Source organism: Gossypium hirsutum, chromosome D03 (genome assembly GCF_007990345.1).
Source record: "Gossypium hirsutum isolate 1008001.06 chromosome D03, Gossypium_hirsutum_v2.1, whole genome shotgun sequence".
Taxonomy (NCBI): Eukaryota; Viridiplantae; Streptophyta; class Magnoliopsida; order Malvales; family Malvaceae; genus Gossypium; species Gossypium hirsutum.
The window spans coordinates 40,113,679-40,185,767 of NC_053439.1; the positions used below are offsets into that span (position 1 = coordinate 40,113,679).

Consider the following 72,089-nt stretch of genomic DNA (forward strand, 5'->3'; position numbering starts at 1 on the left):
TGACTCTGGTGAAGATTCTTAAAGCTTTGGGCATTTTTAGGAGTGTAATAGTCTTAGCATCATTTTTCAATTCCAAGGCCTTTTAAGGAACAAATCATGTGTAAGATAAGTCCTTTTCACATGTTGAAATAATAAAAATTTGGATTCCCTGCATTTTTAATCTTGCCAAACTAATCCTGCTCAATTATCTTCTATAACAATATTTTATTATAAAATCAATTTGTCAGGTTTTATTTTTATCTTTTTAACAACTTTTTATTTATAATATTAACAATTATAAAATATAAAATACAATTTTTACTAAATTAGTTCCTTATAAAAATTTATTGTTTCAAATTTTAATAAAATTAATTCTATTCTTAATGCAATAAAAATAATAAATTTTAATTAATATGTTATTTTAATAAAATATATAAATTTTATGTAAAAGATATATTAATTATATTTTATTAAATGAAAATAAATTTTAATACATGAAATTAGATTTTTAAATTTTATTAAAGTTACAATCTAAATCTCATTAATTAATAACATTATTAATACATTATAATTTTTTAAGTTGAATTTTTTTAAAAAATCAAATATGACCTGAATCTCAAATATTGTTATAAATATATAATTACTTGTATATAATATATAAAATTTTGATAGATAAATAAGAAAGTTGTATATTATATTTTTATTCAATACAATGTATTTGCAAAGGTTGTATTGAATTTTTTTATATATTTGAGAATTATACCTACCCTACTTATATATTGAATATAAATATTTTCAAATAATACCGGCAATGTAACTTAGGATAACTTATTTAAGTTAGTCGCAATGGAGTGATATAGTGTCAGACAAGCGAATAATTGAATCTAGCAAACATGGAATATTGCATCAATGCACCTTGAGCTTGTTGGAAGTGGATTCTTCCCATGGTTAAGGAAGTGAACTAAATAATTTTTATGTGGTCCAGAGCTCTATTGAGAATAAATTTATTATGATGTGTGATATAAGAGTTATTCAATTTATTTTTTAATTATGTGATCGAGGGTTCAATTTTTTCTTATGTCAATTGACTACATCTCATCATTATTTGTTTAATTTTTCGGAGAACACCTGAAGTGAGAAAATTAATCACAACTATCTATTGAGGATATCTTGATTTTGGAAAAAGAGAGAGTAAAGAATAAGCTTATCATGTAGATTATGCTAGCGTCATGGTCTAGTGGAGAGTCATAAGAATATATTAAAATTGAACATATTTGTATCGAGCACATGCTTATGTTTGATATTCCATCGCAAATTCAAATAATGGATAATATCACCGATTATGTTCGTCCCACTCACTACACTAAAATAAACTTTTAGCGGCGTTTTTAGTGGCGTTTGGACAAAAAACGCCGCTAAAAATCAAGTATTAGCAGCGCTTTAACTAAAAGCCCATTCAACCTTTTGGGGCTTTTAGCGGCGTTTTTGAAAAAGCACCACTAATACTCAGAGCTTTAGCGGCATTTTTGAGAAAGCGCCGCTAATGCTCAGGCTTTTAGCGGCGTTTTTGAGAAAGCGCCGCTAATGCTCAGGCTTTTAGCGGTGTTTTTGAGAAAGCGCCGCTAATGCTCAGGCTTTTAGCGGCGTTTTTGAAAAAGCGCCGCTAATGCTCGAGGCTTTAGTGGCGTTTTTGAAAAAGCGCCGCAAAAACATTTTATCTGTCTATTTACTATTTAATTTGTTTATTTATATTAATTAAAATTTAATTTATTTTTAACAGAATATTTTTAAAAATGGTTAAATTTGAAATAGTGACACGTAGAAATAATTTCAAATAAAAAACATAGAAAACTATTTGTTAAAAATGGAAAAATTAAAATACTATTATTTAAAATAAATTAAAAATTTTTAGGGTACATGACTGATTGATTTTTAATTTATATATTAAATAATTTCATATATAATTGTAAAATATACGATAGTATTAATTTTAAAATATTTAATTAATTATCATTATAGTTTAGGGTTTAATATATATTGTTTAGGGTATATGGTTAATTTAGGATTTAAGGTCGGTTTAAGATTTACAATTTTAAGGTTTATAGATTATGGAATTAGGGATTCTGGTTTAAGGGTTGTGATTTAGGAGTTAAGGGTTAAGTGTTAGGGGTTAGGGATTCGGGTTAGGGGTTAAGGTTTAGATTAATCAGTATTTTTTAATTTATATATTAAATAAGATTTAGGGGTTAGTAGTTAGGGGTTTGGAGTTAGAGGGTTAGGGGTTAAGAGTTAGTGATTTAAGGTTTAGAGATTCGAGGTCTTGTTAGGGTTTAAGGTTTAGATTAATTAGTATTTTTTAATTTATATATTAATTAAGTTCTTATATAATTGTAAGAAGAGAGGTTAGGGGTTAGGGGTTTAGGGTTTATGTTTTATGATTTAGAATTTAGGAGATAGGGGTTTAGGAGATAGTTTAAATTATTTAAGAGATAATAGATCAATTTTATATATATTAAATGGTTTAGGATTTAAGGTTTACTTTAGATTTATTAAATGATGAAAATTTATACAATTAATTAATTTTTTTTATATTTAAAAATATTTAATCTAAATTTAGATTAAATGGTTTAAACCATTTGATATATTTAAATATTAGATTTAAAAAAATTGATAAATAAATATATTGAGTTTTAAATTTGAACTATGAAATTATAATTATCTTTTATTTAATAATAATTTTCTATTTAAATTCAAATATGAAAATTTTTAGTAATCCTTTTCAAGAGTCGACTTTAGACATAAAAAATGATCTCGACTCAATTTGGGTCAATCCAAAGTATTAATTAAGATTTAAGATGCTTTTAAGTCAACAAATTAAAGCTTACATGTTGAAATTAATTAAGGGAATGTAAACAAGAAAATTAATTAAGGGAATGTAAACAAGAAAAAAGAATGCTTCATGTGCATATTTGATAATTTAATTATCTAAGCTTTAGCTTATACCATAAAAAGAAAGTTTGATGGGTGTATTTGTTTAACAACATACAATATTATTGGTCTCCTAGATTTTGTTTTTTTTCTTTTATTATTATTATTATTTTGTTTTTTAAATGTAAATTTAAATTTAAATTTTTATCCAAATATTTACATATTTATATTTCAATTTATCTCATTTTTTATATAATTTATAAAAAAAGTAGTTTAATTTGAATTTTACTTTCCCTCAAAAAAATTTCAAATTTGCTTACTTAAAATATTTAAATATTAAAATAGTTATGATTTAATATACAAAATAAAAAAAATTTAACAGAGTAAAAGGTTGACATTTTGTTCAAAATAACATAATTTTTAGCGGCGTTTTTATAAAAACGCTACAAAAGATAAGCAATAGCGGCGCCGCAAAAATCATTTTAAAAAAAAAGGGCCCGTTTTATTTCCAAATTTCTCCGCCTAAAATCTCCAAATTAAAGGAGCTCCGCTACTAAAGCAGATAAGGTTTTTGAAATTCCTTTTGTGCTTTCTCTCTGTCAAAAAAGAACAAAATCCCTAAACATAAGAGTTTCTCCTCAACCGTGTAGATAGCTAAAACCCCTTTCTTTTCAGTTCCAATTTAAACCCTAAATTCCTAACAGCAAAATCAAAGTAATGGCAGAGGGGGTAGGAGAAGAAAAGAAGAAATTTTCAATCTGGGATTTGCCAGATGTGCCAATGGGTCAACTTCCACCGCATCTTGAACTCCAACGAAGTCGTGTTTCATGCAATAAGGACGCCCCTATCCATGTATTTCTCTCTTACCCCTTTTTTTTTATCACCTAAAGCACACATCTTCAGTTGAAATTTTTTCATGAACACCCTTTTATTCATATATGAAGTGTTAAGAAACAGTGGTTTCTTGGGGTTGTTTAATTGGGTAATTAAAAAAAATGGAGCCTTTTTCCTTATTTGGGGTTTGGGTTAGTTTCTTTGTATCATCTGTCTTGTTCTGTTCTTAAGGTTCTGAAATTTGTGGGTCTCTTTTTTTGTATTATAATTAAACGTCTTATGTTTTGGGTGCTTTTGTTGCTTGTAGACTGAGAGTATTCAATATTCTGGCGCTTATGCATCGATGGGAATTGATAATAGTTCACGACTTGACCGATTCTCTAACAACTTTAGAGTTGAAGTGGTTCGACTCAATGAAGATGACATGGAGTTTGATATGATCGGTACTGATGCAGCTATTGCCAATTCATTCAGTGGGATCCTTATAGCTGAGGTCTGTGACTTTTTGGTCTACCTCTTTTCAGTGCTAACATATGCTATGTTCATGACAATATTGCCAATTTATGGAGTTTACCCTTAGGGCACTTGGTAATTCTTTACTTTTTGTCTCTTTCAATTGTAGAAAATGATCAGCCAAATGAAAAGAACACCATTGTTTTCAAACTCCATGTTCAGTGTAAAAGAGGTAGTCCACGTATTAAAGGTACGGTTTTGGGCTTTATCAGTGAAACATGAAACCTTTTTACTTAAATGAAATTAATAGGTCTTCCCTTTATAGCTTTGCCTTGTTTCTAATGATGTATAATAATGCAGTTAAATCGGATGCATTAAAGTGGTTGCCTAATGGGAGTGAACTGGTTAAGGAAACAAGAAATGTAGCTTCAGATTCATCATCAAAGCCTGAAACATACACTTACTTCGGTTGCAGTCAAGAGACCATTCCAGAATTTGTCAAGAACCCCATTATCCCTAAGTATCCAGATATTATTATTGCTAAACTTGGCCCTGGCCAGGTATATTTTACATGCTTTTGTTTGTTTCAAAAATTGCTCATAAAGCATGTCAAGATGGCAGATCATGCCTTAGGTTTAGAAAAAATCTCTTCGCGAGCTAAATGTAGTGCTAGTAGATTAAGAAGGTTTTGTGTATTGCTCTCATTAGTTCAGGATCCGTTTTGAAGTTGTTAGAAGTTAATCTAATCCTTATGAAGTTTTTCGAGTGTACTAAAAGTTCCAACTTTTTTGTTAGGAAATTGAACTGGAAGCACATGCTGTTAAAGGCATTGGGAAAACACATGCAAAGTGGTCCCCAGTGGCCACTGCTTGGTATCGGATGCTTCCTGAGTTAAGGATAGACTGTAACTGTAGATTTCTTCTTTTCTAAACCTTTTTCATTTCTTACGTTTATTCTATCTCATTTTGACTCTATATTATTACAATATTATGATAGATTTATATATTTAGGTTGTATTATTGGAAGATATCGAAGATGACCTTGCTGAAGAACTCAAAAGCAAATGCCCTGTTAATGTGTTTGATATAGAAGATCTTGGAAAAGGTACTTCTGTTCATTATGGTTTGTTGTCTGTATGGTGTAAATTTTGGTAATTATGTTTTTTTCCTCTATAAAAGGGTTTTCCAGTATTCCGTTACTAAATGTGGATTATATCCCTCTAATAGTGGGGTCAGTAGCTATGTGATAGTGCTGACCGGTTCTGCTTGATATGCTTTAGCATGTGAAGTTAGGAGATATTGTTTTAGGTACATTTCCTAATGAAGACTTTGGCTGCCAAGTAGGTAGGAGAAGGGCAACTGTAGCAAGGCCACGTACGTGCACACTTTGCAGAGAATGCATAAGAGGTGACGATTGGGAGAAACGTGTGGCACTGCGCCGTGTTAAAGATAATTTCATACGTAAGTAATGTGGGGCTACTCTATGTCTTCTACATGTGTTGTCAAAACTAGTTCTAGATTTCTTTAATGCCATTGCTTGATTAATATATTTTCATCAATTTCAAACCAACTTAAGGTTAGGCACAACTTGAGATTAATATGTTTTTCTCCCCTTTCTACTCACCATTGAATCTGCTGGAGCATTACCTCCTGAAATTCTATTTACTGAAGTAGTGAAGATTTTAGAAGACAAGTGTGAACGCGTGATAACGGAGCTCTCATGATGCTTTTAATATGGTTAGTAAGGATGAGAGAAGCAATGGATTCTTTATTAATCCAAGGAGATTTTCTTGCCTCTTAGCAAATCTTTTTTATTTCTCATCTTTTGGTTCATGGATGGGATTTGGAGGGGCAGATGGTATGATTCACATATATATATAAAAAGAGTGGATTTTTGTGAGTTAATGTGTAATGAGAGGGATAGATTATTGGTGATGGGCTTTTTACATTTTTGGTCTTGAATTAATATATAGTTGTAATACAAGGATCCATGGTTTAACCTTATGAAGTAGCCAATTCATCAGCTTTGCTTTTAGTGGCATAAAAACAGTAAAATTGCATCAGTTCTCTGATGAATGATTGATTGGTTATTAGTACAGTGATTAGATCAGTGGATTTTTTAGGGCAGAAAGAATATATTTATATTGTCTGTGTAACTTGCAGCAAAAACCTACATTTGAGCTATCTTTCCATTGCTTATTTTAGTTTTGATTCTAAATTTTTATTTTTACTTTAATATTTATGACAATTTGAGTTCTAACTTTTGGATTTTAATTGTGTTATTAATTTATTATTTTAAATTCTAAAACTAAATTCATTAATTTTTATATTTAGTTTTAAAGTTAAAATTTTCTTAGAAAATTTAATTTAAATAATATTTTTTATTTATCCTTAAAAAGTATATTTAAAGTTTAAATTTAAAAAATAAGACATAATATAATATTTATCATAAAAATAAATATTATTGGATTAAAATAATTTTTTTTGAAGATTATGTTTTTAGCGGCGTTTTTGGAAAAAGCACCGCTAAAGGTCGTGGTCTTTAGCGGTGTTTGTGGGAAAAGCGCCGTTAAAGGTTGTGGTCTTTAGCGGCGTTTGTGTAAAAAGCGTCGCTAAATGTCGTGGTCTTTAGCGGTATTTGTGAAAAAGCATCGCTAAAGATCGTTGGTTTTAGCGGTGATTGTGGAAAAAGTGTCGTTAAAGGTCAGGGTCTTCAGTGGCGCTTTTTCAAAAATGCTGCTAAAGACCTTGATTTTTAGCGGCGTTTATTTCAAAAAAATGCCGCTAAAGTTAGTGACGCTGTCATTAGCGGCGTTTTTTGCGGCGCTTCTATAAGCGTCGCTAATGCTTATAGCGGCGCTAAAAAGCGCCACTTAAGACCTAAAAAAGCACCGCTAAAAGCCTGTTTTGGTGTAGTGACTACGCTACTTCAGAGTTAGAGTTTTAAATTCTAAGGCGAACACGAAAAATTGAATATCAAAACAAATATTCATATAATCATATTTAATTGAAACCTTCATTCGTTCCACATTTCCTCTCTTGCTGTTTATCTTTTTGGTTTCCTTATATTTTTTTCTCAAGTTTGGTTGATGGAGTAGATAATAATATTTTTTTGCAGAATTTGGTAGGAACTAAGGGTTTGTTTGATTGATGGAATTGATTTTCCGGAAAATCATTTCCAACTTTTCCAGCGTTTGATTGGCGGAAAACATTTTCTATTTGGAAAATGAACTCCAAAACAAGGGAAAATGGGTTACATTTTAGGGAAAATGTCTTAACCTTTTCAATTTTCGTAAGACATTTTTCGTGCTCTCCTCTCTATCGCCTCCTTCATTCCTTCCTTCATTTCCGGTAGAAAACTGCTTCTATTTATCGATTTTCCAGTAACTTGTTTTTTTAATTATTCAATACTTATTTTTTAACACAATTACAAATAATTTATTTGATAGTAGTTTTTTTTCAATTTATAACGATTAATATTGTAGCTTAATAATTGAGTATTATTATAAATAAATCATTGCAATATATGTAAAAATAATTTAAAATATAAAAATTTATTAATATATGTAAAAAAAACTTTTCCAGAAAATATTTTCAGGAAATCTGTCAAACAGCAGAAAATATTTTACACAGATTCAATCAAACACCAAAAAATATTTTCCAGTAAATCATTTTACAGAAAAGTAAAACATTTTTCAAAAATTATTTTATGGAAAACATTTTACTGGCAATCAAACAGATCCTAAGTTATTCATATTTGAATATGACCATTTGATACGAGTATGAGACCGGTCCTTGTATTAATGCCCAAATACACATTATAGCAATATTTGTTCAATTACTTTGATACAAGGTTGGGCTGGGTATGAATAAGGGCCTGTAAAACAAATAGTAAATTATGGAGTGTTAGGACTTGCGCTCCGAGACTTTCCCATGCTTTAGTAAAAAAGTTCATCAAATCTGTTGTATAAAGCCAATAGAGATGGTGATAAGCCTTCTATCTCACCCTATACCTTTGGAGTAGTGGTCTAGGCTTTGGTGAGGACCAAGACTAGTGCATCAAACTACTTAGGCCATTAGATACCTCTTTGTTAACTTTCTTGTCTGCCCTTCGTCAGATTTGATAAGCAAATATTTGTTATGCATTTTATTCTCTTATTCTGCATTGTTTTAAACTGATTTTTAGTTAGTTTTGAGTTTTTTAGTTGATTTTATAAATAGTTATAGAATGAGTATTTTAGAATTTTTATTTTTATTTTTTACTTTTTAGATACTTCTTATTTAATAAACTTTTGCAATGTATTTTGTAGGCAAAGAAACAAGTTTGAGGAAGGAAGAACGAATTTGGAGGCGACGAAAAAAAAAAAGCTAGAAAAAGGCGAAAGTGTATTTTACCTCTTGAAGCTGCGGCTTGGCCTCGACTTTTGCATTGTATTTTCTTATCTCATTTTAAACAATGAAATGTGATCTTTCCACCTCAGTTCGTGATGTTGCCATAAAATCCTTGCATGAAGTGGTTTTTAGCATTCAGAAGAGAGAGAGAGAAAGGCCATCTTAGGTTAAAATAGTTTTCTTTAGTTTATTTTCATAATTCTTAGGAAGGATTATTGAACTTTGGATTTGCTCGTGATTGTAATAACTTGATTGAGATTTATTTAATATTAAATTTAATTAGTTTCACTTTCAAGAAAGTAAGTTTTCTTAGTTTTCTTTTTTTTTCGTTAGGTACTATTTTTATATCTTTTACATTACTTGGAAATCTACAATGTGCTAAAAATATTTATGTGGTTGGGAGGTCCATAGGTCAATGGCTTAGTAACCGAAATAGGATTAAACATTTATTATAACACCCTAAATTCGGGCCTAGATGTTATGGTCAAACCTAGAGTGATTACGTAAAACGGTTGAAAATTTAGTTTTTTGGAAATGTTGAAAAACAACGCAATTTCTATTACTTAAAAACTCCAATTTAACAGAAATTATTTTTAATTTAGCTTTTTAAGTTGAAACGATGTACAATTTTATTTTCTAAAATCAGTTACCTTGTAGCAGAAATTCTTAGGTTGTTGTTCTTTTGGAAAATCCAATTCGTTGTTTCAAAATCGATTGATTTACAGAAAAATCGTTTAAACAACTGTCATGCGTAAACCGAAAATAAGTTCAAAAACCAAAACGATCCCAAATAGTCCAAAATTACGAAAACACTTTAACCCCGTCATAAAATAATAATGAAAATAAAAATAATTAAACAAACTAGTTTTATATCTGAGCCCCCGTCGCACATACCCGCCTAAGTCTGAGAATTACCTAAAAATATCAATCAAATAGAATATGAGTTTTTGAAACTCGGTGTATAGCGAATAACTTAAATAGTAGATGCATATCATACAAATTTTAGCAAAAATAGAATCATATTAGAGCAGTAAAGATACAAACATATAATCTTACCCTCATCCGCTACACACCAACTCCAACCCTCCCAACACACCATATGGGGTATAAAATACTCGTCCATCCCTACACACCACTTAGTGTCGGTATGACACTTAACAGAATAGTTGCAGCTGAGCTGCTAGATAAATGGTGAATTATCACCTTTTCCAAAAATACTTCCTCCACATAGCAAAACCCATCCCAGAAACAGTTACATAACAGTAATCAGACATACTCATCAAATATACGCATACCATAATTTCTATAAAGCATGTACAATATTTTTTGGTTGTTCCTATAGCCCATTGCACAATTTACTCATCATAAATCATTTCAGATACAAAACATAAATCAGAATTCATGCAAACAAATGACCAGATTTCATATCTTATAGTCTACTTAAGCACATACCGACCCCACGGAAGGCCCACGGTCGATCAAAACAACGTACACGGTCCTAGGGAAAACTTTTGAATTTTGGGCCTACACACCCCAAAATGGCCCAAACCATGTGTCATACACGGCCTACCACACTGTCGTGTAGCGTCAACAGACTATTGTTGCTTTCACCGATTACTATTTTTTTCGTATTTTTGGTACACACCTTGATTTTTTTCGATGCAAAATCACTCACAAGTATTCCAAAACCTAACCACGTCAATTACAAATCCATTAACACGATTTACCAAACCCGATTCATAAAAATTCAAGAACATTTTCGCTCAAAATTAACAAAATTAATACCTCGACTACTCGATTAATTACTTATCTTTAAGGAAACAACAACCAAAAAAAATCTAATTAGTCAATGGTGCGAACGAATCAGAATCTCCACCTACGAAACACACAACAATGCCTCAATATTCAAGAAACCCCAAAATCACCAAATTGATATCCCCAACCTAACATAATAGACAATGAAACAATACCAAACTTACCACAGTCTCTTGAACATGACACTACGAACAACACTCCCAAAATGACTCAATGGCCCCAACAAAAACAAGATTTGATTTGACAGAAACCAAGAAAAACTAAAGCAAGAGACAAAGAGATGGAAACGAAAACGGCATGAAGTGGGAAGAGAAGAAAAAAAGAAAAACGTTGGAGAAGTGTAGCAGATTTTTAGGGTCAAAAATAAATTAAAACTAAAAAAATAAAATCAACTACAAATCTCTGACCAACTCACTCCTCCCCTTTAACACTTATCCACCTACAAGAGTTAAATTCCAATCCAAACACTACTACCTGCTCACATACAAGCACTAGCAAAAACAATTTCCTTTTTCCCACACAAGAGAATCAAACCTTAGACCCCCACCACAATACCAAGACCCTCAACCACTCAAGCAAGCACTCAAATATTGACTAGATTTAAGAAAACAACAACTCATAATTTTGGGACGTTACATTTATTTAGAAAAGATGAATATGGCTTAATTTTCTTGATAAGTACCCAAAATCGGGTATTACACATAAATAAAATAAATATATTATTTTTAATAACATTAGATGTACTCAAATATTGTGGAGGGTGCAACAGTTGTGCTTCTGAGCATACCTTAGACGTACTCAAGTAACTTCATATCAATATTTCGTTGGTTGAAGCACTTGAACAAATGCCGAACTACATCAAATTCATGAAGGATATCCTATCAAAAAATGAAGACTTGGAGAATTTGAGACAGTAGCCCTGATAAAAGAATGCAGTGCATATCTTCAAAACAAACTACTAAAAAAGTTGAAGGAACCTGGATGTTTTACCATACCTTGCAACATTGGAGCAACATATTGTGGTAAGACACTATGTGATTTGGGTGTGAGTATCAACTTGATGCCCATGTCAATATTTAGAAAGTTAGGGATAGGTGAAGTTAGACCTACTATGGTTACACTTCAATTAGCATATCGACCCTTAGCACATCCAGAAGGAAAAATCGTGGACGTATTGGTACGTGTAAACAAATTTATTTTTCCTGCTGACTTTGTTAATCTAGACTTTGAACTAGAAAAAGAAGTGTCAATCATCCTAGGAAGGCCTTTCCTAGCAACCGGAAGGACCCTTATTGATGTGTAAAAGAGCGAGCTTACTATGCTTATTCAGGACAATCAGGTAACATTTAATGTTTTTAAGTCTATGCAATTTCCTAACGCAATTGATGATTGTTTTGTAGTGTCCAATTTAGAGAAATTAATCATGAAAAAGGAACTCAACTATGTTGAGGGCCCATTGGAACAAATTTTGACATCAGACCCTCCAATAATGAAGAGGAGGATGAATACTTAGCTTTGTTAGAAGCTAATCAAAAGGGATTTAACCCGCAATCCCGTTTTGATTCTTTGAAGTTAGAGAATAGGGATTATGCCAAACCAAAAACCTCAATCGAGGAGCCACCTAAATTAGAACTGGAGTTACTTTCCTCACATTGAAAATATGCTTATTTAGGTAATGCTTCTACTTTGCATGTGATTGTTTCAATAGAATTAACCGTGGAGCAAGAAGAGAAACTCATCCTAGTATTGAAACAAGTCAAGAAGGCTATCGGATGGACCATAGCTGATATTCGCGGCATTAGCCTGTCTGTATTCATGCACAAGACCATGCTAAAAGATGGTGAGAGAGGGATGATTGATGGACAATGAAGACTGAACCCTATCATGAAGGATGTGGTAAAGAAAGAAATAATCAAGTGGTTAGATGCGGGTATAATTTACCCCATCTTAGGCAGTTTATGGGTAAGTCTGGTCTAGTGCGTGCCAAAGAAATGAGGTATTACGGTCGTTGAAAATGAGAATAACAAGTTGATACCGAATAGAACGGTTACGGGATAGAGAATTTGTGTCGATTACCGGAAGCTGAACAAAGCGACTAGGAAAGATCACTTTCCTTTGTCGTTCTTGGACTAGATGCTGGATAGACTCGCAGGACGAGACTATTACTATTTTTTCAATGGATACTCAGGGTATAATCAGGTTATAGTTGCACTGGAAGATCAACACAAGACAACATTCACCTGTCCGTACGGTACACTTGCATTTCGACGCATGCCATTTTGTTTATGTAATGCACCTGCTACATTTCAAAGATGTATGATGTCTATTTTTACTGACATGGTTGAAAAATACTTGGAAGTATTTATGGATGATTTTTCAGTATTCGGAGATACATATGATGATTGCTTAGCCAATATAACCAAGGTACTAAAGCGATGTGAAGAAACAAACCTCATACTCAACTAGGAAAAGTGTCATTTCATGGTACGAGAAGGTATTGTTCTAGGGCATCGGATAACGAGACATAAAATTGAGGAAGATAAAGCAAAGGTAGATGTTATTGATAAACTTCCACCTCCAACATCTATAAAGAGTGTTAAGAGCTTTTTGGACCACGTTGGTTTCTATCGAAGATTAATCAAAGACTTTTCCAAAATTGTTAAACCCTTATGCAAATTATTGGAGAAGGACATGACATTCAAATTTGATGAGGAGTGCTTAAGAGCTTTCAAATATTTGAAGATTCGGTTAGTTTTGGTACCCATAATCGTCACACCAAACTGGGATTTTCCATTTGAATTGATGTGTGACGCAAGTGACTTCGCGATAGGAGCTGTCGTGGGCTAGCGAAGGAATAAAGTTTTTCATCACATCTACTAAGCAAGTCGGACTCTGATAGGAGCTCAACTGAATTATACGGTAACAGAGAAAGGGTTACTTGCTATTATGTTTACTTTTGATAAGTTTCAATCCTATCTTATACGTACCAAAGTAACTGTCTATACGAACCATTCGACAATTAAGTATTTACTTGCCAAGAAAGACGTTAAGTCGATACTAATCCAATGGGTACTTCTACTTCAAGAGTTTGATCTAGAAATTCCAGATCGAAAGGGAGTAGAAAACCAAGTAGCAGACCACTTTTCCAGATTGGAGACACAAGAAGGGAATTCTCCACTTATACCCATTTAGGAGACATTTCCAGATGAACACATACTAAAGGTAAATCATGTCCACAATACCCCCTTAGTTTGTTGATATTGCTAACTATTTAGCTTGTGGTTTGATGCCAATTGATAAGACGTATCATCAAAAGAAAAAGTTTTTCACGATGTGAAGTACTAGTTATGGGAAGAACCATACTTGTTTAAAAAAGTGTGCAGATCAAATCATCAGGAGATGTGTGGCAAGAGATGAAGTGCATAAGATTCTATATCATTGCCACTCAGCTCTGATTAGGGGACACTTTGGAGGTAGATGTACTGCGGTTAAAGTATTGCAAGCCGGATTCTTTTGGCCAACTCTATTTAGAGACACATATTCTTACGTAAAGGGTTGTGATCGATTCAAAAGGTTGGAAACATCACCAATAAAAATGAGATGCCCCGAACAAACATTATTGAGGAAGAATTATTTGATGTTTGGGGTATTAATTTTTTCGGACCTTTCCCTCCATCTTTTGGTCACAAGTACATATTGATAGTAGTAGACTACGTGTCTAAGTGGGTTGAAGCCGAGGCATATCCGACGAATGATGCTAAGGTTGTGATGAAGTTTTTGTAGAAGCATGTGTTCACAAGGTTTAGAACCCCGAGAGCTATCTCTAGTGATGAAGAGTCTCATTTTGTTAACAGATGGTTTAAATGATTACTCGACAAACATGGAGTGAAGCATGAATGGGCAAGTTGAACTGGCAAACAAAGAGACCAAAGGCATATCAGAAAGGTAGTTTGCCCGAACCGATGAGATTGGTCCAAAAGATTAGACGATGCTTTATGGGCTTACAGGACAGTATACAAGACACCTTCAGGGATGTTACCCTATAGGTTGGTATTTGGAAAAGCCTGTCATCTGCCCTTAGAGTTAGAGCACAAAGCTTACTGGGCTCTCCAACAACTCAACTTGGATCTTAAGCTCGCTAAAGAGAAATGGATGCTTCAACTCAACGAGTTAGAAGAATTCCAAATGTTCTCATATGAGAATGCCAAATTACTCAAGGAAAGACTTAAGAGATGGCATGACATGCACATTTGAGTTCGAGAATTTGAAGCAGGTCAGCAATTCTTGTTATTCAATTCCAGATTAAAGTTCTTTCCAGGTAAGTTAAAATCACGTTGGTCCGATCCATTTACGATTCACCAAGTTTATCCATACGGAGTTGTCGAACTTCAAAGTAAAGAAGGTAATTTTCAAGTCAATGCTCAGCGATTAAAAAATTACTGGGGAGATAAAATTGAACATGATCAAATCTCATTCATTTTATCAAATATTTAATTTTTCTCATTTTTCTTTTTAAATAAATGATTTAGGATATATTTTCGGGATTAGTATGTTTAAATAAATTCTGTCTAAGAGATTAGAACTTAAGCGGGACCGCTTGTGACCCCTCCAATCTTTCTTGGGAATTGATTTTAACATAATCCTCCTAGAAATTATTCCCTAAATGACAAAATAAATTTTTAGTCTTTCAAATAAAAGGGTCAATTTTGATCCAAGTTTTAAATTACAACTCCATTTCAAATTTTCTTTAAGTCTACGTACTTGATTGAATTATTTTCATAATTTGGTTGCTCTTTTTGTAAATATTAAAAATTAGATGTCTCTTTTTGTAAGTATTTTCAAAAGACATCTAGAAGAAATGTTTTTAAATTTAATTTAATAAATAAGATGATAATAACTAGTATATAATTATATTTATTATAATATATATTAATTATTATCAACTTTGTATAGAATTAGGATTAGTTTATATTTGATCATATTTTATTTAATAAGTTATTATTTTAATAAATTAATTGTAAATAATAATTTAATATCCATTATATTAATTATTAACTGTTGTTAACTCTATGTAGAATTAGAACTTAGAATATTTTAATTATTAATTTATTCTAAGAATTCTAATTAAACTCCTACTCCCTTCACTATAAATTTCACACACCTTTTCCACTTTTTCACATCACCTCAACTTAGCCACACCAACGCCCACCTTCGGCACCAACAACCCTAGCACACACCGTGCATGCCAACAGCCCAGCAGCCTGCTCTTTTTTGCTACACCTGCTCACACGTTCAGCTTCAGCAGCCTCCGCACTAGCTTGCGCGCCTAGTAGCTCACCAGGCTTGCTCGACGCAGCTGCCTCCATCGTACCAAGCCACACCTAGTTCACTGCTGCTCCCTAGCGTGCCGCTTCCGCCTTGCTACCCACTCTTGCCTATCGCACCACACCATCAAGACACCCTACAACCATCCCTAAACTGACCTGTTTTACTTTATTTTTATTTTCTTTGAGTTCTTAACTTCTATAAAATGGTGGTAAGACAAATTTTTCTCCTAAATTTCAAATTTTATTTAATTATTTAAAATTTAAAATTATTGAATTATTAATATTTTATATTGATTAATTTTTTTAGAAAATATTTGTTCTATCTTATGATTAGGTTAATCAAGCCTCGCAAAAGAACTCGTTCCTCTACTCAAATTGACGAATCACAAAACAAATTCCACTATGAAGAAGCCAAAGCGAGATACGAAAGTGTTTTCAAAAATCAACAGATGCACCCAGAAAAAGGGTTTACGTTGAACGAAAACAACTATATTGATTTTATGGTGCGCATTCGACAAGTTTCTGAAGCTCTCAATTGGAATTTGTTTTGTGAGAAAATACCTAGTGTAGATGAGGAGTTAGTTCGTGAATTTTATACGAATTTGATCTCAGGCGAATTGACAGTAGTTTTTGTTCGCAGAATCAAGGTACCAATAACCTCAAACGCTATTAATGAATTCTTTGAATTACTTGATTTTGAAGATGACAAATATTGTTCCTTGATGAGCAATATTGAGTCTTAAAATCTATAAGAAATTCTCGAGGAACTTATAGTTTCAGGTTCTAAGTGGACTGTATCAAAGCAAGGAGTTCACACTTGTTGCAGAGAATATTTGGCACCACTAGCGAAGGCATGGTTCTATTTCATTCGATTTAGCCTTATGCCTATTTCACATGGGGCTACAATTTCATTAGAGTGAATGGTCTTATTATACTCGATTTTAACTGGAAAGACCATTGTTGTAGGAAAAATCATCCTAAGAGAAATTCAGAATTGTGCTACTAGACATTCTGGCCCAGCTTACTTTCCTTTTACGATAACAATTTTGTGCTTGAAAGTTAAAATTCTTGCAAACGTAAAGAAGAAAGGTTATATCTAGGGTGTAATCATAGATTGGGACCTCTATCGAATAGCCAGAGACTCTTTTCTACAGCAACGTGTTAAAGAAAGTGAGGATCCTGAAGAAGAAGAAGAAGAAGAAGAAGAACATCCCATAGAGATCGAACCAATGTATTCAGCAGAACCAATGGAACCAGTAACTGAACTTGACGTCGCTACTTCAATGTTCAGGACTCAATCGCATCGCCCAGACCTTCGAGATGAGCTGTCAAAGTTTATGGACATAATGCAATATATGCAGTGGCAGCAACAAGCGTACTGAAGATATTCAAAAATATAGGACGACTCAATGAGAAGCGTTCTTACGAAATATGCAATGACCCGTTTATTTTTCTGCCTGAGTTTCCAAATTTCATATTTTAACCGTGGAGTCCACTATCAAAGAGGGAGCGAAGCGATTTATGCAAAAACAAAGACGATGGAGCAAAAGATGAGTCGAATTTGAAGGGATCTGCAAATAAATAAAAAGAAGGGATCTTAACTTTATTTTATTTCCATTCTTAGGTTATTTAATTTTTTAGGATAAGTTTTTTTAGGAGTTTTTATTTTCGCATAATAAAACAGGAGGTGAAAATCACAAAAAAAAAATTAAGAAGTTGCAAAGTACAAAGTGTGGCAATAGATATATACATGTATAGGATTGGATCTAGAGAGAGCTTGGTACTTAAATAGTCAAATTGACTCACCTCATCTTTTCTAGAATCTTACCTAGTGTATAGTATCTATTCACTTTTAACAATGAGGACATTGTTCATCTTAAGTAGGGGGACCGAAAAATTGAATTTATTTGCACTAAGAATAAAATTTTCTTTTAGTTATGATTAGGTTATATTTTGTTCAAAAATTTGAAATTTTTTTTAGTATGCTAAACTTTAGTATACATAAAGTTTGATTATTTCAATAGTTGTTATGTTAGATGAATTATGACATAAATGTATTTTTAATAAAGCATGCAAAATCATACCATAAAATTTTTAGTTCCTTAAGAAAGTTAGGTATGCATGAAAGTTTAAGTCTCTAGAATTAACTTAGTAGTTTCTTGAGGTGAAATCCTAGGAAGAATGGAATGTTGAAAATGATTAGGCAACTTTTGTTTGGACCGTTTAAGCCTTTCAAGCCAAACTTGATGAATTTATATCCTTTGAAACCCAAGTTTGAGACTATATGGCCTAATTTTATTTGAACCCTTGCAATATTTAACCATCACTATTCCCTTAATTATCTTTAAATTGTCCCAAACACTAGACTCAGTACTATTCAGAATGTTCTTTGAAAATAAGTTTAGGGGAGTTGAAAAGAAGTATCAAATGCTCAAAAAGAAAAAAAAATTGTAGTACAAATAGTAAAATGCTCGTGAAAAAAGAGAGAGAGCATATGTACTTGAAAGAAAATAGATGTACAAAAGAGCATGTGAAAGCAAAGTAAGTTGGTGTATTGAAGGTAATTATTCCGAAGGTCTGATTGAAGCTGATTCTAGGGTTTTTATCCTAAATTTTTCTATCTTTTACCTACTTCTAGCCTAGCCACGTTACAACCTTTTTAAAGACCTATTGATTCAAGTTTTTATGCTACCTACATTAGTGGAGAGAAATTGCTATGTTCAACATATGAAGGCATAAGTTAAACTTAATAGTTGCAACTTAATCTTGAATAAGGGCATAAAATCAAATTGGTAGGAATTTAGCATGTCTTTATTGAGAAAGCATTTAGTCTATTTTTGCTATCATAAGAATAACTGAGATTAATTTGAATGATATGTATACATAAGTAGCATAAATATTAAATTTCTTGTTTTTGAGCATAAGTATACTAAAATCATAATTTTGGGAAGAATGTTATTTTGAAGGAATTTTTGAAAGGTGTTTTCGAGAAATTCTTTTCAAATTTGTGCATTACTCGAGACGAGCAATAAATTAAGAAAAGGGGCCCAATTGAGTTGAACCGAGAAAATCGATCTAACCGAGCACTGGGAAACCCCAAACTATCCCACTTGCTGACCCAATCAGCTTGTTTGGCTGATTATTTGGCTTGCAAAATGGCCGTTGAAGACTCCTTCAAATTGTACTCAAACCCCTCTACTATTCATGCCTTTCAGGATTTGCCCTTAACTAAAAGTAGCATGTTTGAAATCTTCAAACATGCCACATGTGTGGCCGGCCATGGGGGGAGTCTTTGGCTGCTGATTTTGGCTATTTTTAGCAGCCTTCTCAACCTATAAATACCCCCTTGGCTGCTCACTTCAAACACATCTCAAACCCATACATTTCTTCATTTCTCTCTCACTTTTCTCTCTTCATTCCCTTCCAATGTTCTTCACTTTCTTCCCTTATTCCTTTACCGATTTCACCTCTTGAAAAAGAGTCATTCAACCACTATTTGGAGCAGCTTTCAAATGTTCGTAGAAACCTCAGAGAAACACCGGATTTGGTTCTTGTTCTCTATCCTTTTAATTTTATTGTTGTTATGATGAACATGTCTATGAATATTTGTGATGTTGATATGTTTAATTTAATTAATATAACTTAAATTTAATTCGTGTTAGGTTGATTGCATTTCGTCTACTTGAGTTATTAAAATTGTGTTTGTGTTGTTATAGGTCTCGGTAAGATGTTTGATTAAGTAAAACCATGACTAAGTTATTCTTGCATTACAATTGTAAGGTAACTAAAGAGTTTATTATTTAAACGTATTTAAATTGTAATTAATTGACACAATAGTTAATTAGTGCATGTTTAATCATCTAAGGTAGCTGAGGGTTAAATTAGCAACGATATCTAACGATACATTAGCCTTGCATAACTTGCAAGATTATTGCGATTAAATTGTTTCAAGGTAGAAATACATTGTTACCTCACGTAATCTTTTATGTGCTTATGAGATTTAATTAATTGTTTGAATTGACATAGAGTTATGTACAATAGATTACTTTAATTTCATAAGTATGTATGTGCATTAATGCAATTGCTTATTAAAATTTGTTTAATTAGTTGATTTGACATAGAGATATAGTCAAGAGATAAATGGATTTTGGTAGGTAAGTATGTTCATAAGTTAGCAAATTACCAAGTTGCCGTGAATTTATTCGTAACAATGTGAACATGAGTTTAATACTTCTAAGTTAAAAAATGTAATTAATCTAACACAATTATGTCATCTTGATTAAAATCATCTTTTGAAATCGTGCATTGGAACTTTTATTTTCTATTTATTTTACTTAGTTAAAAATCTTAGTTTTTGATCACCTCCTCAAATCAAAACATTTTTCTTCACCAAAGTGTTTTAAATTGCCTTCATAAATAATTCTTTTCATAGTCCTTGTGGGTACGATAACTCGACATTTACTTGTCACTTTATTACTTGTTGTGATTGTGTACACTTGCACATTTCCGTTGTTCCAGTAGTTTGTAAGGCTGAAAAAATTCTAGGCAGCTCTTCCAACTAAGCGCCCTTAACTTTGCCAACTTTCTTCTTGAGGGCCGTTAAAATTTTCTTATTCATCGCTTCTGTTTGGCTATTTGTTTGTGGCATTTGTGGCATTTTCATTAAGCTTTGAGCTAGAGCTATTTGGAGGTCAGTACAAAATTTTTTGAATCTTCCCTAAAATTGTGTGCTATTGTCCATGATAATCGTGCAAGGTATCCCGAACTTGGAGACAATCGATTTCCAAAGGAAAGACTCCATATGCTTTTCTGTGATGGTTGCCAAAGCTTTCGCTTCAATCCATTTGGTAAAGTATTCTACAACCACTACTATGAATTTCTTGTATGCCATGGCTATAGTTAATGGACCAAGGATATCAACCCCCAAGTTGCAAATGGCTATTGACCTGACATGATTTGAAGGGGCTCCGCTGGTTGTTACTAGACTATGGTGTTTCTCTGGTAGGAATCGCACGTGCGAACTAACTTATGGGTGCATTCCTAGACTGTAGGCCAGTAGTACCCTTGCCTAAAGATTTTTTGTGCGAGAAATTTGCCTCCTAAGTGATTGCCAAAAGTTCCTTCATGGATCTCTCTTATAACATACTTTGCTTCAAATAGCGATAGGCACCGCAATAGTGGATGCAAAAACCATTTTCTATGCAATACACCCTCCAAAAGTGTATAACTATTAATCGTAGGATAAAACATGTTGTCATAATTTTTCATGTAATGAGCTCGCAATATTCATATATGCAATTCATATATTGAAAATTTAGCAAATATATATGATTTGTGATAATGGTATACCTCAAAGCCTTAGGTTGTAGTTTTACGAACTCTTTCCTGTCTCGGTTGTCTTGCTTGCCTTGAAGTGTGTAGATTATTTGTGTCATCTAGGTCTTTTCCTGAGCAATGTTGAGTACTTGGGGTGTGTCATAGCTCGAGGTTTCCCTATGTTCGAGTAGGATTTTTCCCATTTGTTCTATGATGATAGAGGATGCTAATTTTGAAAAAGAGTCAGCGCGTGTGTTGTTATTTCTCGAGAGTTGTTTAATTTGGGCTATGTTGGATCCTGCAAGCAGTTGAGTTTCCATTTTATGATATTTTTTAGCACTTCTTCCTTCATGCTGTATTCACCATTCATTTGTTTTGCCACCAATTGCGAATCTGTGTAGACAATTAGATCATTTGCTCCTAGTTGACGTGCTAACTATAATTAGATCATTTTCTGGGGGGTTGCCTAATATACGACATTCAACAAATGAAAGAGAAAATTTAGTATAAAATGTGGTACACATGGTGCCTCATCATAAAATATAACTCATTGAATCATTCACCAATGTAATAGATCAAGTTTTTAACATTCATCAAAGTTTATATAGCGAACAATTTTTACAAGACATATATTATTCAGTGTTTCAGATTGTAGCCCACATTACCTATGATGTCAATAGTTCTTTCGAAGGAACATTCCACTATGAAATCAGCCAGCACCTATCCCTTTATCGTAGTTTGAGGGCCAAGTCAATCTCGTATTCAATAAGCTCAATACTCCACTTCGTTACCCTTCCCTAAGTATCTACTTTGGATAGTACTTCTTTTATGGGCTGATTGGTGACCACAACCACCGGATGGACTTAGAAGTATGGTCGTAATTTGTGAGCTACAATAATGAAAGTATAGATACATTTTTCTATTTTTGAGTACCTTAGTTCACCATTTTGGAGTACCTTGCTGACATAGCATACTGGGCACTGGTGGACGCCCTCCAACATAACTAGTACAGCTACAACTATCTCTTCTGAGGTAGACAAGTACAGATAGAGTATCTCTCCTACCTGAGGTGATTTCAATAGTGGAGGGGAGGTGAGGTATAACTTTAGTTCCTCGAAGGTTTTTTGACACTCTTTTGTCCATGAGAAGGAGGCTTTTAAAGCCTTGAAGAACGGGACGCACTTGTCCGCCATCCTCAAGATAAATCTGTTTAGTGCTACTATTATTCCCATGAGATGTTGTATATCTTTTATTGTTCTCAGAGGGGACATTTCCATGATTGCTTAGATTTTTTCTAGGTTTAACTCTATTCCTCTTTCCAAAATCATAAAGCATAAGAACTTACAGCTCACACCCCAAAAGCACACTTTTCTAGATTCAGTTTCATGCTGTAAGCCCTAAGGATTGCGAAAGTCTTTGATAGGCTTTGTACGTGTTTGCATATGGATGCACTCTTCACTAACATGTCATCGACGTAGACCTCGAGACCACAACCTATCTGATCCTTGAATATCATACTTACCAACCTCTAATAGGTTGCTCTCGTATTTTTGAGCCTAAGGGCTTAACCTGATAGCAAAGCAATCCCTCTTCTGTAATGAAGGTTGCTTTTTCCTAGTCGTTACATTCCAACATGATCTGATTGTAACCAGACAAGACATCTATAAAGCTCATGAATTTGTGGCCCGCTAAACCATCGACCAATCGATCGATCGATCGAGGGTACGGGAAAATATTTCTTTAGGACATGCCTTGTTGAGGTTGGTGAAGTTGATACACATCCTCCATTTACCGTTCACTTTTTTCACCATCACCATGTTCAAGACCCAATCTAGATATTCTACCTCCTGAATGAATCATGCTGATAACAGCTTAGCGACCTCTTGCCTTATAGCTTCTAACATTTGTGGTGCAAACTGTCTTCTCTTCTATTTTACTGGATTCACATTTGGAAGGATTTCCAGTTTGTACACCATCACTTAGGGGCCACGCCCGGCATGTCTGTTGCGGACCAAGAAAAAGTATCTACATTTTTCCACAAACATTTGACTAACAAGTTTTTTTCTTCCACTTTCAATGCTAAAGAGATTTTGACGATTCCCTTTTTGTTGTCGCAAAATAGCTACAGAGTTTCAGTACGCTTCGCGGCTTTGACTTTTTTTCTCCTATGCTCGTCTCTTACGTCTAGACTATCCAAATCTAGAGCTTGACTTGTTAACTAAGCTTTTTGTGAACTCTACCCTTCAGCCGTAGGTTCTCTCTCTTGCTTGACAAATAATATGGGACACTACTTCGTAGTGTACTTATCAGATTATAGGAATCCAACCCCAATCTTTGTCAAGAAATTAATTTTCATACAAAATGTTACGATCACCATTTTCACCATCCTCATTATCGGCCTCTCGAAGATGGCATTGTATGGCATCAGGTGGTCTACCATATAGAACTGGACGTACTCTATGGTAGTGTGTTCGTCGTCCCGCAAAGTGACTGGAAAGGTGATTGAGCCTTTCACCCTAACTGGGAGGTTTGCAAAACCATGTAACGAACTAGCTCTGGACTATTCTTGCTTTTTTAATCCCATTTTCTGGTATGTTTCCCAAGATAACACTTCCACTACATTTCCATTGTTAAAAGTATTCATTTTTACTTCAAAATCGGTGACTGTTGCCGAGACCACCATTGGGTCATTTCCCTCTTCGTTATGGACCAACTTTTCACTGTTGCTACCAAACTCAATACTCCATTTCTCCTATCAACGTGGCCTCTTGGAAGCACTAATTGACATTACACTCATCATGTGTGTCCTTTCCATGTTGGAACCTACCCATTCATCGCTTGTTCCTACAATTACATGGATAGTGCCTCGAACCTTTTGCTTTCCTTGGGGTCACCACGCAAGCTTTGACCATATTGGGGACCACTCTGATTCACGTATTCTATGACCTCACCATTTCAGACTTCTTCCTTTATGGCATCTTTTAGTGTGAAGCAATCATTTGTCTTGTGCCCCATATCATCGTGTAACGCATATCGATCTCCGGAGCTCACCCTTCTACCCATGCTCCTCATCAAGGGTGGCTTGGGTAGGATGCCGAGGCTCTTAACCTGGCTCAAGATGTAAGTTTGTGTAGCATTCTGTGGGGTATAAGCCTCAAACATTCCATGGGGGCGTTCCTTCTAGAGTGCTCTAGTTGGGGTCTGTGGGGGGCCCTAAAGGTATCATTCTGGGTTTGGCTTCTTTGTGGCCTATCATTTCTCATTTGCAATGTTTAGGTAGGAGGTCCTTATAGGTCGCGAGGTCCCTCCTTGCTCTAGAATTTCCCATTATCCCCCTAAAGTGTAGCATGTGATGCTCTTTTGATCTCTTCTACTTTTATGATCTTATGAGCTCGCTCAAACAGATCAGCTAGACCCTACAGTCTGTTATCAATAAAGGAATATTGTACATGGTAATTTTCCATTCCCATGATGAAGGCATCTATGGTATACTGGTCCTCTAAGCTTTTTGTGTTTAGGGTCACCGCATAGAATCTTTTTATGTAATCCTTAAGGGACTCGCCCTCCCTTTACTGACATCAGGCCCATAGGCGTGTTCATGGTTGCCTTATAGGCCCTAAATCTGTCCAAGAACATTTGACCCAACTGTTAGAAGTTTTGGACCAAACCTTGTGGAAGGAAGAGATACAAGTCATTGGCATTTCCTTTGAGTGTTGAGTAAAAGCTTTACACTTCGGTGCGCCCGATGCTCCCAGCATGTTCATATAGTCATTGTAATGCATCAGGTGAGCTCCTGGGTCCCTTCTTCCTTTGAATATGTCTTTTAGGACCTTGAAGTCACGTGGTAAGCTTACTGTCACAATATCAGTGGCTAGTGGGTTATAGGAATAAAATAACCAATCCATGTCTTGTGACTCAAAGTCTAACTCTCACACGTCTCTTCGCAGCTCATCTATCTCACATTGCCTTTCTTTCATTAAGGCTTCATCTTTTGTGTTTACGTTGCCTTGGGAATCAAAGTTGTCAGCATGCACCTTTCTTCGCAACTCCTCGTTCTATTTTAACAACTCCTGTTGGCAGGCCTGTTGCTCCACAAATCCTACCTCCTGAGTGGCCATTTGTTCCCTCATGGACTTCATTTGCTCCTAGATGGCCAAGAATGGATGTGGGGGTACCTATTGGTTGAGAGGAAGTGGCAGGCCTTGGTCGATAGAGAGGTTCAAATCCAAAGGAATAGAAGCTCCCCGATAAACCGCATTGCCAAAGTTTTCTAGTCTATCGGTAAGCCATTCGACAAACAAATCTATTTCGCCGTGTTGGGCATCGAAACTCGATGCTTTGGCTTGTCCTAATGATGAGTTGATAGGGGGATTCTCACTTGGGTGAGCCATTTTTTTTCTAGAAATGAAGAAACTTAACCAAACTTGAAAAAACCTAAGGATCAGAAGTTTGTCCATGCTCACTGCACCAATTGTTGAATAATATTTTTCTCATGTCTTATTGATAGCATTGTTGGAGTATTTATACATGCAGTTACAAGTACAATTACAGCTCATAGTAGGGCCCCACTACTATTTCTTGATTCTATTGCCTCTGGTACTAACATTCTCTACAAACTTCAGGCCTACTGGACACTTGTTTACAGAGCACGCAGTCCTTTTTGTTCGTGGGACTGATATCCTAAATGGGCTCCATACCTATTGGACACGTGGTTGAGTGGCCTGTGAGGCACGCGGTCCTTTTTGCGCACTTCTTTAGTGCGTGCGAATTTGGGTCGTGGCCTTCATTGCATTTCTACAAGCTGTGCTCGCTAAACCTACCTACATGTCGTGTCCGTGAGCTCTCCTTGCGAGTTAAATCTACGAACCTGTCTTGCTGTCCTCTCGTGATTCGCCTTACGCTTAGTCTTTGAGTGGAGTCTATCCAGGTTACGGGTCAAAAACTCGGATCCTTTCTAGGGCTCGAGTCGGTAGCTACAGATGTATGGTAACTTTAAAAAAGAACATGATTTGTATAATTTAAAAAAACTGAAAGAAAATCTAATGTTACTCATGGCTTTTTTTTTCTCTTAATATGTCTCGAGATTATATCCTTCTCTGGTAAGGGTCTAAGAGATCTAATAAAACAATTTCAATGAGACTCATTTGTTAAAACCATAAAATAAGATCTGATATAAAATTTAACAAATTGTAAATCAGTATTTGTCATGTCAAATTGTAACAACCCAATTTTTTGGTCTAGTCGGAACAGTGGTTTCGGGACCACAAATTCGATGAGGAAAATTGCAAGGACGAAATTTATTTTAAGGGGGAGAGAAATGTAATACCTCGAAAATTTTTACAGTAAGATATTATCTTTGATATAGTAAGGAAGTAAAGTGACAAAAAGGAGAATTTTGAGTTATGACAACATTGGGAAGTATATTATGACATATTAATTAAAGAAAGGATTAATTGCAAAAGTGAGAAAAGTTTTGTTATCCAAGAGTAAATACTCAAAATTTGAGGGGTTAAAGTGTAAATATGAAAAAGTTGAAGGACCAATAGTGTAAATATTTTAAGGGTGGAATAATCTAGAAACTAAGGAAAATGGATGAATTGGGACCAAATTGAATAGATGAAGAATTATGATAAATTAAATCGTAATTTTACCAAATTAAGTGATGACTTAAGGATGAAATTTAAAAGATCTAAAGGGAAAATGACCAATTAGAAGAAAGAGAAATCTAGAAAATAATGATGATGTTGGAGATATTTTAGATTAAATAAATAAATATTAGTTTATTAATATTTTAATTTGATTTTTAAATGACATTTTATCATTCTATTATTATTTTAATTAGTATATATATGTGGAAGAAAATATGAAGAATCATCTTCCTTTCCCATGCATTTCATGTTAGAAGAGAAGGGAAGAAAGAAAGTTTTGGTTTTTTTACAATTTGGTCCTTCCACAAAAAAATTACCATTTTCACCTAAAAATCAAAAGAATTTCCTTAGCTATCAAGAGAGAGAAATGTTAAGGAGACTATGGGGAGCTAGAATATCAAGTTATATTCGAGAAATAGAAGCTAGAGGAGAGAGAAAATTAAGTTAAAGATTGAAATCAATAGAGCAAGGTAAGAACATCAAGATTTCAATATATTTTTAAGTTTGACATTATTGAAAAAGTATGAAATTGATGTTAATGCAGGGTTTTATTATATAAGGTTCTATGTTCTTGATATGTTAGTGAAGGGAAACAAGAGGAATTGATAGAAAATATTGTAGAGAAAGGAAATGAGGGTGTTATAAATTTGATTATCGACATCTTGCACTAAAACAGTTTTGGACAGCAGCAGTAGGTTAACTTTGAAAATCCCCATAAATCGTTAAAGTTGAATTAGAGGATGAAAAAAATGTGGACTTAATCTTATTGAGTCTAGTTTCTTATAAAAGAAACTATGTAAGTAATGGAATTGTAAATCATGAGATATAATGAATTTTGTTAGATAAGGTCAGAATGAATTTGGATTCCCTTGTTTTGACTTCTAAAAATCATTAAAAATTGTATAAAAATAATTATAGGTTATAATTTACATATTTAAAATCCTTAATGAGTCTATTTTCAATATAAATAAACTGGGACATCATCCAAATTTTATACAACGAGATAATTAATTTTCAATGAAGAGGGGTTGGAACTATTGAACAGTGAAACAGGGAAAAATTTAAAGAATAAACTATACTTATTGGATGAAACAAAAATTCTAAAAATTTTATGGTAAGAAGATATGTGAGTCTAGTTTCAAGGAAAATTAAGGGATTTTAATTTGGAGCTCTGTAGCTCGAGATATAAATGAATTAGTGAGTCAAACTCAGACAGACTACTTGAATTTACATACAGGAAAAATAGTGATAGTAATGATAATGTTGTTTAAATGTGTTATACACATTAAGGATGTGGAATGGAGAGGAGGAGGAGGAAAATTGGAAAAAATATGAATGGTTTGTGTATAATTGGTCATATGCTTGATTATAATTGATAAACGATGAAATAGAAATGATGCTTATATTTGAGCATTATTGGTCATGGTCTAAGCTCATGTGTGAAAATTAAGTTTCATAGAATGTGTTTATGGTATATTCGGTATATGATTTGGCATGAAGTAATGTCATGAATGGTTTATGAATTAACACATGTTGGTAAGTGTGATACATGAATAAATGTTGTGCTCATCCATGGTTATAATGTTTATGCTATATGTGTATTTGGCTAACATATTTGGCGTACATGCTTAGGCTTTGGCCAAGTAGTGGTTGAAATGGTAACATATTTAGTTGTGATCATGTAATCTCCAGTCAAATAGTTTATCATGTGGTTAGTTCCAAAAAGAGTTCTGTTTAAATACACTAGCTTGCGACTATGGTTGAATGATATGTTTATACCTTGTGTGATGTGCATAGGAAATGAGTGTGGAAAGATAATGAAATAGTAAGTTCATATGGCTGAAATTTAATGATTACATGTTAAATTTGATGAATTATATAATGTATGATGAGATATAATTCTTAATGAATTGAGAATAAAATAACAATACGAAAACTGAATAAATGATCAAATTGAGCGAAACCTCAGATTTGAGTACTTCTGATCAGTAACAAGTGATAAGTAGTAGCTTCAGCTACACTTATCTGATCAATGACAAATGGCAAGTGATAAGTGATAGCTTCAGCTACACTTATCTGATTAGTGGCAAGTGACAAGTGATAAGTGGTAGCTTTAGCTACACTTATCTGATCAGTGACAAGTGACAAGTGATAAGTTGTAGCTTTAGCTACAACTATCTGATCAGTGACAAGTGGCAAGTGATAAGTGGTAGCTTAGCTACAATTATCTGATCAGGGACAAGTGATAAGTGATCATACGTAAGACCATAGTTATACTATGCCAAAGTGAAAGTGAAGTACTCAATTTTCTGTAACCGTTCCCTAATTTGATTAAGGATGGTAAGTGACAAATGGGCCCAAAAGAATTATAGTAAATGGGTAAGTGGTAGTGAATTTATACCAGGATGATGAGTTGAATTGATGTTGTTATATAAGCTAAAGTGATATTTTCATTGCAAAAATTGAGAATTTCATAAATGTGTTAATGAATGGTATAATCAATAAATGTTGAGTTAAATGATAAGTACATATTAGTATTGAACTTAATGATTTGAATTGTGAACATAAGAATTTTGGGAATTGAACGAAATGGAAATGAAGCATTGGATTATTAAGACTTGTGAATTGCATGAATATGTATAGGGTCTCGTAGGTCCTATTTATTATGAATATAATAATCTGAGGATATATTATGAAGAATTATAAAATCATGTTAATAATTTGAAAGTTTTAATTTAGATGTAGTTTTATAACTCGGTTAAATACGTTTACAAGTGTATGTGTTCTGGTAATGCCTCGTACCCTATTCTGGTGTCGAATATGGGTAAGGGGTGCTACACAAATCATTATGAATAAATCAAGAAGAAGATTAAATGAGGAAGTGTACCTGAATCCGTTGATATCTTGAAATCTTTGAATCTTGCGGTTTGATCTTCCAAATTAACACACAAGAAATTTAAAGTTGGACTTTTCTAGATCACAAGACTGCTGAGATCTTAAATTGCAGACGCGTGTTGCATGGTTAGATAATCGGTAAGGGTTGTTTTGCAAGTCGTATTGAAACCAACTACACAAGGAAGAGTTGATGGTTGAGGCATCCTAAAGCATTGTAACCAACTTATCATTAAGAAGAAGGAAATTCATTTTCAAGGATCAATTCGAGTTCAGACTGTACCAAGGCTCATGCTAGGCATTCATATATTAGATTTTCCAATTTAATTTCAATTACTTATTTTTATTTTCACAACTATCATTCTGTTATTATTTCATTTCATTTTCTATTTCTTTTGTCAACTAAAATTTCCCCTTTTTTTCCAACTTTGCACGTACAGGTTGTGGGCACGACAACTGCCTAGACTCAGAAATTTGGTCAAGTAAATAAGAAAACTAGGAAATCCAATCCCTATGGGATCAGGCCTAGTTATCTACATTACAATTTAATTTATTTAGAGTGGAGAAAATTATATTTGGTGGTTTTGACGTCCATCAATTTTGGCGTTGTTGCTAGGGATTGAAAATAATTCTAATATTTCATTTCTTTTACTTATGACTAAGTCAGAACCAGGGACCTTATACTTTGAACCAAAAATTGAGAAGTTTGCTCGATCATTGCGAAGAGAAACTATTTGACGCAGAAAACAACCGCAAGTAAAAGAATCTAAATACTAAATATTGTTTTAAAGAAAGAAATTGATAGTAAACTAGAAGAAATGGTGAATCAAACCATTCGACAGCTTACTGCGATGCCAAATGAGAAACAACCGCTTTTCATAACTTATCTGACGAGAGAAACACCATTTGATTTAAAATTGGAATTAATTCATTTATAGCCCACTTTCGGTGATTTGCAAAATGAGAACCCGCACACTCATCTTAAGGAGTTCCACATAGTTTGCTTGCGCATGAAACCCAAGGGGTAACCGAAGATCAAATTAAACTTCAGGATTTTCCTCCAAGATGAGTTAATACATGGTCTAACATGTCTCATTTGTTTAACAGTCAGATTAAGGAGAGATATTGTTAGAATATGAAAAAAAGAGTTCGAATCAGTCTATGACTACTAGGACTGATACAAGAATTTGTGTGCAAGTTTCCTACAACATGGCCTAACTAAACAATCACTCATTCAATATTTCTATGAGGGGTTACTCCCTATGGAAATAAAGATTAATGATGCCGCCAGTGGAGGAGCACTTGTTAACATAATTCTTCAAGAAACAATGGGTATTAATTTCAACCGTGGCTACGAATTCCCAACAATTTTGACCAACTACAGAACCTACGAGATGGGTTCATAGGCTAAGTACTCCATCCTTAGAAGATAAAATTGACAAGCTCACTAATGTGGTTTAAAATTTACTTGTAGGAAAAATGAACCCAGCTCGGTTGTGTAGGTTTTCTACCATGCCTGATCATCCAACAAACTTGTGTCTAATTTTATAAGAGGATACAAAAGCACGAGTAGATACCGTTGGAAAATTCTTAAGGCCACCCTAAATGTATCAGCCAAGGCCACCTTTGACTCAACAATTTGAACCCTCAAAGTCATCTCTTGAGGCCATAGTGGAGAGATTAGCTGCTAGTAGATCGAGGTTCGACCTGATCTCACTTATGAAGAGGAGCCGATTGAGATTCTAGCTTGTGAAGAGAAAATTTTGCACAACAAACGAGTTTTGTAGGTTAAAGTTTTGTGGCGCAACCACAAGATTGGGGAGGCCACTTGGGAAGCTGAAGAGGTGGTAAGACAATAATATCCTTATCTTTTTAGTTCATGTAATCTGGACGACGAAATTCTTTTTAGAGGGGGAGAACTATAACAACCCAAAATCAGGCCTAAAAATTTTGAGGGTATTTTAGGAATTTTAGCTTATATGTGCTCGAAATTTTTGAAGGTTAGTAAGCTATAATTATTTTTAAAATGGCTATTAAGAAATCAAGTCAATTTCTAAAAATGGGTTTTAAATACCTTCAATTTTGAAAATAGGTCTGATTTGTAAAATAATCAAAACTAAGAGTTTTTATGAAGCAATTTACCCAAAATTTTAAAATCAACCTAAAAACCTTCTTTTCTCCAAATTGTTCACGATAAAACTCCCCACAAAAGCTCTTATCGTCCTCTTTATTTTCTCTTGCTATTTCATTCTATTTTGATTTCCAAATCCTAATTACTCTTGATTTCCAACATTCTTTGAACCATAAATCTCCATTGAAACCAAGAAAAGCACTGAAAAGCCTCACTCAGTTCATCATCTTCTGTAAGAGAGGGTTTTATCGAATTTGCATCAAAACTCATTTATTCTTCCAACGAAGGTAACGATTCAACTTAAAAATAGTTTTAAATGTTATTTAGTTCATTAAATCAAATTATTAGCTATTAAAATGCAATGTTTTAAATAAAAGCGAAAAATTTGGTCGTTAATGGTGAATTTCGGGATTGTGGATTAAAATGTGGTATCAAAGTTTTTTTCAAATTTTTTGAACATGACTAGAAGGTTTCTATAGAGAATTTAAGTTTTGTTAAGAATTTCTCAAGTTTTAATGAATTTTTGTCATAATTGCCTAAACTTGTTGAAAAATTTCGATACCTCGAAACGTGTAGTTTTGTGTAGTTTAAAGGTTGTGAATTAGTCGTAGATAAATATGTAGATGAATGAAATTCATTTTGTGTGAAAATATTAAGTGTATGCCGAGATATTCAAATTTAAAGTTTAGGTTTTGATTAAAAGAGAACGTAACTTAGGCTATTTTTTTACTATTTAAAGAGAGTTAATGACTATTTGTTGATTATATGTTTGTGTGGTTTGTCTTGTTGAAGTGTCGGAGTCTATAGGACCTTCAACGTGTAGAGACAAAAGTAAAAAAAAGCTTGTCTAAGCTTTCGGCTTTTCAGCGAAGCATATTTTGGTGAGTGTTTTGGAACCGCTGCTCGTAGACGATTCATTATGTAATTAGGAATTTAGAGGTAGCTTGAACCCCTACTCAAAATTTTGAGAGTAAGTGTTCTCACACCTACGATTAAATGTGATATATGTGTGCTTGTGCAATTGTGAAAATATGAACTTATTTGAGATGCTATGACATGTGCCATAAGATTGAGATGGCTGTTGTGAAAGAGAATATGTGGGAATGTTTTCAGACCATGTGATAGTGATTATAATGTGCTAACATGTGAATATGCAGTGTATATGTGCGAAATATCGGTAAGTAAATGTGATAATAATTTGGATACTTTGGCCTTGTGACCTTATGAGACCATTTAATATAGTTTGGATGCCATAGGACTATGAGTACTCACCTTTGTGATGTGATTTTGGGTGTTAAGGCCTAGTGACAGTTTTTAGAGAGATAAGGGAATGTGAGCTAAGCTTCATTCCCCGAGATATGTGTGTTTGGTGTGTTAGAGAGTGTTAGCTATATGCTTCACTTATAGGACATATTTGATTCTATGAGTCATTTTGATGTGTTGGAGATCTGTGTATCTAATGTGTGGTGATAGAGTCCATGTTATGTTTCATTACCTTTAGAGCCAAATTATCACATAATGTAACCGAATGTTATTAAATATGATTGATATGTGCTAAGATATATGTTTAAATATTCATGTGGTTAATGCGTAAAAGGATTCGTGAAAGATGTTTAAACGTGTGAAATATGATATTAAAGTTACAGATGTTATAGATATGACATATGCCTGTTTGTTGTTGTATAATGACTTGTTTACACAGTTGTTATTCTAAGCATTCACTAAGCTTGTTAAGCTCACCCACTTTTTTAGTCATTGTAGATAAGTAGTGTCGGTGTGAACGGTGTGGTCTTGAGGGGTGATCCAAGCCAGAAACTTTAGTTGCTATTAGTAGGTGTTCTTTTATTTATGTGTTTTGTGAATAAAAGGCAATGTGGTAGGCTTTGCGTTGATTTTGCTATGATTTTTAATGGTTTGCATGCGTATTATACTTGGAAATTGTGGACTTGGAGTATGATGTTGAGACTGATATTTCAGACATTTGGTGCTAAATTTATGTTGTATTTGATGCATGATCTTTAGAACTAGTTTGGAATGATATACTTGTTGATATATGTTGTCTTTTTATGGTTTGGAATAGAGGTATCGATATTCGGATTTTAAAAATGATACCTCTGTAATTTTCAAAGTGTAGGAAGTTAGTTTCACTAGTTGGTATTAATATTTTGACACGAGTATCGATACCTGGGGTAAAATTATTGATAGTTTTCTAGTGGTACTGATACTTTTTTGAAGTTTGGTTTTTAAGAAGAGAAACAATAGGCTAATTAGTATCGATTTTCCAAGCGGTATCGATACCACTCTACCAGTATCCATACCTATGTAACAGTTTTGGGATATTTTTTTAGGTGATCCTAATGCTTGTTTAGTGCTTATTTTATGATTGTACAATGTATGTTAGAACATTTTATACACCTTAGATTAAGTATGAGTATAATTCGTATGAATGCCATAAAAATAAAGGAAACAAAAATATGTATGTTTAATAATGAGTTGACTTATGTGGTATGCGATGTGAGATGATGTTGTAGCATCCTGTTCCCCGGCTCGGCAATCAAGCTGGTTATAAGTTGTTATATTTAATGGTATCAGAGTCTAAGTTTAATAACACTCAGAACTGGGTGATTACTATTGATATGCTAATTGGGGTTTCACAACCCAGAGGTCTAAAAATTTGAGTAATTAAATTATTCTGGTTGCTCAAATTGTATGAGATATCTCTTGTTATGATGCATATGAGGTAGGAATGGGAACACATTACCTTTTAATCCTGAATTTTGCTTGCATGAACAAGACTTGGACCATTTCCTCTGCCACTCACACCTATTTTATTTGTTTGTGTATGTTAGACTAGTTCGATATGCCTCCTAGACGTATGAATGTGAGAAGTGGTGCTTAAGAGGATGGTAAATCCTCTGCATCTAATGTGCTGCCGCGTAAAGTGAACATACGTGATGAGGGTGTAGGCCCTCTGATGGAAGTGATAATTAGAGCATTTCAACAAATTACTGGTGCTAACCCTGCTTCTGCACCTACCAATCCTGCACCCGTGAATCATGGGTTACTGCTTGAACATCTTTGGGTGTTGTGTGGTAAAGAATTTTCTGGAGTTAAAGGGACTGATCTGACCATAGCTGAGTACTAACTGGAATGAGTTAAAAGGATTCTCAAGTAGATATCCTGTTCTAAGCATAGTGTCCTTACTCGACGGTGAAGCTCATCATTGGTGGAATACTATTAAGAGAGGTACAACTGCTGATCGTCTAACTTGGGATTACTTCCTTCGGAGATTTAGGAGGAAGTTCATGGGCGAGCAATATATGAAAGCTTGTAAGAGGGAATTTTTAGACCTTGAGAAAGGTGGTTTGTCTTTGGCAGACTATGAGGCAGAGTTGTGTGACTTAGTCAGTATGCTTTTGAGATGGTTTTGACCGAGAAGGACCATTGTGAGAGGTTCCATTTTGGGCTCAATCGAGAGATTTAGGCTTACTTGGTGGCCCAAAATGCAAAGTTGTTTGATGAACTTATGGAAAAAGACAAAGCTGTTAAGGAGACTTTGGCTGAGCCAGCTCGTTCTATAGTGGTTGAGGCTGGTAAGAGGGCTTTTGATGATGCTTCTAGACGATCACCCAAGAGAGGAAGAGATAGTTACAGTTCTAGTAAGAGTGCGAGATATTGGTCCCGACTGAGTCAGTCCAGACAGTAGAGTAATGTTGTGGCTAACACTAATGGTTCAACTAGTGGTTCTGGATTACCACTTTATGTGCATTATGATCGTAGGCATCATGGAGAGTGTCGTAAGTTGACAGGTGTTTGTTAAAGTATGTTCTAAAAAACATTTTCTACGGGATTGTCGAAATAGAGTTGAGGTTTCGTAGACTCAAAGTTTGGCACCTCTTTCTGCGCCTACTAGGGGCTGAGGTCGTGGTAGAGGTAATAGGAGACCGGTTGGACAGTGAATTGTTGCTCACACTGTAGCTTCACAAGTTGAATATGGTGGTCCAACTCGGGTTTATGCTGTTAGGGAACCTGAGGATCAAGATACGAGTGATACTATTGTAGTTACTTTCACTTTGCAATCTATTCCATTGTTTTCCTTGGTTGATTCTAGTTATACACATTCATGTATTCTGAGTGAATTAACTTGTAAGTTAAGGATTCCTATAGAGATGATTGATTTGGGTATGACTATAATTGGCTCCTTTAGAGATAGTGTCGTAGTGAATAAATTTTATCGTAGTTGCCCCTTTATGATACAAGGGCATGTTTTCTCTATGGACCTTATGGAATTAAACATTTTATGGTTTTGATGTTACTCTGGGTATGGACTGGTTGACTGAGCATAAGGCTAAGGTAGAGATTGAAACCAAGCGAATTATTTTGAGGAATAGTGATAGGTTGGAAATTGTTCTAGTTGGTGAAAGACCAGGATTTTTGTCTAATGTGGTTTCGGCAATGAAGGCTGAAAAGATGATGTGGAATTGATGAACTGAGTGTTCCACTAGTAGTTAGATTAGTTTGTGGTGCTCTTCATAGATGATATTTTGGTGTATTCTCGTTCTGAGGAAGACCATGATGAGCACCTAAGGGTTGTTTAATAGATTTTGAGGGATAACTAGTTGTTTGCTAAGTTGAGTAAGTGTGACTTTTGGCTTAAGAAAGTTGCGTTTTTAGGACATGCGGTATCGGTAGAAGAGAATTGTGTAGATCCTAAGAAGATTGAGGTGATTTTGGAATGAAAGTCTTCTAGAAGTGTTACTGAAGTGTGGAGTTTCTTAAGTTTGGCCGGTTACTATCATAGATTCATTGAAGGGTTTTCCCTTATTACTGCACCTTTAACAAAACTACTTCAGAAAGATATGGTGTTTGAATGGACCGATGAGAGGCAAAAGAGTTTCGAATGACTTAAAGTAGTGTTGATGAAGGCACAAGTGTTGATTCAACCAGAACCTGAAAATGACTTTGTAGTTTATAGTGATGCTCCGTATTCAGGTCTTAGTTGTGTATTGATGTAAGAGAGTAAGTTGTGGTTTATGCTTCGAGACAATTAAAGATGCATGAGCGCAACTACTTCTACCCATGATTTAGAATTAGCTGCTGTGTTATTTGCACTTAAGATTTGCTGTCATTATTTGTATGGAGAAAGTGTGTTATTTACACTTATCATAAAAGCCTTAAGTACCTTCTCACCTAAAAGGAGTTGAATTTAAGGCAAAGGCATTGGATTAAGCTTTTGAAGGACTATGATTGTGTGATTGTGTATCATTCTGGCAAGGCAAATGTTGTTGTTGACACTTTGAGTAAGAATTTGATGTCAGAGTTGAGAGCTATGTTTGCGCTCTTAAGTTTAGTTAGTGATGGTGGTTTGTTAGCTGAACTTCAAGTGAGGCCGACTTTTGCTCAGCAAATTAAGGAGAAGTAGCAGTTAGATGGGGATTTGTTGAAGAAGATTCTTCAAGTTGAGTTAGGGGTTAAGGGAGACTTTGATGTCGATGCAAAAGGTATCTTGAATTTTTGAGGTAGATTGTGTGTGCCGCAAGATGTGGATTTAAGACAAGCGATCATTACCAAGGCACCTGGTAGCCCTTATGGTATGCATTCCGGTAGTAGAAAAATGTACCATGACCTTAGATAGGTTTATTGGTGGCCTGGGTTGAAGTATGATGTTACAAAATTTGTGGTTCGATGTTTGTTTTGTCAAAAGGTGAAAAATGAACATCAATTTCCTTTAGGTTTGTTGCAACCGATTGCGATCCCTGAATGGAAGTGAGAAAGGATCACTATAGATTTGTTTCAAGTTTGCCTTTGATGCCATTGAAGAAAGATTTGGTTTGGGTTATAGTAAACCCGTTTTCGAAGAGTGTCCATTTCTTGGTAGTGTGTACCAATTATTCTTTGCAAAAGTTGGTAGAGTTGTACATTGTGGAGATTTTACTTATTCATGGAGTTTCAGTTTCTATCATCTCCAATAGAGATTCGTGTTTTACGTCGAGATTTTGGAAGAGTTTGCAAAAGGCTTTGGGTTCCAAACTTACTTTCAGTATAATGTATCATCCCCAAACTAATGACCAATCCGAGAGGGTAATTCAAGTGTTAGAAGATATGTTGCGTAGTTGTGGGATTGAGTTTAATGGTAGTTGGGAGCAATATCTACCTTTAGGAGAGTTTGCTTGCAACAATAGTTTCCAAGTGAGTATTCGCATGGCACCATTTGAAGTGTTATATGGTAGGAAGTGTAGGACTCCTTTGTGTTGGACGAAATTAGATAAAAAGAGGGTCGTTGGACCGAAATTAGTTCAAGAGACCGAGGAGAAAGTAAAGTTGATATGTGAGAGGTTAAAAGCAGCAACAGATAAGCAGAAATCTTATTCGAATTTGAAACGTCGAGACATCAAGTTTCAAGTTGGTGATAAGGTGTTCTTGAAGGTTTCTCCATGGAGAAAGGTTTAAGGATTTTGAATAAAACATAAATTAAGTCCAAGATATGTTAGAACTTATGAAGTTCTTGAAAGAATCGGACCGATAGCTTACTGACTCAAGTTGCTGCTGGAACTTTAGCGAGCTCATGATGTTTTCCACGTGTCTATGATACAGAAGTATCATTCAAATCCATCATATATTGTGCCAGTGGAGGAGATCAAGGTTTATCTTGATCTCACTTATGAAGAGGAACCGATTGAGATTCTAACTCGTTAAGAGAAGGCTTTGCGTAACAAAAGGGTTTCGTAGGTTAAAGTTTTCTGGCGCAACCACAAGACTGAAGAGGCTACTTAGGAAGCTGAAAAGGCAATGAGACAACAATATCCTTATCTGTTTAGTTTAAGTAATTTCGAGGACAAAATTCTCCTTAGAGGGGGAGAATTGTAACACCCTAAAATTGGGCTTAGAAGTTTTGAGGGTATTTTAGGAATTTTAGCTTATATGTGCTCAAAATTTCGTAAGGTTAGTAATTGATAATGTTTTTTTTTACAATGGCTATTAGGAAATTAAGTCAATTTCTGAAAATGAGTTTTAAATACCTTCAATTTTGAAAATAGAACAGATTTGTAAATGAGTCATAACTAAGAGCTTTTATGAAGCAATTTACCTAGAATTCTAAAATCAACCTAAAAAGCCCTCTTTTCTCCAAATTGTTCATGATAGAACTCCCCACAAAAGCTCTTGCCATCCCCTTTGTTTTCTCTTTCTATTTCATTCTATTGATTTCCAAATCCTAATTACTTTTGATTACCAACATTCTTTGAACCATAACTCTCCATTGAAACCAAGAAAAACACCCAAAAACCTCACTTATTTCATTATATTCTTCCAGAGAGGGTTTTCTTGAATTTGCATCAAAACTCATTTATTCAACCTCAAAATAGTCTTTAATGTTATTTAGTTCTTTAAATCAAATTATTAGCCATTAAAATGCTTGTTTAAAATAAAAGCCAAAAATTTCATCATTAATGGTGAATTTCAAGATTGTGGATTAAAATGTGGTTTCAAATTGTTTTTCAACTTTTTTTAACATGACTAGAAGGTTTCTAAATCTACATGGAAGTTTCGTTAAGAATTTCTCAAGTTTTAATGAATTTTCGTCACAATGGCCAAAACTTGTGAAAAAATGTTGATACCTTGAAATGTGTAGTTTTGTGTAGTTTAAAGGTTGGAAATTAGTCGTAGATGAATATCTAGATGAACAGAATTTGTTTCATGCGAAAAGATTAAGTTTAGGCCGAGATATTCAAATTTAAAGATTCTATATCGAAGGTTTCGGTTAAAAGTAAACGTATCTTAGGTTATTTTTTATACTGTTTAAGGTGAGTTAACGACTGATTGTTGATTGTATGTTTGTGTGGTTTGTCTTGTTGAAGTGTCGAATTCTATAGGACCTTCAACGAGTAGAGACAAAGGAAAAGAAAAGCTTGTTTAAGCTTTCGGCTTTTCGACGAAAGCATATTTTGGTGAATGTTTTGGAATCGCTTCTCGTAGATGATTCATTGTGTAACTGGGAATTTATAGTTAGCCTAAACCCCTACTCTGAATTCCGAGAATAAGTGTTCTTACACCTATGATTAAATGTGATATATGTGTGCTTGTGCAATTGTGAAAATATGAACATATTTGAGATGCTATGACATGTGCCATAATCTTGTGATGAGTGTTGTGAAAGAGAATATAATGTGTTAATGATGTGAATATGTTTTGGCCTGGTGATCTTATGGGACCATTGGATATAGTTGCAATGTCATAGGATTGTGAGTACTCACCTTTGTGATGTGAATTTTAGGCATTGAGGCCCAATGACAGTTTTTTGAGAGATAAAGGAATGTGAGCTAAGCTTCATTCACCGGGATATGTGTGTTTAGTGTGTTGGAGAGTGTTAGCTATATGCTTTACATATGGGACATGTTCAACTCTATGAGTCATTTTGGTGCATTGGAGATCCCTGTATCCAATGTGTGGTGATAGAGTCCACGTTATGTTTCATAACCTCAAGAGCCAAATTATCATATAATGTGACTGTGCTAAGATATATACTTAAATATTCATGTGGTTAATGCATAAAAGAATTCATGAAAGATGTTTAAAGGTGTGAAATATGATTTTAGAGTTAGAGATGTTATGGATATGATATATGCCTATTTCGTTGTTGTATAATAAGTTGTTTACGTAGTGGTCATTCTGAGCATTCACTGAGCTTGTTAAGCTCACCCACTCTTATTTAGCCATTGTAGATAAGTAATGCTAATGTGAGCGGTGTGGTCTCGAGGGGTGATCCAAGCCAGAAACTTTAGTTGTTATTAGTAGGTCTTCTTTTATTTATTTGTGTTTCGGGAATAAAATACAATATGATAGACTTTGCGTTGATTTTACTATAATTTTTAATGGTTTGCATGCGTTTTATACTTGGAAATTGTGGACTTGGAATATGATGTTGGAACTGATATTTGGGACATTTTGATGCATGATGTTTAGAACTAGTTTTGAATGATCTATGTGTTGATATATGTTGTGCTTTTAAGGTCTGGAACAGAGGTATTGATATTTGGGTTTTAAAAATGATACCTCTGTAACTTTTAAAGTGTAGGAAGTCAGTTTCACTAGTTGGTATCGATATTTTGCCACGAGTATTGATACTCAGGGTTGAGTTATCGATACTTTTTCAGTGGTGTTGATATTTTCTGAAAGTTGGATTTTTAAGAAGAGAAACAATAAGCTAAGTAGGTATTGATTTTCCAAGCGGTATTGATACCTCTTGAGAGAATTATCGATACCACTCTTCTAGTATCGATACCTACATAATAGTTTTGGGATATTTTGTTAAGTGATCCTAATGCTTGTATAGTGCTTATTTTATGATTGTACAATGTATGTTAGCTTGTTTTATACACCTTAGAGTAAGTATGAGTCCAATTCGTATGAATGCCATAATAAGAAAGGAAACACAAATTTGTATGTTTAATAATGAGTCGACTTATGTTGTATACAATGTGAAACGATGGTGCAGCATCCTATTCTTGAGCTCGACTACCGGGGCAGGTATAGGGTGTTACATATGCTATGCAAGAATTTAGATCTCAATGCTATGGAAAAACATGAAGAATTGTTAACGATCAAAGAACCAATACATGAAGCCATCATTCGCATAGAGGCCTCAGAATTGGATCTCTAACTATTACCGAAACATTTAAGGATTTCGATAGATGAAAAGGCAAACCCGAATGGAAAAGCTCAAAGATGGGTCAATCCACCAATGGTGGAGGAATCTGGAACAGCTTCAAGGTCAATGGGCAAAGATTGAAACCTTTCTACGAGATCCTCTAAGTGCACATAATAGAAGAATTAATTCTCAATGAGCTAAATAGATAACATTTGTAGGTAGTCAAGCTAACGACGTTAAACAAAAGCATTTTTTGGGAGGCAACCCATATTTATTTACTTTATTTTGAATTTATTTTAATTTCTGTTTAAATTAAAGGTTATTATTTAATCTATTTTAATGTGTTATTTTCTATAAGACACAATGGAGGCTCAAATATCAAATATCCTCACTATATTGCAAAACAGCCACATCCACCAACCTCCACCAAATTAAGACGAAGAGTACACTTCACCTTTCTCTTTATTATTCTTTAAAAATTGCACATTGAGGGCAATGTGGGCTAAGTATGGGAATTCTTAAGACATGCTATGCTATTACTTGTTCTTATTAGCATGTGTTATACTAAAATTATTCCTAATTTGTTTTGAAATTGAACCTTCAATTTCTATGTTTAGTTAATTCAAATAATTGGGTAATTCATGAATAACATCATATTGCTTAAATTTGATCGGTAAGTGTTTTGTAGAATTGAAAATATTATGGCTAAATCAACACTTCATTTTATCTTTTGAAAAAAATTACATACTCCGCTAATGGCTTAGTTATGAGTGTCGAATTCAGAAATGTCATCAAATTGAGTAATCGAAGTGAGGTGCTTGGGTTGTCATCTCATTTTGTGTCAAAAGATTTGAGTGATGAACCGAATCCTGCAATACTCCGCTAACTGAGCTGCTATAAGTAAGGAAAAATAAACTAATCAGAGACATGTCAATTTGAGTAACCAGAGTGAGATGCTTGGGTTGTCATCTCATTTCGTGTAAAACGAATCAGCCACATCCCAAACTTTTGGAAAATTTTGATTGAGTTCGACCTCCTCGCAAGTTTGATTAAGCTTTGATTTAGTGAAGTAGCTGATTTTTGCATAATATTAGGATTTTATAAAATGCTTGTTGGTTAAATCTAACAACTGTTTATTCATGCCTTACTTAAATTGTTTGCATTATACTTGATTGTGGAAGGATACTTGATTTCAGAAAAATTGCCGAATCATTTATTGTATGGGAATACACAGCATGCTTGAGGACAAACATCGACTAAGTAGGGGGATTTGATAGCTAGCTAATTTTATGTTTTTAATGCATTATTTTTTGTCAAATTTTGAATAGAATGCTACTAAACTTGTGTTTTCTTATTTAAACTTTTTCAGGACGCAATTGGAATGTCAAAGTTGAAAAAAAAACAAGCAAATTAGGCTAAATTGAAACGAAAAAGGGGGCCAAATTGAAAAGTTGAAGAATTGGTGGCTGATAAAAAAGAAGATTTTGATTTTGTCGAACTTTATAATTAGATAAAAAAATCTGATTTTAGTTGGTTGATTAGGAGTGAATCATGCTAAAATTAGCATATGAGAAGTGTATAAATACGTTGTAATTTTGGCATGGAATGAGTTATTTGAAATTTAATTGAAAGCATTTTTCTTCCTTTTTTATACGTCTGTAGCTTGGCAAAAACATTCTGCCATTTCATTTTTTTCTTGTTTTTTTGGTTCAATTACTCTTTAAGTCATTTCTCCTTATCACCTATCACTATTTCAATTAAATTCATTCTCTTAATCAAACAAAACATGATTAATCTAATGCTCAACTAAACCCCATTTAGCCTTAGGCAAGTTGTACTTTCGATTGAAAATCGTGAGGTATAAACCCGTACTAATTCCTTACAACACGGTATTCATTATCTCTTTGGTGTATGGGATTGTCACATTTGTACCTTGATAGTACTAGAAAGAACATATGTTTTCTCCCTAGCTACTTACTGGTTAATTTGTTCCCATTTAGTTATCTTTAGCATATATTTAACCATTATTAGTTCAGTAATTTACATTTTACAACTTAGTGGATCTTAGCTTATTTATCCTTTATTTTGTCATGTTTTGGTACTGGTATCACTGAATGAGTATTTTCAGATTGCACCCAGAATTGTCGCCACATCTGACAACTATCCGAATAGGAACAAAAATGCATGAGTTGTCTAGTTTGGTACAACTAACTTGTACGTACAGAGGCAGCATTATTCTAATGAAAGGACACCTGGGTTATTTGAAAAAAATATAAATATTCACATAAAAAATAAAAAAAGGGAGACAAGAGATTTTTGGGTTTATAATCTTCTTCAACATATCCTTCGAAGCTTTCCACAATGGCGACTTAAGCTCCGACGTGAAAAGAACGAAGCTTAGCTCTTGATAAAGAGCCCTGAGTGGACACAAGAGGGAATAGATAGATTCAAGTTGAGTTGTCTAGGAATAGTATTCTCCACTTATTTCTTTTATTTTTCTTTTCTTAACGCTGGTGATTACTTTCTATTTCATGGTTGTACGGAAGTACATATGATTTTTGGGTTAAATGTTATTTTATTAAATCTTGTTTGTACTATTTAATCTTTGGGTTTGCATGCTTTTATTTTAGCATGGAAGTGTTATTACGGTCACTGACACTGGAAAGTGCAGTGACAGTTCAAGCTAACAATAATGGCAATGGAAGTTGCTTAAGGATTAGAGGAATTTAATCCGCTTGTTCTTAATTGTGTTCCATTGCCAGCATCGGAAGGTGGGGTTAATGTGCATGTTTAAGTCTTCGATTAAATATAGAAGTTAAGTTTTGTAAGATATTCATTGCAGTTTAATGCATTGACAGTCACCTACCCTTTTATACCTTGTGAACACTTAGCATTCTGTTGAATATTCACGTTGGGGATCCCAGTTTGTCAATATCATATTTTACCTTATTATTTTTAAGTTATTGCTTCGACACCTACTTTCACAATTTATCTCGTCTCTCACTGACATTAATAGACAAAAGACAATCATCCTCGTGGGATTAATATCTGATATACTCATATCTGTCTACTATACTTGCATTGATAGTGTACGCTTGCACATTATTGCTGTGACGTTAAACAGCCGATCAAGTTTTGGCGTCATTGTCGGGGATGGCGTTTGTTTGATGTTTATTTTTGTTTGTTGTTATTTCATAATATTTAGTTTCTACTAACTGATTTTCTTTTTGTCGTTATTTGCACATTTTATTTAGGTGTTATTTGACCCGAAGCAATTCAAAGGTTATTACCAGTTTTGATCCAGAAATTGAAAGAACTGTTCGAAGGAGACTTCGAGAACAAATGAATATGAATTTCCCAAGAAATAATGCAGTCATACCTTCGATCCTGAACCAAAATGCTAATGACCCACCATTGCAGCAAGACGCTCAAATACAAAACAAGACTATACGAGACTTTGTAGTACCTATCTTGGATGACTTACAACCAGGATTTGTTAGGCCAGCAATCTAAACTGGAAATTTTGAACTCAAGCCAGTAATGTTTCATATGTTGAATTCTAATGGGTAATATTCTGGACTGTCGCATGAAGATGCACAAGAACATCTTATACCATTTTTATTGATTTGTGCTTCCTTTAGTCAACAAGGTGTTCCTAATGATGTTTTGAAGATCCAATTATTTCCTTATTCCTTACAGGGAAGAGCTCGTACTTGGTTCTTTGGGCTACCTACTGGATCAATTACTTCTTGAAATGCACTAGCAACACAGTTTGTTTTGTGATTTAACCCGCCGACAATGAATGCTCGTCTCTGAAATGATATTACAGCGTATCATCAGCTGGACGATGAGAACCTTCACACCACATGGGAACGTTATAAATCTTTGCTTCAATGTTTTCCCATGCACGACATTCAATAGGAAATACAAATTGAGATTTTTTTATAATGGGTTGAATTCACGCACGAGGAATCTTGTCGACGCATTTGGGTTGTACTTATAATGATGCTATTGAAATTTTGGAGAAAATTGCTCAGGCTGATTACCAATATCCAATCTTTAAAGCTGCCCAAGCAAAAGCTACTCCAGGAGTTATTAAACTGGACGCAATATCTGCACTTAGTGCTCAAGTTTCTTATTTTGCAAACATGACAAAAAATATGCAATGGACTAGTAACGTTGCACCTATACAAGTCGCTCAACAAGTTGATGTTCCTACCTTTTCTTGTGAGATTTGCAATGACAACCATAGCTATGAAGATTGTCCACAACATGCAGTGAATGCCTTTTATGTCAGTAACATCGACAAAAATTCTTATAGAAACTCTTATAATAATTCTGCACGTAATGAACAATCTTGGGGAACTCAGAATATTAGACAAAATGCTGCAACATTCCGCTAAGGGAATATATCTACTAGAGGCAATTATAATTCAAGACAAGGGAATCAAAATCAACAACAGTAGAACAACAATCAACACACTCAGATATAGCCACAACAAAGCCAGATGCACCCACACTAGAGTCAGACGCAATCACAACACTCTTCAATGTCGAATTAGCATGCTCTAGAACATCGACGATAATAGTACACTCAAGCTTCTCCTTGTGACTCGTTAGCTACTCTTGAGGCTTTAATGTGGGAGTATATGACTCACACAAAGGCTATTGTGAAAGGGAATTCATCTTTCATTCGGGCGCTGGAGGAACAATTAGGACAACTTGCTTCAAATCTGAATACTCGACCACTGGGCACACTACCTAGTGACACAAAAAGCCCCAATCCGAAGGGGAAAGGAAACTACAATGTTATCATGCTTAAGAGTGGTAAACAAGCTGACAGGCCGACTACAGACTCTATTGTCGCACCTCAAACTACTGGTGAAATGACCTCTATTGAGAAGGTTGAATCTGAAAAGCTTGTTAAGGTATTAGATAAAGAAGTTCCATAAATTGTCACTCATATGCCTAATGTCTGAACCTCAAAACTGTCGATGCAACCAAAGGTGTTGGCGCAATTAGATGTATCTCCAGCCTTACCTTTTCCACAAAGATTTAGGGAGAATGAGTAGGATAAGCAGTACCAACAATTCTTGAACACGCTGAAGTAACTTCAGGTCAATATTCCTTTAGTAGACTCTCTTGTACAAATTCTGAATTATGGGAAATTTATGAAGAAGCTCTTGTCCAAGAAGAAGAAGCTCAGTGATATGGAGACTATTGCACACACAAAAGGTTGTAGTGTTCTTTTGACAAATACGTTGCCCCCAAAAAAAAAATAAAAGATCCTGGGAGCTTTATTATCCCATGTACAATTGACAACCATTATTTGGGCAATGTTTTATGTAACTTGGGAGCTAGCATCAACCTAATGCTGCTATCAACTTTTAGAAAGTTGGGAATAGGACACATGAAATCTACTACAGTGACATTGCAACTAGTTGATCGATCTTTGGCTCAACCTAAAGGGCAAATCAAAGATATCTTAGTTCGTGTGAATAAATTCATTTTTTCAGCTGATTTTATCATACTTGACTGTGAGGCAGACAATGAGGTTCTCATAATCTCGGGACAACCATTTTTAGCCACCGAACGAACTCTTATTGATGTTTACAAAGGTGAATTGACCATGCGACTTAATGATGAGCATGTTACCATCAGTGTTTTCGAATCTATTCAATGCAAGGATAAAGAAGAATGTCATACTATCGATGTGCTAGATGATTTAATTAAAAAAGAATTCAATGACCAAAGCACAATACTTTCTGAGGAGTTTTTAGTGATATGTGATGATGAATTCTTAGATAATTGTGACAATAGGGTTGGCTCTAATAATATTGAACTCAGACATGGATGGCAGATTGAATCCTTAGACTTAGCTAACAGAACAACTCTAATTTTCAAACCACCTATCAACAAAGCTCCTACTGTAGAATTGAAACCGCTACCTACTCATATTAAATACGTCTTTCTTGATGATAATAATACTCTCCCAGTTATTGTCTCTGCAACACTGGATGTAACTCAAGAAGAGAAATTCATCCATTTTCTTCAGCAACATAAATGAGCTATTGCTTGAAGTATTTTCGATATCAGAGGCATTAGTCCATCTTTTTGTATGCACAAGATCAAGTTGGAAGATGAAGGCAAGAAATCGATTGAGCAACAAAGAAGATTAAACAAGAAGATGAAAGAAGTTGTTAAGAAGGACATTATAAAGTGGCTTGATGCTGGAATTATCTACCCTATTTCTGATAGCAATTGGGCAAGTCCAGTGTAAAACGTTCCTAAAAAGAGTGGCATCACAATGGTTAGTAATGAAAAACACGAATTAATTCCTACACGTATTCCTATGGGATGGCAATTCTATATGGATTATCACAAGCTTAATGTTGCCACAAGGAATGACCACTTCCCACTTCCTTGCATTGACCAAATGTTGGACAGACTTACTGGAAGAGCCTATTACTGCTTCTTAGATGGCTATTCTAGATACAATAAAATTTCTATTGTTCTAGAGGATCAAGAGAAAACAACTTTCAGTTTCCCCTTTGGTACTTTTCCTTTTTACTGTATGCCTTTCGGTCTTTGCAATGCACCAGCCACATTTCAAAGGTGCATGATGGCAATATTCTTGGATATGATCGAATATTCTTTAGAGGTTTTTATGGAGGATTTCTCAGTGTGTGGGAATGATTTTGATCATTGCAATGACAATTGGGATAAAGTATTGCAGTGATGTGAAGACACACATCATGTTCTAAATTGGGAAAAATGTCATTTCATGGCAATTGAAGGCATTGTGTTAGGTCATCGCATCTCTAGTCAAGGCATTGCAGTAGACAAAGCTAAAGTGGAAATCATTGAGAAATTACCTCCACCAACAAATGTGAAAGGTATTCGCAGTTTTCTTTGGCAAGTGGGGCTTTCCGAAGATTTATTAGAGATTTCTCAAAAATTATAGGAACAAAATCGAAAATTCCTCTTTAGACGATGCATGACTAGAGGCATTCATTCAATTAAAGACACAACTAGTAAATGCACCTATTTTCATTGCACCAGATTGGTCTTAACCTTTTGAAGTTATGTGCGATGCAAACGACTTTGCTGTGGGTGCTATTCTAGGACAATGCAAGGGAAATATATTTCACATCATCTATTATGCTAGCAAAAGTCTTACAGAGGCTCAAATCAACTATACCACTATAGAGAAAGAATTGTTGGCAGTAATCTTTACTTTCGATAAGTTTCATTCTTATCTTGTCGGTGAAAAGGTTACCATATTTACTGATCACTCGGTGTTGAGATATCTTTTTGTGAAAAAGGATGCAAAATTAAGATTGATACATTGGATCTTGCTATTGTAAGAATTCGACATCGAGATAAAAGACCGTAAGGGTTCAGAGAATCAACTTGCAGACCATATGTCTCGATTGGGAGTTGGCAGTACAAATGGAAACATACTTTAAATTATCAACGCATTCTCAGATGAGAAGTTATTTGCTATAGATGTAACCCCTTGGTATGCAGATCTGGTTATATCTAGTGTGTGGAAAACTCCCATTGGGTGTCACAAGCCATAAAAAAGAAAGATTTCTTCGTGAAATATTGAAGTATAATTGGAACAAGCCGTATTTATTCAAGGTATGCAATGACAACATTATTTGACGTTGTGTTCTGGAAGAGGATATGCTTTCAATCCTAAAGCACTCTCATGATGCCCTTTATAGAGGTCATTTCGATGGCATGTGAACTGCTATTAAGGTTCTCCAATCAGGATTCTACTGGCCTTCATTATTTAAAGATGCCCACAATTTGGTGAATTAATACGATACGTGCCAGCACACTGGTTCTACATCCTGACGCAATTAAATGTTACAGTAGCCAATTATGGAGGTTGAATTGTTCGATGTTTAGGGTATGGATTTTATGGGACCATTTCCATGATTATTTAGAAATCTTTATATATTAGTAGTTGTTGACTACGTCTCGAAGTAGGTTGAAGCTGTTACAGTCCCAAAGGATAATGTCAAGACACTGCTTAAAGTTTTTCACAAGCATATACTCACCCGCTTTGGCACACCAAATTCATTGATTAGTGATCAGGGTGTACACTTCATTGCAACCAAATGGCAGCCGCATAGAAGAGATATGAAGTTAATCCTAGAATGGCTACTACTTATCATCTGCAAACTAATGGACGAGTCAAAGTATTGAATCGACAAATTAAAACCATTCTTGAAAATGTTGTGAACCCTTCGAGGAAAGATTGGTCTTCCAGACTGGATAAGTTTTTATGCGCATTGCGGACAGCATACAAAACTCCATTAGGGATTTCACAGTGTCAATTGGTTTTTGGGAAAGCATGTCACTTGCCAGTTGAACTGCAACACAAATCAATTTGGGCAACTAAGCAAGTGAACATGGACTATGAAACTAATGGAAAGAAAAGGCTACTGGATATCACCGAACAAGAGGAGATCAGGCTAAATGCCTATGAAAATGCTACAATTTCAAAGAAAAGACCAAACGATGGCATGACAGTGTAACAGCCCGATTTTGGGTCTAGACGGATCAGTGGTTTTTGGACCACAAATTCGACGAAAAAAAATGTAATGGCCTGAATTTTTAGAGGTGTCAGAACGGTGATTCGAGATCACTAAATTCTACAAATGAGTAGAAAATATTATTAATTTAGTGAGTATAAGTTAAATGTGAAGTTAGGAAAATTTTTGAAATAGTGAATAATTTACTAGAAATAAATATTAAAATAATTAGAATAAAAAATAGGGTATCGAGACCTCAAAAATTTTAAATCGAGCCATAAATATTTTTATAAATATTTATGGAGTGTTAAAAAGTTAGTATTAAAGTTTTGTTAAGAAATTTTAAAGTTCCGATAATTAATTGAACAAAAAGGACTAAATTGTAACAAATGCAAAATTATGGGAAATGATTAAATAGCTTAAATGATAAAAGGAAGAGGGCTTCAAAGGCATGAAATCAGCAACAAAGTAAGGAGAAATAAGGGCAAAATTGAAATACTGCAAAATTTACTTAATAAAGCTAGGACCAAAGTGGAATTATCTAGATTTCTCTTTATTTTTCTGCATTCTAATCAGTAAAAACACCATAGAAGGGTTTCCTTAAGCTGGTTCTTCCTATTTTAACTACAGGTAAGTTCAATTCTTGATTATTTCTTGAAATTTTGGTGTTTTTGTGACTTTTACAACTAGGCCCACTTGTTGAATTCATTAGTTTTTGATTCTATGAAAGAAGTTGAAAGTTGCTATGAATATGTGCTAGAAGCATATGACGATTTAACATGGAATTAGAGCTATAAATTGTTCATATGCTGATTTTATTGAAAGAATTGAATAGAAAGTGAATGTTTGGGACCTAATAGTAAAAGAGTTTGAAGATAGAGTTATATGTGAAAATTCTGAATTTCAATAGTTGTGAAACAACTTATAATGTCTAGGTAAAGTATTAATTGAGAAAATTAGATTAATTGAGGGGTTAACTGAGAAAGGACTGAATTGTATAAACTGTGAAATTTGGGGCAAAATGGAAATCAACATTTTGCACTAAAGTAGTTTTGGACACCAGCAGTAGTATAAATTTGAAAAATCACCAAAAATTGTGGGAATTGAATTAGAGGGTGAATAAAATATTAAATTAAAGCTTGTTGAGTTTAGTTTCTCATAGAAGAAACGGTGTAAGCAATGGAATTCTAAATCATGAGATATAATAAATTTTGTGAGACAATGTCAGAATGATTTCGGGTTCCCCTGTTCTGAATTTGGAAAATCATCAAAAATTTAAGAAAATTAATTATGAGTTATAATTTATATTCTTAGAATCCTTAATGAGTCTATTTTCAATGGAAATAAATGGAAACATTATCCAAATTCTGTACAATTATATAATTCATTTTTAGTGAGGAGTGGTCGGAACTGTCAGACAGCGTAACAGGGGAAACTTTAAAGAATAAACTGTACTATTTGGCTGAACCAAAAATTCTGAACGTTTTATGGTAAGAAGATATGTGAGTCTAGTTTCAGGAAAAATTAACGGATCTTAATTTGGAGCTCTGTATCTCTAGATAAAAATAATTTAGTGACTCTGACTCGGATAAACAGTTTTGAATATACATGTGAGTGAATAGTGAAATTATAGCTAATGTTGTTTGAATGTGTTATCCACGTTAAGGATGTGGAATGGAGAGGAGGAGGAGGAAAATTGGGAAATATATAAATGATTTGTGTATAATTGGTCATATGCTTGATTTTAATTGATAAACGATGAAATAGAAATGATGCTTATATTTGTGCATTATTGGTCATGGTTTAAGCTCATGTGTGAAAATAAAGTTTCATAGTATGTGTGTATGGTATATTTGGTATATGATTTGGCATGAAATAATGTCATGAATGGTTTATGAATTAACACATGTTGGTAAGCCTGATACATGAATAAATATTGTGCTCATCCATACTTATAATGCTTATGCTATATGTGCATTTGGCTAATATATTTGGTGTATAAGCTTAGGCTTTGGCCAAGTAGTGGCCAGATTATGCCACGTTAAATTTATAAGTTATGCATTGAAATGGTTTATCGTGTGGTTAGTTCCAAAAAGTGTTATGTTTAAATACACTAGCTTGCAACTATGGTTGAATGATATGCTTATATCTTGTGAGATGTGCAAAGAAATAAGTGTGGAAAGATAATGAAATAATAAGTTCATATGGCTAAAATTTAATGATTAAATGTTAATTTCATGAATAATATAATGTGTGATGAAATATATTTATTGTTGAAATGAGAATAAAACAAAAATACGAAAAACAGAATAAATGATCAAATTGAGCGGACGCCGGATTTGAGTACTTCTGATCAGTGACAAAGTGATAAGTGTTAGCTTTAGCTACACTTATCTGATCAAGTGACAATGTGATAAGTGTTAGCTTTAGCTACACTTATCTGATCAAGTGACAAAGTGATAAGTGTTAGCATTAGCTACAGTTATCTGATCAAGTGACAAAGTGATAAGTGTTAGCTCTAGCTACACTTATCTGATAAAATGACAAAGTGATAAGTGTTAGCTCTAGCTACACTTATCTGATCAAGTGACAAATTGATAAGTGTTAGCATTAGCTAACTTATCTAATCAAGTGACAAAGTGATAAGTGATAGCTTTAGCTACACTTATCTGATCAAGTGACAAAGTGATAAGTGGTAGCCTTAGCTACACTTATCTGATCAAGTGACAAAGTGATAAGTGGTAGCCTTAGCTACACTTATCTGATCAGGGACAAGTGATAAGTGATCATACGTAAGATCATAGTTATACTATGGCAAAGTCAAAGTGAAGTACTCAATTTTCCGTAACCGTTCCCTAATTTGATTAAGGATGGTAAGTGACAAATGGGCCCAAACGAATTAAAGTAAATGGATAAGTGGTAGTGTATTTATACCAGGATGATGTTGGTATTTAAGCTAAAGTGATATTTTCATTGCAAAATTGAGAATTTCATAAATGTGTTATTGAATGGTATAATCGATAAACATTGAGTTAAATGGTAAATACGTATTAGTGTTGAACTTAATGTCATTGAATTGTATATGAATTAAATGGAAATTGCTAGTGAATTGATTTAAATTGTGAGTATGAGAAGTTGCGAATTGAATGAAATGGAAATGAAACATTGAATTGCATGAGTATGTATCGGGTCTCGTAGGCCCTAATTATTATGATTATAATATTTTGAGGATATATTGTGAAAAATTATAGAAGTATGTTAATTATTTTGAAAGTTTTAATTTAGATAAAATTTTATAATTCGGTTAAATACGTTTACAAGTGTATGTGTTTTGGTAATGCCTCGTACCCTATTCTGGTGTTGGATACAGGTAAGGGGTGTTACATTTAATGGTATCAGAGCTACGGTTTAGTCGATTCTCGAACTAACTTAACGTATGTGAGTCTAGCTATAGATGTCGTATTACTACTCTTGATAGCGTGATATCTGGTAATGTCGTATTACTTCCAATCGAGTTGTTTTCAAAAATGTGAAAAATTTTATTTTGATGTGATTGAAATGTGTTTATGATGAAACGAAACTTAGAAAAGTATGAATAGAAGTTCATGATAAGTATGTGTTAATGTACGAAATGAAATAACCATAAATTGAGATGAGAAATGTGGAAACGTAGAATAAAATGAAAGTTTATATGGTGATAAGTCCATCCGTGTTTGCTTGGTGTGCATATGATATTATGTCCTCAACATATTTAATTGAGTAAATATGGTAAGTAAATATACACAAATAGATGGAATGTGTGTTTATGTACACTTTCTTGAATAAGTGTAAGTATATTTATTTGATAGAATTATGTTTAATTGTTAAATTAGAAATAATATGATGTCTTGTTTATGTCTTTATTATTGAACTATAAATATTATAATAGTATAAAAATTGTATTGGAAGATCAAATTGAATAGAACGCAGGAATGAGTACTTTCGTTCAGTGATATGTTATGAATTGACGGAAAATACCATGGTTTGACCATGCAACATGTGAAAATATGATTATGTGATCTCCGTGTAAGACCATATCTGGGATATGGCATCATTATGATATGTGATTCTATGTAAAACCATAGCTGGGCTATGGCATCAGTAAGTGATATGTGATTCTGTATAAGACCATAGCTGGGCTATGGCATCAGTATGTGATATGTGATTACATGTAAGATCATAGTTGGACTATGGCAATGTGAAAACGAAGTACTCAATTCCGTAAGACGTTCTCTAATTTGACAAATTGTGGTAAGTGTTAAGCAAATTTTATGTGATAAAACATATTGAACAGTGAAATTGAGCTCAATTATGTGACTCACCATTCAGAGATTATGTTTGTCAGGTTATGTTAATATGTGTATGTGAATGTAAGTGACAGAAATTAAACAGATAATGATATTGAGCTCATTTACATGAATCTGTCATTTGAAATTGTGATTGACAAAAAGAAATAGTGATTTGTATGCTTATGTATGGTTATATGTATTTATCTGAAATACAAGAAAATGATGATTATTGATATGGCTATAAAGTGAACAAATAGTGAAGTTAAAAGATCAAATGGGTGAGAAATAAAGCTTAGAAAATAGCCTGATTTTTGTCTATACGGGTAGACACACGAGCGTGTGACCCCTATATGTGAGAAAATATATGAATGAACTAGGTGGTTATAATGGTATTACATTGATGATGAATGTTAAGTCTTATATATATATGTATTTATGAGAATAAGTTAAAAGGCTTTATGACCTCACCATCACCCCCTTATTAGTATTGCTTTATAATGAATTTTTTTACGAGAATTATGTTGAATAAGCTCATAAATGTGAACTAAAGAGTTCAGTGGTCAAATAATTAGTAATGCAAATAGAGTTGAGTATAGTGTAATAAATAAACTCAGTTTTTAAAGAAATATCAGATTGTTAGTGAATAGAATAATGTGAGGTCCGTGATAACAGAATTAGTCAGAGAAATGATAACTAAGTGGTAAAGATGCCTGTGTGAGACAATTACAATCGAAATGAACATGATGATCTTTTTTGGATATTCTATACATATTCTTTTATCCTCAAAGATATGTGTATAATATTTTTCAGTTTCTAATGGAGTTCTCATGTTATGAGAATGTAAGCTAATTATGATGTCAGACAAAAGCCCTATTGGATTGGCCGGTTTGTGATCGGTTATTGTTCTGTTTTACATGCATATTTAGAAAGTGTATTGTTTTGTTACGATGAAATTCCAGAGCTAAAATGTGGTAATTCTAGTGATTCGCATGCTAAAAAAAATATTGAAAGATTATGTGTTTGAACTGTATACTCAGCATGAAGAAAAGAGTATTTTGATATGTTAGTGTTTGATAGTTGAAATCAACTCAATTGTTTTATTAGAGTGAACTGATTTATCGAGATGTGATTTGAGTTGTATCTATTTAAGCATGTGTATTCACGAGTATGAAGACGGACAGTAAAAAAAATCTATATTTCAGAAAGAATGATATAGAGATATATTTATTGAAAATAGATATATCAGATTAAATTGATTAAATTGATTAGTGATTCTGGAAAGTTAGTGAAAGTATTTCATGAGAGTTGGAAGTAACTTCTTATGGTAAGATTTTCGGGGACGAAAATCCCTAAAGGGGGGAGAGTTGTAACAGCTTGATTTTGGGTCTAGACGGAACAGTGGTTTTTGGACCACAAATCCGACGAGAAAAAAAAATATAATGGCCTGAATTTCAGAGGTATCGGAACGGTGATTCGAGATCACTAAATTCGACAAATGAGTAGAAAATATTATTAATTTAGTGAGTATAAGTTAAATGTGAAGTTAGGAAAATTTTTGAAATAGTGAATAGTTCACTAGAAATAAATATTAAAATAATTAGAATAAAAAAATAGGGTATCGAGACCTCGAAGATTTTAAATCGAGCCATAAATATTTTTATAAATATTTATGGAGTGTTAAAAAGTTAGTATTAAAGATTCGTTAAGAATTTTAAAGTTCCGATAATTAATTGAACAAAAAGAACTAAATTGTAACAAATGCAAAATTATGGAAAATGATTAAATAGCTTAAATGATAAAAGGAAGAGGGCTTCAAAGGCAAATAGACCCAAGGTCTATTTGGGCTGGAGGCAAAGGCATGAAATCAGCAACAAAGTAAGGAGAAATAAGGGCAAAATTGGAATATTGCAAAATTTACTTAATAAAGTTAGGACCAAAGTGGAATTATCTAGATTTCTCTTTATTTTTCTGCATTCTCTTCAGCAAAAACACCATAGAAGGGTTTCCTTAAGCTGGTTCTTCCTATTTTTACTGCAGGTAAGTTCAATTCTTGATTATTTCTTGAAATTTTGGTGTTTTGTGACTTTTACAACTAGGCCCACTTGTTGAATTCATTAGTTTTTGATTCTATGAAAGAAGTTGAAAGTTGATATGAATATGTGCTGGAAGTATATGATGATTTAGCATGGAATTAGAGCTATAAATTGTTCATATGCTGATTTTATTGAAAGAATTGAATAGAAAGTGAATGTCTGGGACCTAATAGTAAAAGAGTTTGAAGATAGATTTATATGTGAAAATTTTGAATTTCAATAGTTGCGAAACAACTTATAATGTCTAGGTAAAGTATTAATTGAGAAAATTAGATTAATTGAGGGGTTAATTGAGAAATGACCGAATTGTATAAACTGTGAAATTTGGGGCAAAATGGAAATCAACATTTTGCACTAAAACAGTTTTGGACAGCAGCAGTAGTATAATTTCGAAAAATCACCAAAAATTGTGGGAATTGAATTAGAGGGTGAATAAAATATTAAATTAAATCTTGTTGAGTCTAGTTTCTCATAGAAGAAACGGTGTAAGCAATGGAATTCTAAATCATGAGATATAATAAATTTTGTGAGACAATGTTAGAATGATTTCGGGTTCCCCTGTTTTGAATTTGGAAAATCATCAAAAATTTAAGAAAATTAATTATGAGTTATAATTTATATTATTATAATCCTTAATGAGTCTATTTTCAATGGAAATAAACGAAAAAATCATCCAAATTCTGTACAATTATATAATTCATTTTTAGTGAAGAGTGGTCGGAACTGTCAGACAGCGTAACAGGGGAACTTTAAAGAATAAGCTGTACTATTTGGCTGAACCAAAAATTCGGAAAATTTTATGGTAAGAAGGTATATGAGTCTAGTTTCAGGAAAAATTAACGGATCTTAATTTGGAGCTTTGTATCTCCGGATAAAAATAATTTAGTGACTCTAACTCGGATAAACAGTTTTGAATATACATGTGAGTGAATAGTGAAATTATAGCTAATGTTGTTTAAGTGTGTTATCCACATTAAGGATGTGGAATGGAGAGGAGGAGGAGGAAAATTGGGAAATATATGAATGATTTGTGTATAATTGGTCATATACTTGATTTTAATTGATAAACGATGAAATAGAAATGATGCTTATATTTGTGCATTATTGGTCATAGTTTAAGCTCATGTGTGAAAATAAAGTTTCATAGTATGTGTGTATGGTATATTCGGTATATGATTTGGCATGAAATAATGTCATGAATGGTTTATGAATTAACACATGTTGGTAAGTCTGATACATGAATAAATGTTGTGCTCATCCATGCTTATAATGCTTATGCTATATGTGCATTTGGCTAATATATTTGGTGTATATGCTTAGGCTTTGGCCAATTAGTGGCTAGATTATGCCACGTTAAATTTATAAGTTATGCATTAAAATGGTTCATCATGTGGTTAGTTCCAAAAAGAGTTATGTTTAAATACACTAGCTTGCAACTATGGTAGAATTATATGCTTATATCTTGTGTGATGTGCAAATAAATAAGTGTGGAAAGATAATGAAATAATAAGTTCATATGGCTAAAATTTAATGATTAAGTGTTAATTTCACGAATAATATAATGTGTGATGAAATATATTTATTGTTGAAATGAGAATAAAACAAAAATGTGAAAAACCAAATAAATGGTCAAATTGAGCGGAACGCTGGATTTGAGTAGTTCTGATCAGTGACAAAGTGATAAGTGTTAGCTTTAGCTACACTTATCTGATCAAGTGACAATGTGATAAGTGTTAGCTTTAGCTACACTTATCTGATCAAGTGACAATGTGATAAGTGTTAGCTTTAGCTACACTTATCTGATCAAGTGACAAAGTGATAAGTGTTAGCATTAGCTACACTTATCTGATCATGTGACAAAGTGATAAGTGTTAGCATTAGCTACACTTATCTTATCAAGTGACAAAGTGATAAGTGTTAGCTCTAGCTACACTTATCTGATCAAGTGACAAAGTGATAAGTGTTAGCTCTAGCTATACTTATCTGATCAGGTGACAAAGTGATAAGTGTTAGCGTTAGCTGCACTTATCTAATCAAGTGACAAAGTGATAAGTGATAGCTTTAGCTACACTTATCTGATCAAGTGACAAAGTGATAAGTGGTAGCCTTAGCTACACTTATCTGATCAAGTGACAAAGTGATAACTGGTAGCCTTAGCTATACTTATCTGATTAGGAACAAGTGATAAGTGATCATACGTAAGACCATAGTTATACTATGGCAAAGTCAAAGTGAAGAACTCAATTTTCTGTAACTGTTCCCTAATTTGATTAAGGATGGTAAGTGACAAATGGGCCCAAACGAATTAAAGTAAATGGATAAGTGGTAGTGTATTTATACCAGGATGATATTGTTATTTAAGCTAAAATGATATTTTCATTGCAAAATTGAGAATTTCATAAATGTGTTATTGAACGGTATAATCGATAAACGTTGAGTTAAATGGTAAATACGTTTTAGTGTTGAACTTAATGTCATTGAATTGTACGTGAATTAAATGGAAATTGCTAGTGAATTGATTTAAATTGTGAGCATTGGAAGTTGCGAATTGAATGAAATGGAAATGAAACATTGAATTGCATGAGTATGTATCGGGTCTCGTAGGCCCTAATTATTATGATTATAATATTTTGAGGATATATTGTGAAAAATTATAGAAGCATGTTAATTATTTTGAAAGTTTTAATTTAGATGAAATTTTATAATTCGGTTAAATACGTTTACAAGTGTATGTGTTTTGGTAATGCCTCGTACCCTCTTCCGGTGTTGGATACTGGTAAGGGGTGTTACAGACAGAATTATTTTGCAATGACAATTTACTATGGGTCAACAAGTTTTATTATTCAATTCTAGTCTAAAACCGTACCTGGGTAAATTGCGTTCTCGTTGGTCTGGACCTTTTGAAGTTGTCAAAGTATTTCCTCATGGTGCAGTCACAATTATAGATTTAAATGATGGATACCAATTCAAAGTGAATGGCCAACAATTGAAACATTATCTTGGGAATATTGATCACAAGTAGGTAGAGACCATTAAATTGGTCAAAAATCTTAATTCTTATGAAATTTATTCTGTAATTTTTTGTTTCCTTTTTTTCAAGTTCGTTTTATTTTTTTTATTTCTATTTTTGCATAGTAATTAGGTACCATTGTTGACGCACTTGAGCTTTATTGCCAACGCAGTTTGTACTATTGTACTATCGCTTCTGACTCAGCAAGAATGAAGGCAAATAAAAAATTTCAGATCCCACCATTTGATCAAAGGTCACCTAGCTGTCTGATCTGTCTGAGCGGGCACAATTCTCATTGGACGTAATTATTCCCGCCAGCTTTATTTCCCTTCAGAAAAATCACATATTTCCATCTTATTATTTCACTCATTATAAACCCTTCTTCACTGTGCCGACTGTAAAACACCAAAGCAGCCATTTTTATTCACTTTCTCTTCCCCAACCACTACACCTTTAAACAATTTTCACTCCACAAAACAAACAAAATATGGAAAAAATGGGAGGATCAGTCAATAAAGCCACCAAGCCTGTTGAAGAAAACTCATCCTCTGCAACTGCAATTCGTGAGTCAAAATCCTCCATGCCAATGGACAAAAAGGAATCGGTGATATTTTTAACAAAAGTGGCCAAGGACCAGTTTCAAAACAAAATTTTAAAGTGAAACTTCCACCCAAAAGAGGGCATTCTCCTTTCGCAACAACAAGACTTGGGAAAACAAGTCTCTAGAACCATCTCTAAGTTGAAGTGGGAGGCTTTCTGTACGCATCCTGGAATATATTCTCCTTCATTTGTACGTGAGTTTTACGGTAACCTTTATGACCATGAGTTGGAGTTTTTCTTTGTTCGGTAAGGTTTAATCCTTAGGATACTACAAGAATCAATGAGCAGTACAACACTAAAGTGGATGTCAATGAACCCTCTAAGTTTATTGAGGATATCATAGACAACAAAAGGAATATGTTGGTGAAGGATTTACATGTCGAAAGAGCATTGTGGACAGATTCACATCAAAAGAATTATACGATGCACCACTACTTCCTGACACTGCAAGGCAAAATCTGGTTTCATTTTATCAACTGCAGGCTACTGCCCTCTACTCACAGCACCACAGCTAACCTCGATAGAATGTGACTGATACATTCAATTATCAATGGTAGAAAGATTGATGTAGGCACAATATTCCATCAAGATATTGCTGATTCGCCGCAAGGCAAACTGGAATTTTGGTTTTCCCGTCGTTGGTAATGCTACTATGCCAGGAAAAAGGGATCCTACCCCGTAATGATTAAGAGGTCCTAGAAAATAAGGGTCCGATCAATGAAACCTCTATTGAAAGAATGACTCGTGGAAAAGATATGCCGACTATGAAGGAGGCAGAGACTAGCAAGACAAGGAAGGGCAAAACCAAAGCTGAAAGCAAGGGAACAAACTTGACTACAGAGACATCATTGCTGTGCAAAAATGAAGGATATCGAGAAGTTGGCCAATTCCATCAGCACTAAGTAGATCAGGCTTGTTGCTACAATAGAGGATATTGACAAATCATAAAATTTTTTCTACGCTTATACCAGGGCCTATAACAATTCTATTGTAGCCACATTATGTCAGTTAAGCTCGACCCCACTCCTAGAATTTCCAGTATTCCCATCGATCATTCAAGAGTATGTACGCTCCTCTGAAGAAGATGACCTAGGGGATCAAGATAGATCAGTAGAATCCCCTCCCATTCTGCATGTCTCTGATGTTGAAAAAGACGAGGACTCAAGGGATGCTAAGGAGTGCATGCGAAGGATTGATAGCCTAATCAAGGGTGACGCAATTGCTGCTCAAGAGGCGTCTACTGTTGAAGAGGAAGTTTTTGTGGAAAAGGAAGATGTCCATGTTGAAGTTGTGAACGAGAAGGCCAAAGAAGAAAATACTGCGACAGTAGCTGTTGAGAAAGAATCTATTCAGAGCATGTTTAATGCATCCGAGTTTGTGGATGCAAATAATGATAATCTGGAGTGAGATGGATCTAGAAAGGTAGAAGCTACAGAGGTAACAAGTGAGGAGCACCACAATTCATTGGATATAGTGATTTATATTGGACCACTCAAGGTGACCCATCGTACACAAGAAGCAGCCGATGATGTCGGTGCAGCGATAGAAACTAAAGAGCGATCTGAGAACCATGTGAAGCCCAAAAAAAAGAAAAGAAAGCGCTCTAAAGACAAAAAATGCAATGAGGAGAAAAAAAAGAGAAAAAAGAAACATCGTGCAACCATATTGATGGCTGAGGAAAATTGAGTTAGTTTATTTTAAGTTTTAGCTGTAGTATTCATGCATTACATGTAACTGTAATTTTCACTTTGTTAGTGAACATTGTCATTGCATTGTTATTGTCATCACATTTTAATGTTAGTGTATCGGGGACAATGCAAACTTTAAGTTTGGGGGAATGCATATGAGGTTTGGAAATACACCCACATTTTAAATTATATTTTTTAATATTAATGAAGCATGCAAGGTTTATTTGTGGTTTATGCAAATGTGTTTGAAAATTTTTGTTACATTCGATGCTTAATTCTTGAATCATGTGAACTATCAATGAATGAGTCAAATAAATTTGACTGAATGTTGTATCATCAATCCTTTGATGAATGATTTAGGTTGCATTAGTAATAGATAACTAGTAGCGTTCCTTGAATCTTGAATGAATCTGCCTTTTACAGCTACCCATATATATATAATTATGAATAAGAAACACTCTAAAATGGGTGTATTGTGAAATGTTAAAGAGAGAACACTCCAATTCAAGCATGAGAAAAATGAATCTAGGCAAAGTTGTCGTTGCACGAGTGTGTGCCGTTACAATTACATACTACTTCGGGGTTTATGCACTCCATCGTTACTTCTCAGGAACAAGGGTACAATAATTCAATAATATCCCTTGTTCACAAAAAAAAAAAACATATTGTACAATAAATGTTGTATTGGTAGATAGAATTTAGGATTTAAAGCATGATGCTGGTTTTGATGAAGATGCAATCTTATTCATTCATACTTATGTATTGTCGATGCAATATTCTGTCATTTGAATGTGAATCATTCATTGGAATTTTATGTGATTCAAGTTGCTAGAATGATCATTTGCCTCAGTGAATTATTATGTAGCCTTGCCAGTTTCTATTTTACTTGAGGACAAGTAAAAACTCAAGTTTGGGGGCGTGATAGTACTAGAAAGAACATATATTTTCTCCCTACTTATTGGTTAATTTGTTCCCATTTACTTATCTTTAGCACATATTTTAGCATTTTTAGTTCAGTAATTTTCATTTTATAACTTAATGGATCTTAGCTTATTTATCCTTCATTTTGTCATGTTTTGGTACTGATGTCGCTGCATGAGTATTTTCAGATTGCGCCCAGAATTGTCGCCACATCTGACAGCTGTCTGGATAGGAACAAAAATGCATAAGTTGTCCAGTCTAGTACAACTAACTTGTACGTACAGAGGTAACATGATTCTGATGAAAGGACACCTGGGCTATCTGAAAATATATATAAATATATTCACATAAAAATAAAAAAAAAGGGAGGAGAGTTTTCTGGGTTTATCATCTTCTCCAACCTATCCTTTGAAGCTTTCGACTATGGCGGCTTAAGCTCTGACATGAAAAGGATTCAGCTTAGCTCTTGACAAAGAGCCTTGAGTGCAACACAAGAGGGAATAGATAGGTTCAAGTCGAGTTGTCTAGGAATAGTATTCTCCACTTGTTTCTTTTATTTTTCTTTTCTCAACGCTGGTGATTACTTTCTATTTCATGTTTGTACGAAAGTACACATGATTTTTGGGTTAAATGTTATTTTATTCAATCTTGTTTGTATTGTTTAATATTTGGGTTTGAATGTTTTTCTTTTAGCGTGGAAGTGTTATTGTGATCAATGACACTGGAAAGTGCAATGACAGTTCAAACTAACAAGCATGACAACGGAAGTTGCTTAAGGATTAGAGGAATTTAATCTGCTTGTTCTTAATAGTGTTCCATTGCCAGCATCGGAAGGTGAGGTTAATGTGCATGTTTAAGTCTTAGATTAAATATAGAAGTTAGGCTTGGTAAGATATTCATTTTATTTTAATGCATCAACAATCACCTAACCTTCTATACCTTGTAAGCACTTAGCATTCTATTGAATATTCACGTTGAGGATCTCAGTTTCTCACTATCATATTCTATCTTATTATTTCAAGTTATTGCTTCGACACCTACTCTCACAATTTATTTCTTTTCTATCCATTTATTACACTGATGTTAATAGGCAAAAGGCAACCATCCTCATGGGATTGATATCCGACAGACTCATATTTGTCTACTATACTTGCATTGACAGTGTACGCTCGCACATTATTGTTGTGACGTTACACAGCCAATCATCCCTTAAAATTAATGCAATTTCAGCTCAAAGTGCACGTTGGGAGAGAGTTGTTTTGGCGTACAGTTGGGCAAATGAGTAAGTCATTTGCCGTATTCGAATTCCCGTGAACAAATTGGGGTGTCCAATTGGAAAAAGCTAGTTGGGTTCCGTCAAGGGAGATAGTGATCAGATTTAAATGACCCACATGGTTGAGGCCGTTAATTCGAGTTGAGCTTTTCTAGATCATAAGGCTATCGATATCTTAAATTGCAGATGCATGTTACGTGGTTAGATAATCAGTAAGGGTTGGTTTGCAAGTCGTGTCAGAACCAACTACAGAAGGAAGAGTTGACGGTTGAGGCGTCCTTAATCACTATAACCAACTGATCATTAAGAAGAAGGAAATCACTTTTCAAGGATAGATTCGAGTTCAGAGTGTATCGAGGCTAAGACTAAGCATTCACATATTAGATTTTCCAATTTAATTTAAATTACTTAGTTTTATTTTTGCAACTATCATTCTATTATTCTTTCATTTCATTTTATAATTTTTTGTCAACTAAAATTCCCCTTTTATTTTTTTCAACTCTGCACATACAGGCCGTGGGCACGAAAGTTGCCTAGACTAAAAAATCTAGTTACGTAAACAAGAAAATTAAGAAACCAAATCCCTATGGGATTGACCCTACTTCTCTATACTATTGTTTAATTCAGTTAGAGCTAGGAAATTATATTTGGTGGCTTCAATTTCCATCAAACTCCCACTAAAATGGAATATCTTGAAAAGACATTGCACCCATATTAGCAGTGTGCTCATAAAAACCTTGGGCGGTAGTCCCGTAGTAAACGATCCAGAATCAAGGAGTTTGTACCATTATACTCGATAGATACCTGACCACTTTGAACTCTTACTTTAACAACCAAGAATTTAAAGTCTATGTGCATTGAATTTGGTGTGCTCTTGTTGTTATTGGAATAAATGATTGCAATTTGTTATGAAAATTTGCACTTCAGTGACAAAATTTTACCTCCATATTCCATTAAAATAAAATTTTGTATACTTGATGATTTCTATCTTATCAAACCTCCGATATGTGAGCATGTAATTTTTTTTTGAAGATAATGTATGAATCATTTGGTTGCTTTTCGACTATCCATACCTGATTTGATCAAAGATATGCTCAAGGTTTGAACAATGTATGCAATATCTTAACACGTATAAACTTGAACAAATATTAGACTTCTCACTACTAAAATATGGGGAATCTTATGCATTTACATACTCTCAAAATCAGTCTTGGGGCATTGATTAATATTATTTTTTACTCCCACTAAACTTGTGATATATACAATCATTAACCGAAGCCATCTGGTAACCAGATGAGATAATTACTTGGTTAATATTGTAATACCACTAAAAAAAGCCTACTTAAACCGATAGGTGAATTTCTTTAATTTGCAAATAATTAACTTTTATCGCTGAACACAAAGTTTTCTAATTAAACCATATACATCATCTCATCAATATCACCATTGAGAAACACAGTCTTAATATCCATATAATGTAGCACAATATCAAAATATATCGCTAAATTCATTATAATTATTTCTATGTTGGACCTTTTTAATGTCACTAGTTCTTGAGGTTGTAGAGTTTGTTACTTAACCTAGAGGTTCAACGACATTGTCTTGATCTGCAGTTGCTACTTGAACAATTTCAGGTATAATAGACTTTTCCTAATCATATTCAATAGGAATTAAAGGAATGTGTTAAGAAATATCAACATATTCTTCTCCAAATACCATGTCCGTAAGTCTCTCTCCCCCACAAACTCAACATCCTTAAAAAATAAGCATTATAATCTAAAAAATAACCTTAGTAGTGGGATAAAAAAATTTGTAACCCTTAGATCTTTCAAAGTATCTGAAAAATCAAAGGGATTAAAAGTACCATTGGACACAAGTTCTCAATTCTCTCATTTTTAGAGACATAACCTAATCTCTTGTGCCACAATGAAGTTGAATTCTTAATGTTTAATTTCTGTTTCTTACCTATTACGGTAGTATGCAAGGATTCATTAAATGAACCAATAGTATCAACCAAATTAAAATTATGAAAGAGACTAAATTTTCCATTTCCTAATGAAAAAAAACAACCAAATTTGTCCAATGCTAAAATGGAAATCAAGTTCTGCCTAAAAAACGGTACAAAAAAAAGTCTCACTCAAATTCAAATAAAATTCAATTCTTAATAATAATCTAAAAGTCCCCTATTTCTTCAACTTCTATTGAATTACCGTCAATTTCATACATGTATCTTTCACCATCATTAGACTTTCAGCAATTCTGACAACCTTTCATAGACACACTAATGTGAGTTGTTGCACCAAAATCTATTCACCAAGTGTGTCTAAGTACCAAAGTCAAATTAGCTTTAAAATAAATAAATTTAAGAAATGCACCTGTCACACCACAAGAGAAACAATCATCCTTAGTTAATTCATTTTGTTGTTTCTTTTGAAGTGTCGTATGCATAGCTTTCTTATTTTTCTTTATATACGCCATTGAAATTAGTTTTGTTATGAACGTAACAATTTTAACCTTTTCGTTCTTGACAAACCTCTTTTCAATATCAACCATGAATTCTTTGTTGTGATAATCTTATTAGATATAATGCCCTGAATGTTTCAATGCATGCAAAGATGTTGGTATGTATAATAGTAGCTGAATAAAACAAAGCAGGCTCACATAATACTTTAAATTTAAACCAAAATAATATAAATAAAGGTAACCCCCATCACAAAATGCCGAACACTCTATTAATATTTAATCTTTGGACAAAATATTAACTTGCAAGTGATATCTTGGTGTAATAATAAAATACTAACAATAAGAACATGTGGTACAACAAATCTTCCTTTGGGACAATTCATTACTCACATGCAAAATGAAATAATCGTCACAAGTTTATTACCACAGTTGTACATGCAATTTTCTTAAATGTTACTTTCCTTTGGGCCAATCAATATTAACTTAACGTAAGTTACACGCACACAACATTTATATTTTAAAATAAAATATTTTTCTCAACAGAGGTCACTTCGGCAACTTATTGCTTCGATTAAGTTATTTTAAAATACATATTAACATACTAATATTTAAATTTAAAATTAACCCCATAGTCAAAGGTCAAAACTAAATTTTTTTATTGCACTACAGTTTCTGAAATAACCCAAAATAAGGTTGTCGAAATAGCAGAATAAAAAAAACTAGAAACCTTAATCTTTGACTATTTTTTTTATACTTAAACAATCAGCCATCAAAATTTTTACGATTAAAATTCAAAAGCAAATTTTAAAAAACCAAATTCTTTAAACACATATTGTCAAAACACCCAAAAATTGAATATATATTCATATAAAAAAATAACAACTTCAATTAAATAAGGGTTCTATGTGCATTCAACCTAAACATATAACAAAATCGTAAATTGACAATTCTCTATAGAGCAAATTTCTATATACATATTCAAAATATATATGCTTGAGGTTTCTTTAAAAAAAAATAATAGCAGAGTAAAACTAAACTAAAAGCATGCAATCAATTTAAAAATCATCACTTTACAAGACTAACAAAATATGAATTGGTAAATTTTCCCTCAGTTATATGAAAATTCAAAAATCATTTTTTTGCATCAGTTCATGAAAATTGTCAAATGGACTAGCAGTTTCTGCTAATATTATCTCCCAAATTCACGTATAATAAAGAAACAAATCGTGAATAGATTTTATCTTTTTAACAAAGAATACATAATATATACAAGATATTATATAAATATAGTCCACCACGATTCAAGCCAAAGTCTTAATCCATGAAAAATCAAGAGAATGATAAACATATTCACATCACGATAAGGGTAATTATCACTCATTAACATAATAACTTAATAATTACCTTAAAAAACTACAATAATTTCATAACTATAATAACAGAAAAATATATATAGTAATTATTAAAACTAAACAAAAATGATTTAATTTGAATTACTTTCTTTAAAAATAGCGTCTTCTATGATTTCACAAACCCAAATCCATTTTCTTTTAATTTAATTCATTAATTAATAATATTTTAAAACTATAACAAACCTATATGACTTAGGTTTTCTAACCGAAAATAAAAAACCACAAAGAATTACTATTAATAAAAAATGTTCAACCATGAATGCGTTGAATGTAAATCAAACAAAATCTTTAACTGATTTAAACCTAACCAATTTCCAATACCTCAGCTAAAAACAAATAATTTTCCATATAAACTAACATAGATAGCCATTTTCTTATGCTTCTCTTCTAAAATGTGAAATAATTAAAATTTTTAATTATTCTAACATTGCTCTAGTGATTTTATTTTAAATCCTCCACAGAGCTCCAATGAAGGAAAAGTTTGAGCTACATTATTGAAAGAACCTGTACAAACTAAAAAAAAAAAACATAAATTGTAAAGAAATTGAGAATCGGGGTCTTGATTCTCCATATAAAAATTTGGCTCTCTTAAGAGTGTATGTTCCATTTAGTCAGCTTCTTTGTATAACAAACAAGCGCATCAAGCTTGTAAGTACAGAACTGGATTTTCCAATTTTAAATAAAAATTAGTGTTATACTAAATACTTTGTTTTACCTATTGAATCAATATTCCATTTACCTTGTTTGTTTCCAGAGAAATGCAATTAACGAATCGCCTAATCAAGACAAATTTTCTTTAAAAAAAAAAACTAGTAATAATACTTAAATTACTAGCTAACGATTACTGGGCTAAGAAAGAATCGATCAGCACAAAATAAGAACGGTTACCCACAAAAATAAAAGTAATAATCAAGATAGAAAATTGAAATGTAATTGATGTAGATAACATTGTTACAACAACAAAACATGTAGATTAAAAAAAAATATCAACGTAAAAATATGAATTTTTGTTTTCAGCATTAAGAGAAAATTAAGAACGTTGATTGAAGCATAAATTTGATTTTGTTTATTCTATCATAATCGCTATTGCTTGAGATTTAGAGAATAGAAACACAATTTATTTTTTTGTTGTTATGAAATCAAATGACGATAGTAGAAAGAAGCTTAATATCTGACCTATTTATGTTTGACAATATATTAAAGTGTTGCTAATTCTATTCCAAATTTACATTATTTGATTATTTTTAATAGTACAGGGGTTAAATTGATCCATTTAATAGTAGATAGACTAAATTGATCATGTCCCAAAATTGATGGACCTCTTAGGTAAATTCACCAAAAAATAAATATCAACACAAATAAGCAAATATAGCACCGAACATAAACTTTGATAAAAAATAAAAAAATGAATCAAATTAATTAAGTATACAATACGACATTAATAATTTAAAAAGCATAAAAAATTAAAAAGAAATTAAATTTGAAAGAAGGACTAAATCAAATTAAAGGAAAAGTATGAATTAAAGACTTAAGCACATAAACTGCAAATTGTAAAGGAGTGAAACAAAAATTATACAATTTGGAAGAAAAATGGAACACTTCTAAAATCAATATATTATAACATAGTGTTAAAATTGAAATGGTGTATAATTGATTTACAGGTAAAATATAAATATAATAAAAGAGAAGGTGAAGTGATGCCAATGAAAAATAATTGAATTAAGAAGTATGTTGTGACATGTTAATTTAAGGAGGGGACTACATTGTAAAGATGTATAAAGTCTTGAGACACGAGCGCAATTATTTAGAATGTGAGGAGTTAAAGTGTACATATGACAGAATTAAAAGGATAAAAAGTGAAATAGCGCAATTATTTAAGATATGAAATTGGGATACAAGGACCAAATTGAATAAGTGGAAGAACTACTAGATACTAAATTGCAATTTTACCAAAAATGAGTAGCGACTCAAGAATGAAATTTTGAAGAAAAATGAAGGGTAAAATGAATATTTGTAATACCCCGAAAATTATTACAGTAAGAAAGTAAGATAGTATATTTGATAAAGTAAAATAAGGAAATAAAGTGACATAAAGGGAAATTTTGAGTTATGTCAACATTAGGAAGTATATTATGACATATTAATGCAAGAAATGGTTAAATCGCAAAAGTGAGAAAATTTTTGTTGCACAAGAGTAAATACTTAAAATTTGAGGGGATAAAGTGTAAATATGAAAAATTTGAAGGACCAATAGTGCAAATATTTTAAGCGTGGAATGATCTAGAAATTAAGGAAAATGGATGAATTAGGACCAAATTGACTAGGTGAAGAATTATGAGGGGCTAAATTGTAATTTTATTAAATTAAATGATGACTCAAGGATGAAATTTTAAAAGATCATAAAGGGCAAAATGGTCAATTAAAAGAGAGAGAAATCTAGAAGATAATGATGATGTTAGAGATATTTTAGATTAATTAAATAAATATTAGTTTATTAATATTTTAATTTAATTTTTAAATGATATTTTATTATTATTATTATAAATTAAAGAAAGACAAGTGTATGGTGATAATAGTATACAAATGTAATCATATATATGTATACATTTGTAATACAAATATTTATTTAAGTAATAGATATTTGCTAAAAATGAATTATAATGTATAATTATAAATAGGTAAATAAGATAAAGGAAATTAAAAAGGAAAGAAAGAAAAAAAAAAGAGAGAAAACAGATAGCAAACGAAAATAGGAAGGAAAGAAAAGGGAAAGAAGGATAAAGGGAAAATTAGAGATTTCAAGCTTGAAGTTTAATTGATAAGTTAAATTAAGTCATTTTCTTGTAATTTTTGAGTTCTTGAAATCCTAGAGATAAATACTACTTGATTTATGTTGAAAATTTGAAAGTTAGTAGATTATTAGCTGTAAGATTTCAATTTTTTTTTTAAGTTTGATATTATTGAAAAAGCATGGAAATGATGTTATAGTAGAGTTTTCTTATATAAGGTTTTATGCTCTTGATATATTAGTGAAGAGAAATAAGAGAAAGTTATGGGAAATATTATAGAAAAAGGGAATAAGGGAGTTATAAACTTGGTAATCAACATCTTGCACTAAAAGAGTTTTTGGACAGCAGCAATAGGCTAACTTTGAAAAATCACCATAAATTTTTAAAATCTAATTATAGGATGAAAAAATATGGAATTAAAGCTTATTGAGTCTAGTTTCTCATAGAAGAAACGGTGTAACCAATGGAATTGTAAATTATGAGATATAATAAATTTGATGAGACAAGGTCAGAATGATTTCGTTTTTCCCTGTTCTGATTTTGGAAAATCATTAAAAATTGTATAAAAATAATTATGGGTTATAATTTATATGTTTAAAATTATTAATGACTCTATTTTCAATAGAGATAAACGGTAACATCATTCGAATCCCATACGAGGAGATAATTAAATTTTAGTGAAGAAGAGTCGAAATTGTCAGACAACAGAATAGAGATAAATTTAAAGAATAAACTGTACTTATTGGCTAAACCATAAATTCTGAAAAATTTATGGTAAGAAAATATGTGAGTCTAGTTTCATATAAATTTAGCGGATCTTAATTCAGAGTTCTGTAGCTCAAGATATAAATAATTTATTGACTATGACTCACGTGGACAGCTTTGATACGAACATAAGTAAATAGTAGAATTATAGATAATATTACACATAAGCATGTTATATACATTAAGGATGTGGAATGGAGAGGAGGAGGAGGAAAATATATGAATATTTTTCTAGCTTGATTTTGCATTTAAAATGGTTAATTTGCATGATCTAGACTCAGGGACTAAATTGAATAAAAGTAAAATTTTAGGGGTAATTTTGTTAAAATGTCAAAAATAACCAAATTGCATGAAATGAATTGTTTTATTATTTAAATTAACAAATTGAATGAAATATTAATTTAGATCAAGATCGGGTAGAAAATCGAGGGAAATGAAAAATTACCAAAATGCCTCTATATCTTGGTATTCCTACAATTTAGCCTGGTAAGTTCATGTAACTTGAATTATATTATTAAAGGCTTGAAATGTATTTTTATTGATGTGAATATGATTTGGATGTTCATTGTATGATAATTGATGAAGTATTGATATTCTTGATGAAAAAGGAAAATAAATCTTGGTTGAATGGAAGGAAAATTCGATGGATTTCTAAAAAGGAATTGACGGTAAAAAGGATCTAGCCCGAATGGGTGATCCTATCCTGATATAGCTCTCTCAAAGAATATGTGGAAAATTGATTTAGCCTGGACAGGTAATCCAAATTAGGGTCTGAATTTAGCCTGGAATGGTAATTCGGATCCAAGCTCATTAGAGTAATTGTCATTGTAGGGGATTTAGC

General features: G+C 33.2%; 1 pseudogene; it reads left to right on the forward strand.

Annotated features, from left to right (window-relative positions):
- The first annotated feature begins 3,414 nt into the window (after positions 1 to 3,414).
- LOC107949904 (DNA-directed RNA polymerases I and III subunit rpac1-like) lies at positions 3,415 to 8,884 on the forward strand (annotated as a pseudogene).
- Positions 8,885 to 72,089: the final 63,205 nt, after the last annotated feature.